Here is a 72089-nt window from a genome sequence, read left to right as displayed (position 1 = left end):
ATCTGAGTTAAATTTACAAAAATGCTACACAAGTAATTGCATTCAGTAGGTCCTAAACATGCTCTACAAGATACTAGGATATATTTTGTTCTTTCACAGTTTATAAGGAGATTTATATGTTTTTCAGGTCGTAGCAGGAATCACTAATGAAACAATATATACAGATGTTTGGCCACTCGTTTTCACTGAAACAGTGCTTCCAGGGAAGGACATCCATTGTCTACTTAGTGTAGTCAGAGGAATGGTCCCTGACACAGATTTGCCCCAAGCTGGCCAGTGGATCCCAAAAATCCCAAGCACAGTTTGGAATATAAACCCAGTCAATCTCAATAGGGAACTTGGCTATGTCCATCCTTTTTTAGGTAATTCTACAGTATGTGCATAGGCCATTCTTTTACACACTAACATAGCTGGAGCTATATGGTTCATGATGAAACACAGGGAAAAAGTATCTCTTAAACAGAAATTTCAGAAAAAAATCCTATTCTGTCAACTCTGATTTTATTGTAAACACTTTTGATATTTTATTTAAAACCTAATTTCTGGAAATAAGTGATTTAATTACTAGCTTCCTTTTGAGAAGCATCTTCTTGATGTGGTTGAACAGAACAGTCCTTTTTTCTTTTTATTTTCATTTTTAATCTTAATTTTTATTATATTTGTAGGGAGGGGTTGCAGAGAGCAGCTTCATACTGCAACCCTAAGTAATCCTAGCATCACATTTTTTGAGAGTGAGTACCATGTTGGAGATGAATCGTTGCTTTACACTGGCCATCCACTGCCCTTTTAACCTAGGAAAGAGGTTTCTTGTCACAGGGATAAATTTGTTCTTTAGCTTTACCTTTTACCAAGTCTCTCCAGCCTAAAACCACTGGAACCCTCCAGAAAGACTCACATTAGACCACAGACACAGAGAAAAAGACTGAAAAGAAAACCAAAGACCTGTCTAGCCTTTGAAAGACCTTCCACTGACTTTAAAGGCCAGATCCCAATTTGTGATTTCTTCTGGGTTCTTAAAAAGAAATCTCACTTGAATTCAGTTCTTGACCTTAAGGGAACTGTGATTTTACAGCAAAATTGCTAATGAGTTTTTATGTTCTGACTGACAAACATCAGCATACACCGACGGCCAGTGTATGAGCTTTGAGCTTTTACACCTACTACCAGGAAATTATTCTCAGAACTCTTACATGAAGTATTGTATAGTAAAAGCTCAAAGGTGAAAAGTGGTCTAGCAGTAAGAGCAGTTTCTTATGGAGGCATACAAATAAGCTTTAAATTGATGTATTTCAAATGTTGCTGCTTTATGATATGAGAATATCATATGAGAAGTGTGTGAAAATAAGATTACTGTTTTAATCATATCTTTTATTGGCTTTTCCTGAAATTATGCTAGCAATAAAGATGAATGTTGCAAAGAATCAATTTTAGCCCTGTACTTTATGCTGACCCTTCCTGACATCTGAGCTTCTGCAACATTGGGAACTGACATTATTAGTTGTTCAGCGTTATCAAACTGGAAATTTCACCTTATTAAAATGCAGTTGCTATGGAAACACCATAGTTCTGTGATTTTTTCTTGCAGGCAGTATAGAAAAAATCTTAGTACCAATATACAAGTCAATGCACGTCATTTTAAAATACCTTCTTAGTCCTCTGATGCTTTTATATACCAATAGGAAATATAAACTGTAGCACTTAATGGGTTGGAAGAGTGAAAGACACTTTTCAACAATAATCTCAAGTATATGCCATACAGAAATAATACCTAGACTGAGACGACTTCTGAATTATTTTTTTTTGTTAAAGCTAATGCTTCTAAAGGCCCCATTCCTGTCTTTTTTTTTAATTCATACTTACTTAATTCATTTGAATATTTTTATTTTAATAGTTTTGTCCTTGGGGTTTAAAGGCCTCTCTTCTTTCTGGAGAACTCTGAAACACTTACATGATATCATGCTATCATCCTTTATGACAAGGGAAAGGGGCTCTCACAGTTAATAATGAAACAGGAAATCTGATAAGCTATGTTCCTAGGATGTAAAAGAAGCACTGAGTAGAGCAGGAAGCAAACTGCCTGCAACACTGAAGACTAACGTTTATTCATTTCGCCATGTCAGCATTACTTTTTATATTGACTTTTCTTGACAGTTTTATTTTCTTGTTCTACCTTCTGTCACTTAGGTCAGGAATATTTATTCAGCTTATCATATTCTGGACAGCTAAGGATTTATTCACAGGTCTGGCACAGATTTTTTGGATATGCTGTATAGCTATGGGATATGAACTGGGCCAGAGCAAAGGTTTGATGTAGATAAATGTCTTATTCAGAGCCTAGTCAACAGTGGATGCCTAGGAGCATACAAAGGTCTTTTCTGATGTTCTCTTGTAGCCTTCAGCAATTTGAAGTTCAGGATCCTCCAGGATGGATTGTCACTTCCATAGTTTTGTCTAGTGTTTGGTTTGGTCAGGTAAGTTTTACACAAACCAAAAAAAACCCTGCTGTGCTGCTGAAATTTTGCCTGGGGACTATATCAAGAACCTTACTGATTTTAAACTTTCCATCTGCTTATCTCACTTGATACCTTCCATTTCCTGTAGTCAGTAAGAAATCATGAATTAGGTGTGTAATCCACCTTCTCCACATATTCATAACTTCATAAAGCTTTATGGCATCATTCACAGGCTGTCAGTTACAGGCAAGTCACTTCAATTCTCCGTTCTCCTATATCTCACCTTGAAGCAGAAACAATGAGAGCTCTCATTTTCAGAGAATACTCATCAGTGCGTACTAAAGAAACTACTGCATTAAAATTAGAATAATAACTACATTTATGGCAATGGAGTGCTACTAAATATAACTGTGTGAAAAGAGAAGCATATCAGACCCTAATGCACCTGTACTGGGATGACAGACCAGGGTGGACTGTTCTGTATGGGCCACTTATTTTCCAGCTGCTTTGGCAAGGTATAGTCAAGAGTGCATGAAAGGGAAGGGGCTGGTCACAGCAATGCTGTACTGTATGGATTCCTGTATTTGGATTCCCATGGTACTATTTCCAAAAGAGAAGCTTTGTCAAACGACAAAGCCTGTGCCAGGCGCTGGTGAGGCTGCGCCTCAAACCCTGTATTGAGTTTTGGGCCCTTCACTACAGGGCACTGAGGTGCTGTAGCATGTCCAGAGAAGGGTAACGAAGCTGGTGAAGGGTCTGGAGCAAAAGTCTTATGAGGAGCAGCTGAGGGAAGTGGGGTTGTTTAGCCTGGAAAAAAGGAGGCTCGAGGGAGACCTTATTGCTCTCTATGACTACCTGAAAGGAGGTTGTAGAGAGGTAGGAGTTACTTCTCCCAAGTAACAAGTGAAAGGATGAGAGGAAATGGCCTCAACTTGTGCCAGGTGAGGTTTAGATTGGATATGAGACAAAATTTCTTCACTGAAAGGGTTGTCAGTCATGGGAACTGGCTGACCAGGAAAGCGGTGAAATCACCATCCCTGGAAGTGTTCAAAAAATGTGTGGACATGGCATTTAGGGACAGTGTTCAGTGGTGAACGTGGCAGTGCTGGATTAACAGTTGGACTCGACCTTAAAAGGCTTTTCCAGCCTAAACAATTCCATGATTCTATGACAGTATATTTATCCTGCAAACACACAACCTGAAGCATTTCTAATCAGAAGAGAGTACCATGGGAATAAGGTTGAGGTTTAAAAAAATGCACTGAGTGCCATATTGGCAATTTTAGGTATCGAGTAAGTGAAGTTTGGAGGTTATCGCTTTTTCCAGATATTGCCTACTCCTGCTGTTATCACTTGTTTTTTTACCCCTGTATTCAGTGGAAACCAGATGGTAACTGACTTTACTTCAGTCACCCATTAGCACGGCTCTGTCTGCATGATAGTGAGGGTTGAGTGGCTGATTGATGCCCAGAACTGCAAGATTCTACCCTGCAACCAGTAGGGTGAAGGGGAGATATTTCAGTACAGCAACTCGAACAAACAAATATTTAAATCTTAAGAGAGGATGCACTGAGATAAGTCTGGGTAAACTAAGGCTAGGACAAAAAGGATTTAGCTGAACAGATTCCTGAGCCATGCAAAAAACTTAAAATGAACAATCAAACAAATATGCTTGTAGCAAAATTAAATTAATTTCCTTTGTAAAAGTTCATTTCTTGCTTAAACTCTCCTTCAGTCTGGTTTATTCTCTGATTAATTGTATAAGGTGTAAGTGCATGACAGAAAACTCACAATTTTCAAATGCCTTGAAAACACCACTTTTAATGTGATACTACTATTGCTAACTCTGTCCTGATGCAATACTGCTAGAAATACTTTTTCCTCCTTTGTAAAGAGAATCTAACCTGTTCTTATTTAACTCCTGCACAAAACTCAATGGACTTCAGTAAACTATATTTGTTCTTGGAATGGCTACATTTTCTTCCTTATTTAATACTGGGGGAGGGGAAGGATGTTACAGGGATTTGGTACATTATCTGTGGCTCACTAGCACTCTGGAAGTGAAGCCATTGGGTGCACAGAGCTATTAAGTGCCCCAAGTCATTAATTTGAAGGCATGTGTTTTTCATTTCCAAGCAGTCGTTCTGACTGTGTTAGCTATTTAGTATTGCTGTAGCTTAAATGTTAACATGTTAGGTATAAGTGGCAGATGTCCAGACACTTGATAAGAATGCTGGTGAAACCTGAAAACTTAGAGAAATCAAGCTATTGCTTCTGCAGAGGAACAGCCCTCTGTTAAAGCAAATCCCATGTCACAGTGGTGGGTGATAGTTCATGTTGATCTCTGTGTTTGAAACCTTGCTGTAAAGCCTTCCTGTAACATCCACACATTTATTCATGGGTAGTTTACAACCACTCGCTTTTGTGCCAGCATCTTGCACAGCCAGCTGTGTTCTATTTTGAGTAGTATTTTCTGATATGCACAGATTAAGTGGGTAATCTAAGAGCACAAGGACCATTGAATTGCACTCCCATGACAATAATTTGCAAATTTCTCTTCAGATTTCTTCACCTTCTTACAGTGCAAACAAGGATCAAATACTAAAAAAATTAACATAAAACTCTACTAGAACAAGTGGAGCTACCCTCCAGATAGTGAAGGGAAAGGAGAAAAGAGAGTCCATTATTTGAACAGCAGGCAAGTACATAATGTGACAGAAATGATGGTAGTTTTAGGGAAATATTAAAACAGTATCTTTGTGCTATGACAAGATAGGGCTCTAATTGCTAAATTAAATTACACTAATTAAAAATACTTAGTCATTATCATAACTCCAGAATAATTCTTAGTGGCTTCAGAAAGAGAAATACTTTGGGGATAAAAACACCAGCAAAAAAAATGAAAAAAAAAAGCTTAATATACAATACAAGTAGGTAAAATATTCAAAATAAAAAGAAAGTTTAAAAATTTTATTACGAAAAAGATTTTGCTTTTAGGTAATGGCAATTTTACTGTAATGCGGTAATGAATCAAATTTAGAAGGACTCATACTCTTGCTACATTATTTCAATTTGCTGAGGGTGTTCCAAACTCTGCTATGGTTGGATTAATGTGATTTTCACGAGGTATGTTATAGGAGATATAAGCAGTATAATATTTGGAAATGGTCTTTCATATGGCTAATTTATTATGCATCAAGGACTTTGTGTCATGAGGAATTCCATTCTGGTTGAGTAGGCCACTGTAATAGCAATTTGACATCCTTACACTGTTCCTGTCTTAGAGCTGCTGTCTGAGTACAAAACTGGAAATAGAAATTGCAGAGCAGCACTAAGGCTTGGCCATCATGAATACCATAAGGCAGAAAGGACAGTTTACTCTGAAAACAAACCATAGTGACAACATTTACAATGTGAAAAGAGTAATTCATCAACTGTCCCATTCAGGGATGCTTTGACAAAAATTTCACAAGTATGTATTTTCACATAGTAACCTTTGTTCCCTTACACAAGTCTCACAATCACTTCTAATAGCTTCTTTGTGACTTTATAAAAACAACATCTTTGAAATGGGCTTTTAAGGTGGTAGTAAGATAAATGACACTAGACTGGCAGGACTAACGTGAGAGAAATGGCATAATATTCAAATTGAAATAATGCTAAAAAAAATCGTATTATCAATTTCAAAAGTTTAGATAATTAAAACATTACTTTTAAATTTCACAGCAAACTTCTGCCCATTGTTACTTCTGCCTGTATGCTATGTTCTCTTGTAACAAGGAAACACTAGAAAAATCTCCATTCAATGTACAAAAAAAAAAAAGTCTAAGACAATATGTCTGGAGCTCAGAGCAAGGTTTGTCTTCCTTTAGGACCCTGATTGATCAGCTGAATTCTTTCCTGTGCTCCACTGAGTTGATGAGGGGCTTAGGATGCATCTGTGATGCCATACAGCTCTCCAGGACATCCATATGGCAGATGCAGCAAAAGATTTAGGCATAGTGATGTCCTGCAGGGTAGAAGACTAGAGGCCAAATGGGGTATCTGACATTTCTTTCAGAGGTCTTAACAAAGGCGTCTAATGTTCCTCATAACCTCCCGAGTGTCTGAGACATCCATATGGGATTTGCAGATATGGTACCTACAAGGCATCTGTGTCTTTTTTACATCACTTTCTGGAGAAATGATACCCTACAGTATCTAAAATGTCACTGGCAGTTTAGGTTGATCACAGACCATACCATAGTACTTTTTCATAGCAATCTAATGGCAGACATGTAATTTATAATAAATATTTAGCATGGATAGTTTAAGTAGATTTTTCTCACAGAATATCTATGAGCAGATTTGGCTTTATTTGAATTTATCCATTATTTAATTATCAACATTTTTTTATTGTTACAGTTTTTATACTCTGTTGATTGACTGCACTTAATTCTCTGAAAATTATTAATATTTATGTTCCAGTTCTCCCATTTGTTGGGGAGAAATGGCACAGGGGAGGAATGGAGCAGGGCAGAAATATATATATCTTAGGTTAGAGTCTTGCACTTCAGTGTTGCTGGCACTTCTCACTGCTTTTCCAGACAATAATGTCATATTTAGGTGAAATAGGGTTTATAAATTCTGTAATTGGGGTAGTAAAAAATTTCTCAAATTGGTTTTTTATTGGGTTTGAGGGTAAAATATTTGTTTTACTCTTGTAAATCCCACATTTGTAACTTACCCACTGCTGAGGGCAGGTGAATGTTTAGCTAAGCAATGAAGACGTCAGTCACCTCTCCAGATCACTGTCTCTTTCCATCTGGAAGGCTGCCTTGAGATGACCACCCTGTGGCATCCTCTGCAATCTGGTGTTGCCTTATGCCATGGTGAGAGAGGAAATCAGCTACATTTCAAGAAAACATTTGAGTCACACATAGAAAGGGAGCTGAAAATGAGCAGCATTGTTTAATGTTCCAAGATGCAGAAGGACTGATAGTCCTTAAGTTGGAATTTCAGCAGGAGAAAATCAATCCTTGCTAAACACAGGAAACAGACTGAAACAGATCTGCCCCCAAGCCTCTTTGCTTTACCTAGTGGCTTAAACAGTAAAACTCAAGATATTAGCAAAAACCTCCAACATGAACATTGTCATCTTACATTTGGGAGGTTCTGGGCATTTTAGAGAGTTTTTGAAGCTTTTACTGTTTGCTAACATCTCCGTGGGTCATGAGAAGCAAGTTAAGAATATGTCTGATTTAATTAAGTCCTCTGTCCAACTAATCACTGACACCTGTGAGCTTTCTAGTGGTGGAGTACTGGCATCATAATGGAGAAATATTGTTTACATTTGAGCTACAGAAGGAATGATATTTTCTTCTAGAATTGATTTCTTAATGATATTTATATTACTCATAAGACCACTCTCACTTGGTAGAAAAGAAATTGATTGGGCCTTGTCTAGGAACACTGTAAGTTAGTCCATGACTAGCACAGCAGAGGCTTAACTAAGTGCTGGTGAAATTCACCATAAAAAAGGAGAGTCGACAATACACACTATGGATTTGATAAGGAGAATAACCCAGCATGATGTATGGCACACGGGGTTTTCTTCCCTAATTAGTATGGTAAGGTGGCAAATGTGTTGAATTGCAGTGTTCACTGGCTTAATCAGACTTCAAGATTGATTGCTATGCAATCAGTGTGCCAGTGAGCAGAGGTGCAAGATATGAAGGGCCGGTTCTCGAGGGGGATTCAATGCTTGGGTCTTCTTCCCATTTATGCTAACTGCTGACAACTCATAAGGTCATAGGACACATAACTGAGCAGCTTAAAGGACAGAACAACAACTGTGATGAAAGAAGAGCTACCTAAGTAATGCAAACTGCCAGCTACTCTCACAAGGATAACATAGCTGCCTTTGAACAGTGCTGCTTGAAATGTCGGTAACTAGATGTCTGCTTTTTAGGTGTACTACCACAGAATGACTCCTCCTCAATCAGCAAAATGTAACTTATCACAAAATCAGGATTGTAATGCTTAGAAAGACAAAAAACCATTAAACACTCACTGAACATGGATATATGTTTAAAGCTATTCTAGAACAATGCTGCTCATGCAAAACAGCTTAACTGTTTTCAGTGTGAGACTGCCAAACAGCAAGATTTAACAGGAGGAAAGCTGAAATGTTTGACAGTTTATAAGAAGAGAAATCAAAATGATTATCATGGGAATAGCTGTAAAAACGTGAATCTCAAAATTTTTTCAAAAAAGCACAAGTAATAAGCTATCACTGAGAACAGAGCTGCCCACGGACAGAACTTTTCAGATATAAGAGCAACTAAAATATCATTTTCAACTCACATAAATATTCTAAGGCAAATTATTTTAAGGTTGTTTTGGTTTGGTTTGTTTTTTCTTTTATCCAGTTTCTAATGATGGGATAATCATGGAATAGAATCATTAGAATTAGAAAATATTGTTGAGAGGAACCATCATAAAATTAAACAATGACCAATGAAATGACATATTTAGACAAACAACTCTGAAGAATCCCAGAAAACAATATGTTGGGAAGACTACTGGATTTGCAAGGCTGGATGAACTTTTGCCTTGCTTTACCAGGATTTGGAATTAAGCAGCAGATATGGAAAAATATTTCCTTCATAAAACAAAAGGATATCAGCGCTGGTTTATGCAGGCTAGACAGGTGAAACTGCAAGCTCTACAATGTGGCTGGAAACCAGAGAGGCTTTGAGGAAATAAGGCTTGAGAAAAATAATGTGCAGCTTTTGCTGTTTTAATCCTTCCTTTATGTTACCAGCTACAGACTCGCCAAAAAAAGACTTATTAGTAGGGGAATAAATGGAAGCTTGCTACTGATTGCATTGTGGATGACTTTGATTTCAAAAGGTCATCATATTACACCTTTTTCATTTATTTATAAGACATCAGTTACTATGCCCCCATCTAAGGAAACAGATACATTTTTTAGTGCATTCCATTCTCTCCTGTGGCCCGGTAACAATCCCAACCAGGTCCTGCTATGCCCCTGTGAAGCTGACAGCTTTATACATCCTGGGGATTCACTGTCAGACAGTGGTAGCAGGAAAACCGAGGGAAAAAGAGTTATAATAGCCCTTCTATTCCTTTCTCTCACCAACCCACTCAATCAGTTTAGAAATTCTAGAAAGAGTTCACTTCAGCTTCAGTTCAACATACGCATTTTCACTCTAGCCTCAGACCAGAGACTATTATAATAATGCTTTGCACTCTATTTATGACACCACGCTTTCAGACAGGTCTCTGAAGTGACAGGTCTAGTGGCATAATGCAATGGAGGTGACTGGAATCTGGCTGGGAGTTTTTGTCTGAAAATACTTTCCAAACTAAATCAGCATTATTCTGACAGGTTGAGCCTAGTAATAAAGTATAGCTTCATCTTCTCAGTAGTGGTAGTAAGCTGGGAGCACAGACTGGACTTTCAGAACCAAAATAATTTCCCAGTTACAATTTTTATCACTTGTTAGATGAATCATGCTAAAACTGATGTAGCAGCAAAGATTCAAGCTCTTATTAGATACAGTGAACTTCATCTGTGCAGCTAGGAGAAGAATGTGCGAGTTTTGTCTTAAAAAAACGAAGTTATACTAAATAGCCTTTTTTTTTTCCTTGAGACAAACCTAAAAAGAGTAAGGGATCTACAGCAGGGCCAAAATTCTCAGATGAACATCACATGCCTTTCATCTACCAAGAGATGAAAAAAAAGTTGAACTTGGGGATTTTGGAACATTTCAGGATATCTCATGGTAATTAAATAAAATTTATATGTTTAATCTTGAAAATGCAAAAAATATTAATTTTAATATTCTTTGTTCATGAATTATTTTCTCATTTTAAAATCACTGCTTGGTTTAAAAAGTTTATCTCAATTTTCCTTTCTAAAATACAAAAATTATTTAATATCTCTGAAACTAGAATAAACTAAAGTATTGCACACAGAACCAAAATAATTTTAGGCGGATTTTTTTTGAAAACCAAAACCATTCAGCTTTGGTTTAAAGAAAATTTCTTTTTCCCAATGACAGGAGGCAAGCAGATAGGTAGTGAGTACATTTTATTTCCTGGTAACAGGCTTGCATTTGAGAATGACTTCAAAATATGTAATTTCTTGGCCTATGTTTAAAATTGTTGGGGATTTTTTTTCTGTCATTCTACCACAAGAGAGCACATATTAAGATACAGTTCCTTGCACTAGATTTTGAAACATAGGGACCATCGTAGTGGGACTCTGTTTAGCACCAGATATTACAGATGCACTTTCTGTTTGAGTATGTAAATAGTTAATGAAAAGCCAGTAGATGGCACTCAAGAATGCACAACATTGATCATACCTATGAAGCAGAACCCTTGCTGTGCTCTGAAAATGGCTTCCTCAGACTTCTCTGCACAGGAGATCTTAACACCCAGGATTGAAAGGAAGATGAAGGAAACATGGCACTTTGGATTTCACTCTTTGACCTGTTCTTCTCTGTGAAATAGGCGTCTGAATTTTGTATGTCTGACTAAAATAATTGAAATTATCTGCTAAATGCAGTCAAAATCAATGAGAAACCTGTAGGGAATATTTTTAGTTCCTTTTTGGCTCTATCTAATACTGGACTTCAGTTGGCTATTGCAAATTACTGCATTTTCTTCAAATACAGTATGTTCTATGCTATTTGATATTTTTCCCACAGATAAGATTTATTTCTCTAAAATAGCCCTTGCGACATTCCCTTTTAACCTGATATAAATTACTTGCTCAAACAGAAGAAAAATAATGTGCTGAAGGGGGTTTCTTGCTTTCCATGGGGATTCCCTTGTCACCATGTTGGAGTCTGGGAGCTTCTGTCCTCAACTGGGAAGGTGGGAATGTAAAGAGCACCCTTCCAAGTGACCACCATCATGGTGGCAGAGGAGAAACCATGTAGGAGGAGTGATCCGTGATCTGAATGTCTTCCAGCTATGGCTCTGCTTCTCTGGGCACAAAGATTTGTCTGATATGGGGATGTTTATAAAGATGGACATATTTGAGTCCAGAGGAGTGTCATGAAGATTATCAGAGGGCTGAACCACCTCTCCTATGAATACAGGCTGAGAGAGTTGGGGTTGTTCAGCCTGGAGAAGAGAAGGCCCTGGGAAAACCTTATAGCAGCCTTCCAGTACCTAAGGGGACCTACAAGAAAGATGGAGAGGGGCTTTTTACAAGGGCATATAGTGGTTGGACAAGGGGTAATGGCCTTAAGCTGGAAGAGAGTAGGTTTAGATCAGATATTAGAAAGGAATTCTTTATTGTGAGAGTGGCAAGACACTGGAACAGATTGTCCAGAGAAGCTGTGGATGCCCATCCCTGGAGCTGTTCAAGCCCAGGCTGAATAGGGCCTTGAGCAACCTGATCTAATGGAAGGTATCCCTGACCACGGCAGGGGGTTTGGAACTAGATGGTCTTTAAGGTCTCTTCCAACCCAAACCATTCTATGAAGTTCCCAATCATTTTTTCAAACCTACTTTTCAGCTCTCAGCGTTGCTCTGCAGGAAACATCTTTTGTTATTGGGGTCTTGTAAAACAAAGAGCAAATTGTAAAAGTTGAGCAAATTTAGCATAGATTTAGCTCAAAGCTGTATGATTTTGTCCAACATAGCTGCTTGTCTGAAATATTTCTCTTGCCCCTATGTGAGACATAATTAAGTTGTATGTTGCCAGTTAACACTAATAAAATTAAGAAAAGACCATCAACAAATTTGGCTAAGTTAAAACTATCAGGAGGAACAAAATCCAGCTGGGAAAAGCAAGGCCAAAGTCACTTCTAAATTTCTCTTTGTGCAGCAACTAACACAAACTGTCCCGCCAGGTCCGAGTGGCATGGACAACTCTGTTGTGGTAAGGAGAAGGAGAAGAGTGGAAGAAGGAGAAGGAGGAAGAGGAAAAAAGAGAGACAGAGAGAGGAGAAAGCAATGCCCTAGAGAGTTCAGTTCCCTACAGGGAAATAAGAGAGTGTAACCACCCTTGGTGGTTGGGGCAACCTGCCTCCCCATGACCAACAGCAACTGCTCCCTGTCACAGCTCAGCTGCCCACGGTGCTCCGCTCCTTGTGCTTGCACTGGGCTTGCAAAAGCAGCAGGTTACATACTGACTGATAGAAAGCAAAACTGAGGCATGATTGTGGTATGAGGCATCCTTGTTACCTAGGTTCGCGAGGAAGGTCTGACAGCCTGCATGACCTCTGTAGCAATATGTTCATGGCTGGGCTTATTTGGAGGTTTTGTAACAGTCACAAAAGAGAATTTCTACTGTTGGATGCAAAGACACTGAGCAATACTTGTGCCATACTTATGGACCTGAGGGATGAGAAATCTTGTCTCACACTAGTGTAATACTTATGTGAAAGAAGGTGGTGTTGCAAAACAGTCTTGTTGTATGGCTTGGAAGGAACATTTCTTCTTTAGCTTCCAACTTTCCTAACTCTTTTTCCTAAGCACCCTATGCTTGGTCCCTCCCTGTCCTGCAAACTAAACAGGCTTAAAGGCTCCTTCTAGTTCTTATGACAGATGTTGCCTCCATCTTCAGCTCTTACTGCTTTGACATTTGCCACCTAGGTCTTCTTCATGCTTCTCTACATCTTTTTTCCAGGTACTTCATGCTTCCTTCTCCTGTCTCACCTATGTCAGCCTTTCCATGTCTCCATCACATTCCCTCACTCACTACCCTGCCCCAAACACTCTTCTCTGTTGGCAAGCAACCTCCTAATCGTATTTTAGAGAACAGAAGCCTGCTGACAAGGACCAAGAGAAGGAAGATTATGAAGGACTGCAACTGAGCAGCCCCTTAAGGTGCTAAATGACCCTGCTCAGTAGCACAGTTTGAAAGCCTGAGGGATGGAGCCTCACAGATACTTCTAATCCAGAAGTTTTGGTTGGTAGAGAACATGTACAGGGGGTTTATTCAGTAATTCTGATATCAAAGAAAGAAGAATGAAAGAAAATGAAATGTAAATGGTTTAGCAAGCAAAAGTTTAAGCAGCAGATATACTGCTTTGTACCACGAGGTGCTCTGAAAATAGCAACATTTTCTGTTCAGCATATTTAAACTGATCTAAATTGAGCATCTTTCCATTCTTTTATCTGGATATTTTTCTGTTTTGGCAAGTGTTACAGAATCACAGAATTGTTTAAGTTGGAAAAGACCTTTAGGGTCATTGAGTCCAGACATTTATTTTCTTCCTATCACTAATTCCTACTGACTTCTAAGATTTCCAGGTTTGGCTGGGGAGCTGTGGGACAGGCCTGTGGCAAAGACAGACCCTTCTTCCATCAAAAGATTGCCTAGTACACTGGAATATAGACCTTTCCTAGGCACAATTTCCTTCCAGATATAGCATAGAAGAAAGGAAGGAGCAAGTTTCCTTCTGCCAGTACCAATAGCAGCTCTTGGGGAATGGTTCACCACATCAGCTTCTTTGCAGCAAGCCTTGCTGGGTGGAGCAGAGGAGTTATCATAAAGGCCTCCCAGCACCTTGATAAAAGCAGTTTTGTGTACTTATATGAACTGAAAGAAAGATGTAAAATCCTGACAGATTTTTATAGAACAGTGCAAGTTCATGCTGCCTTCTGCACATGTTTTTTTCTTTCTTGGGGTATGTTAAAAATACTGAATGAGCAAAACTTTTCTCATATTCTTCTGATTTCTTTCCTGGTTTTTCTGGTAACCCTCCTGCCCTGGGCACCTCAAACCTATCAGATATCAGAGTGATGCACTAATATTAGGAGCCTTCATACCAACAGGATCTTACCAGCTTGGTCCCATCCTGAGCCAGCTTTGCTAGCTCCTCACAGAGCTTAGCAGTCTGACACAAAGCATAGGTCTTGATTTATAGCCATAGTTTTCTTGACAACTGGAATGATTTTTGGAAAGAGCACAGTCTTTTGAAAGGTCAAATACTGTAAATATAGCCATATCAGGTATGTTATTTTAGTCAAAAAAAAAAGGTGAAGAATTGATGACTCGAAAATAAAATACTGCAATATAATATAAAACAGTATCAGGGCACAATTTAATGCTAAAAACTGTGGGAAAGTGTTAAAGCCTAAAATGAACTTCCTGCAGAATAAAATTGTGAAAGAAGCACAAAATTCAATTTTATACTTAAACAGATCTAAACCCCTTGTATATAATAGCCAGATTTTGTTCAACGTCACATCATTTTTTTTTACAAAGGATTTCTCCAATTTTTTAGGGAAAATTTTTTTTACTGCACCACTCATCACTAGTTTTTGAACTTTTTCTAGTGATGTAAAAAGTAATTCTCACATGGACTAGTATTAAGAGTACACCATTATCTAAGTATCAAGAGAATCTAAAGAAATGTAACTGGTGTGAAACTAGTTGAAAATTTAATAGAATGAGGGCATACATGAGGGTTGAAAAAGATCATAAAGTTTTTTTTACATCTACAAAATTTCCAAATTAAGTTCTTTTATAAAAAAAAGATGCAAATGACAACAGAGAGGCTGTAGATCTTAGTGACTCAGGACAACTTAACATACAGCACTCAGCACCCTACTCTTAATGGAAGAAACACTTTTTGCAAAAGTGTCTAAGTCTTCCAGAAACTTAAATTTAATTAGAAATCGAATATTTTCCCCAAAATTTATGTTTTTCTTAACCTGAAGAGTAATCACATTATAGGGAAAAGTTTTCCAAAAGGAGAAAATGTAAAATTAATTGGATTAAGTCCAATCAAAAGGTAAATCTAGAAAAAGAGGACACAGAGAAATGCACATGCATTAACTTACACAGGTTCCATCACCTCCTAGCTCCTGTCATTTGAAAATCCATCAACACATTTCTGCTGTGGCATGTATTTGCTATCGCCCAGCAAACTGGTAGGTTTCTTAGCACAAACTTTTATCCTCAGCTGAGAGGCAACCATTCCAGATGTCTACTCCAGTTTTCTGGATTTTACAATCTTTATATAAAAAAAAAGAAAAAAAACCTAGAAACGAAGGGAATAAGAAATCCAAAGAATTTGAACTGCTTGATATTGGGGTCAGACATAGTTCCATCCCAAGACACACTGGGGAACAGAACACAAAGATGCTGTACATAAACCTTCCCAAAGAGCAAGAACTACATATTAAAGATTTTTATTAGATGATGTTTTAAAGAGTCCCTAGGTGAATACAAGGTTTTATTGTTTCATAAGTTCAAACAGCATGTTTGTAGGAGAATGAAGCTGTAATATGCCATGTGTCAGTAATTCAAAAAGCGAAAGCTTGTAAAAATTAACAGTCAGAAAATAATAAGTAGCTATATGTCAAGAGAGGCATTATTAAAACAAGAAGGAATGGCACTGTCTGCATATGGTGAATATCACAAAGTAACAAGGTAAGAGCCATTATGCTGTTTGAATAGCTTACACCTTTATGTACTCAGCCTGAAAGTGTTGGTGGAGGCAACGATTACCCTCCAAGATCAATCCAGGTACTGTTGCTCTCTCAAACTCTTGTTCATTTAGCATTTTTTAAAGTGCATTTTAACTGTTGCAAAGTAGCAATAAGATAGTTGACAACAGCTCAGCTTCTTGCCAACACAAGAGATCACATCACCCAAGATTAGCTATGATGCATATTCACTACAATTGCTAATCCCTGCTCCAAAAACCATGATTCAAGGTATTATAATAAAGCACAACAGACTTACAGAGAGACAGAAAGAAAATGTGATCTTCTGATTGTTTTTTTCTGCAGCTTGTTCTACATAAGAAGAATCTGATTCCAAAGTACTTAAAATCCCAGTTTGTCCCATACCTGTGACCTCAAAGAAATATTCAAAACATGGAGCCACAATTTAATGCATTATTTTTTTCTTACATTAATCATAGCGCAGATGCTGCTGGGCTGTTCAGAACTTGGTGTTCAGTTTTTAATCAGAAGTATGAAAGTTCATGCAGCAAACACTCTTGTTTGCCTGTTTCTTAAAGGAAGGATTCCATGGTGGCAAGGTCAAATGTGATCACTAAGGTTGTCATGGCAACTGTATATTGATTCATTAAATGTCAGAGTTTGTTCTGAAGCCTCTCCAAAGCAGGATATTGAAGTACCATAATTGTGTTTCTCTGCTCTTCGACCTTAGTATTTTGTGCCATGGCTAACTGATTCTGAATGCAAAGAAAACTGATGCACACTCACGTGTCAGTTATGCAAGGACAAAAAGAAAAAGGAAAGGGAAGGAAGACCAGAGAAAAAACAAAAATAACTAAGAAAGACTGAAGGATGCACAATGCACACATCAGAGATAAAAGAGAAAAAAAGGGGTAAAAAGATGTTCTCATGTATACTATGGCATACTGAGTCTGGCGTACAAACCTTAAAAAGGTTTGACACTAAATGTGCTCATTCCCAATCTGACCTGAAACCAGTGCTGCCAGGATATGGTGAATCCATAATCCCCAAATATACGTTCCTTTAAGTTGGTGGCAGTAGAAATTCTTCTGTAGAAAAGCTACAGGCTAAAGGGATAAGTGTATAGTATCATAGAATAATGGAATATAGACTCACTGAATAGTTTGGATTGGAAGGGACCTTAGAGATTATCTAGTTGCAATCCCTCCTGCCATGAGCAGGGACAACTTCTACTAGACCAGGTTGTTCAGAGCCCCATCCAACCTGGCCTTGAACAGCTCCAGGGATGGGGAGTTCACAGCTTCTCTGAGCAACTTGTTCCGCCACCCTCACATTCTCTGTCACTGTCTCGCCACCCTCACAGTAAAAAATTTCTTCCTAATGTCTAATCTAAACCTACTCTCTTTCAGCTTAAGGCTTTTGCCCCTTGTCCAACCACTACATGCCCTTGTGAAAAGTCCCTCTCCATCTTTCTTGTAGGCTCCTTTAGGCCCCACAAGGATGCTATGAGATTTCTCTGGAGCTTTCTCGTCTCCAGGCTGAACAACCCCAACTCTCCCAGTATTGTTATCCTGACCTCTCTGTTTATGCAGTATTTGAAGAACTATGGACTAAGCATTGATTATAGCCATAGATGCTCCCTGTTAGTTTGCACACATCCACAAAAATTTCTAAATGCAAGAGTACATCCTTGAGGAGATATGGTGGAGGAGTGCCCTGCCTCTCCACAATGGAGGAGGAGCACTTGGTCCATGCTGGACTGGCCAAGGGAGGTCTGTCCCTGCCTCTGTACAACTCTCTTTACTTCATCTGGTGAAATGTGAACATTATTGATGAACAAGAGACTGTATGAGCTGTTAGCCTGTCCATGAGAGCAAGCACCATGAGATCTTGTGTTTGCTTTGCTTGCCCTGTGTCCTCTTCACATCAGAGTGCTATGATCTTTTCAAGCACAAAGAGGAATGTGGAGTCAGTACTTCCCTGATTTATCGATGCTGCCACTCAAATGCCTTCCCTTCCTATTTCCTGTGACATCAGTATTTCACAGCTGAAAATGCCACAGGTCTTGGTAGAGCACACAGGACAGACCTCACTCAAAAGCCATTCTCTGAACTCCTCTGGTTGAGGTATATGAGACTGTTTCCAGCAGGCACTGGGTGAGATGATAGCTTGTAAATGGTGTTGGGGGGCAATGCTCAGATCACATCTCCCACATCCCTCAGAGCCACTGGGAAAAATGTATCTTCTTACCACAAAATGTCCTCCCTACTGGTGCCTTGTGTGGGTTATAGGGGCTTCAGGGATGTGTGTGGAGTGGTGGTGTTGACATAAGAACATCAGTAATGACAAAGCCCAGGCTTTGTCAATGTGGCAAAACTCTGCAAAAGCGCAAGTATTTCACAGAATCAGAGAATATGCTGAGTTGGAAAGAACCCACAAGGCTCATTGAGTGCAACTCCTGGTCCTGCACAGGACCATCCCCAAGAGTCACAGCAGGTGCCTGAGAGTGTCATCAAACACTTCTTAAACTCTGTCAGTCTTGGTGCTGCGACCACTTTTCTGTGGAGCCTGTTCTAGTGCCAAACAACCCTCTGCTTCTTCACAGCCCTCAACAAGACAGGTCCTATGGGATCAAACAGCAACCAAAAGAGTGATTTTTGGATCACAGACACACTTGCATATCCTTCTCAATGACCACATTACTTTGTATATCAAGCTCTTTCCTTTATTTGGATGGCTTATCTTTTTTTGGCCAATATCCTTTCCCATTTAAAATAAGACCTTTAACATTTTCTCTGGTTAGTCTTATGAGAAGTATCAGACATCTGTGGAACTGAATTTTTGCAGGCATGAATGAATACAAAGTCTTCTGAGAAAGACCAAGCACAGAAGACTCTTAATAGTGAAGAGGGTGAAAGAGTGGTTACCGGCCTACATTAGTATGAACAGCTTATAGCTATTTTAAAACTTGTGAGAAAAAGCTGAAGAGGAAAAACAATACAAAACCTGACATGTTTTTGTGTTTGCAAGTATAGATTGAATTCATTTTTTCATGTGTTGGTAAATAGGAGGGCATTTTCTAGGCCTGATCCTACCATTGTTCTGCCAGCTACTTTTCGTGTGCACTCACTGGAAGAAGTCTTTCAATAACACAGGAAAAATAAGGAACTGACATTCAAGGATTAAGGAACCTTTGAAGATATAGTATCATGATATAATATCTTTTTAAGATATGATCTGTGTGTTTCAGGACAAAGGGAACAGTGCTGATGGTCAAGAGCTGAAACTCAAGGATCATTTTACTCAGGAGCTGGATGGCATGGCATGCAATAGAAGGTATCACTCTCTCTTCTGGAAAACGTGCTCTACAACATCAAGTAAAAAACAGAACTACAATTAAGTCTTGCTTAACAATGAACTGTATTTCTTAAACATCTGTATTTTTTTTACCAACCCAACCCATAGTATTGACCTTGGGGGTGAATTTAAGTCAGCTCTCCCCACAGTCATTCCTCACTCTTGTCTGGTATCTTAAGCATGCTGCTGCACAAAATGCCCTGTAATTTTATTACTGCTCACAAACACTGTCATTGAAAGGATCAAGGAACATGTATATGTGAAAAAGTAGAAATGAGATTTCGGGGTTACAGTCACTGATCTCAGAGTGCCAGCATTCAGGGTTATGTATGAGAACTGTTTAAGCAACATTTTAAATGTGAGGTTTATTATTACTTTTTTTTCCCCCAGAACATTAACCCAGCAATTAGCATAGATTAAGAAGGGGTCCAAAGGACCTTCAGAAAGATCTTGTCTCAATAGCCCTAATTCCAGGATGCAATCTACTCAGGGTGCTCATACCTAATATCATTATAATGATATCATCTGGGTGCTAATACCTAATATCATTAGGAATGATAGATAATGAGTGATGAAAGGCAGCTGCAAGTATCAAGAGATCATTTTACGCACTATATTTCTTGCTCTGTATGTTTTTAAAATACATTTGTGGAATTATTTTCAAACAAATGATGAAAAAGCAGACAATTATTCAAGGTAAACAATAAGAAAAACTGGAAGGCTGTCTCTGTAATGTACAAAAATACATCTTCCTGCTTTGGGGACAGATGTCTTCCTCAGTACTGGGATTACCATTCTTTACCTTACAATAATCGAGCACCAGTCCATTCAAAACAAACATTTTAGAGAGAAAAATGACATTTCTATACTTATACAGCATCTTTGGAAAGAAATATTTTCCACTGTGATCATTTTGACAACAGCAGAATGAAATCATGAGATAAAATTAGTATCTACAGCTGACCATTTGAACAAAAGGAGAAACTACAAAAACATTCTTACAGGATCAAATAGTTAAGCATGTTAAAAATTTCTGCCATCACCACCAGGAACAATATGTGCTTTGGAAATATCCTGTCATAGCATGACAGTCTTATAGGAGTAAAATTTATTTATCAGTGAAGTTATTTATCAAATCTGATGAAAAAAATCCTCTCCTACTGCAAAGAAATCCAAGCTTAGAAAACAATTCCCACAATATTTTCTTCCGACACACTGTCATGGATTTTCAATGAAGCACAAATGTACATAGGCAAGCACACAGAACCTCCAGACTCTTTCTTTAGAGGCATAAAGATAATGAACAAAGGTTATTGCTGTGCTTAATGCAATTTTCTGCCATTTGAACCTGTAAGTGAAGAAAGCCTAGGCAACAGTAGCCAGAAATATTTTGATTTTTCAAATGTGAAGATCAAAAATATCATTAATCCTTTTAGTTAGGTTGTACTTTGAATAAAAAGAGTACTTATCATAGTTCTAAATTAGATCTTTGTATATATGATAGGCAAAGTGCATAAAACTGTGAAAAAATATTGTTTTCTAAGTGCAATTTGATATGCAAACTGAAGGTGAAGTAAAGTGAAGAGCAGAAAAAAGAGGGATGAGATGAGACTATATCAAATGAAATAAGAGACTATTGAAGTGAATAGAGAAATAACGAGTCTTAGATTTGAAGCTTTATATTTGATTAATTAAACTGCATCCTGAATTTACTAATTGGATGCTTACATGATATGTTGTTGTCGGACAATGACAGATGTTGTTGCACTGATGGCAATTAATCCTAGTAGCACTTTTAAAATAGGCATAAAAATCTCTGGTTATCCCTATTTCTGCAGTCGTTCCTCTGAAAACCTAGGACAGAAATAACTATGAGTTTCATTATGAGGAAGACAAAAATGATGAGTATTCAACCAGTACTAAATAGTATTTATTTTCTGTTAGGATAATAATAGCTTTCAAATAAACATATTTTGTGACTTCTACTAACAGTGTCTACCTTTTAGTTAACACATTTAGTAAGGATAGAAAAACACTCTTAGGTTTACATCTTTTTATTCCTGTACATCCTGTACAAGGGAAAGATGTGAAATTTGAATAGTTGAAAATACAAAGTCACTGAAGAAGCAGCAGGAAAAACCTCCAATAGCCCCATGATAGGAAAACCACATTTCTACTTGTTCTTGTTGGTGTTTTTCATCTCTAATATTACAAGCCTACAAGCAGACATCCTTTTGGACCAACTGTGGTGTAAATTACTAAACTTTGTTACTTTGACTTCCCAGGGAATCTGCATTTGATGATACACCAAAGCATGAAATATGTGTTTGATGATCCTACTGAAGGAATCATGGTGAGAACTCTGCTAAAACCTCATTGAACTATTCCATGGTGATTTAGGTCACTTAAAAATAGACACAAGGAAGATCAAGGTTCAGTGCTGCACATGCTGACTCACCCTTTTTTTCTCACTTAGTAGTTGAAATTGATGGAAAGCTACATGTGGTTGACTTCCATCACTTGCAAGTCACATCTGAAAACAAATTTACACATTGTCATAGTCAGGGAAAAAAAAGTTGCTAAGATTATTTTACACATTTTTGTACCACCCCCCTATTTTTTTTTCTTTCAGGCAACTGAATTTCAGTCAAAAGCCGTAAAGAATGTTATGGAAATTAGTCTGCTCAATCAACAAGTTTGGTTCTACCACAGACTTCCTAGAGGTTCACATATAGCAAGCACTTTGCAAAATAGGGACAATAATAAATAAAATAATAACCCTTTCCTTTGTATTTCCTAATCTGTGACGTAACCCTGAAGAAAGGAGTACTGAAGCAGAGAGTAACTAGGCTGTATAAGATCTTAGTCTAGGTCTTTAAGTATTCTGGGATACATCTCTTAGAAAAAATATGTCCAATATCTAAAATTTCCTCAGCTCAGTTAATGCCTCTGGAAGTTACCCTAATTAAAATAACTTAAAAATTTATTTAAGTTTTATGATGTGAAATCTCTAAGTCAGAGTAGTCCACGCAACTGAATGAGGAATGTATGTTGGCTGATTGCAAAATAGGTGGGAGGAAAAAAATCATCTTGTTTTTACATAGAAGATATAATAGATCAAGATTTCTTAAAATGAGAAGCTGCATTCTTTGCTCTTTGACACTGTTTTCAGTCCCACTGAAGTCTCATGCTGCAGCAATCCATACACAAACACTGGACTTGAAGCACAGATTTAAAGAGTGCAGATGAATATAGGATGACAGTCATAGGACACAACAGTAACATTGCTTGCCTCAGAGCATAAGAAAAAGAGAATGAAAAGACTTTTTTTCCTTTACTTTATTAAGGACCTGAGTCGTAAGGTTCCAACATTATTCCAACCATCTAATTTATTGACTAGTGACCAATGCCAAAAGGTCTGAATTATCGCTTCTAGAGCAAAGTTGTGAAATAATTCTTATAGACAGTGAGAGAGGAAGATTGTTTATAACTTGACCATGAAACGTATTGGCCTAAATCTGCATTTTCGTTTACACTTCTTTGTTTGAAATGCCTAATATTTCCCAAAAGGCAATATTGGATCACACATGAAATAAGCAGTGTCATTTAATACTTTTTCTTTCTTATCAGAACTGCTTCTTCTAGGTGATGGTAGACTTACAGCAAATCAGCAGGATATTAATTGTAAATTCAGGTCATATGTAGCGGTTTGCACCAGGAGCCTCTTATTACCATATTGATTAGTAACATTTTATAGTTTTCGACATTGTTCTATATGGAACCTCTGAAAAAAAATTGCAGTTTTACAACTCTGTATACATAATCCATATGATAATAACAAATAAATGTATGCAAGCATCTGGGATAAATCTGCCTGAGAAGCCTGGAACATTTTGACATAAAGATACTAACGACTCTCAGAATGAACCGAGATCTTGCAATGCCTAGTTAATCTTTGTTACTCTTGCAGGTGAATTTCTGGCCACCACATTGTGGTATAGAAAGTATTTATTTCAATAGAAATTTAGAAAATAATTATTATTATTAGAGCTAAAAAGAACCCACGTAAAGTAAAACATTGCCAGAAGTTTGCTATTTGTGCATAGTGAAAGAACATTGGACTTGTAAAACAAAACTCCTAACCACTTCTAAAGGTCATAAAATCATAGAATATCCTGAGCTGGAAGGGACTCATCAGGATCATCAAGTCCAATCAAGGTATCATCTTGGATAAACTGTGAAGCATTTTCCTCCAACCGGTTTCTTTCAGATCCCCAAAATTTCAATTTATTTCTTTGCCTACGTGTATTCAGTGGTGTGTTTGAGACACCTTATTCCCCAGAGCTGATCTACAATGCATTTGGAATTACCTCAGTTCCACATTTACAATATGTTTATGGACATAATGACTTTACAGTAACTTATAAACTTTTTTGGTGAAAAATCAGCAAAAGGCAATAAATATCCTGATGAGACATAATTCATGCCCAGAGTTAAATCACTCCTGTCATCTATCTAGACACATTCCACCGCAGTGTAATACATTAACATATCACGTATCTGTGCTACTTAACAAACAAATCCAGATATCTTCTGAATCAGAGCAAATACTTTACATTTCCACTGTACAAACCATCATTGCTAAAGCAATAAGCTAGATGCGTAAGGAGCATGGATTTTCATTAATACTAGAGATACAAAAAACAATTAGACTGTTAATAATATTCCTACTGATATTACCAGTCACTTGTCAATTGAAACAATAACCTGTATTTCTCCAAACCAGTCATCCAGAAGAAAATAAAACCAATAAGCCAGCAAAGTTAAGACTACCAGATCATCAGAACTTTTGTGGCCTAGAAAATGTACAACCAGAACATCTGCCTCTCCTCTTGGATATGCCCAAGATTTTAGAAGCACTTGTTTTATCATTGTATTCATCTATACAACGATAAAGACTTTACAGGCCACTCTATAAAGATGGTTCCTTGAGTATTTGGAGGATGAGTACCTTCAGCAGGGACTGCTTTTGTATGAGAAGTCATTAAATAAAATACAACCAACACAGGGACTACCACTGATGAGTTACTGATGAGTTTCTTTTTCATTTCCATATAAACCTTCAGTTCTTTTCAGAGCAGTAACCTAAAGGAAGGGTAAAAGAATGGACATTTAAACATTGCCCAGAGCCTGAGCTGCTCAGCTGACAGAGCGAGCTGGGACTGCTGCCAGTATGCAGGGCTGAGGCCATGCAGTCCCATGGGACATCCCAGAATATGACAGAGGAACCTGCTTCTCAGTCACCAACAGCAGCCACAGGATGCTAACGGGATGTAGGCATCTTATGCTGAGCTTGAGAGGACACTGAGCTGCCTTTGGAAGGGGCCTCATCTGCCTCTTCCCATTAACTCTTTGGAACTGAATTACTTTTATGGGCACTTTTTGATATATTGTTTTGTCTAAATAGACAGTCCATAATGTTTTGTTGTCTATTGACTGCTTGCTGTCCTCAAACAAACATTTAGTTCGACTGCACATAGCACCCAGAAAGAGTCTCACACCCATAAAATACAACCCAGTGCTGGGGGGTGGCCTGTTATGTGCACCATTTTGCTAGACTGTACAGTTTTCTACTAAGAAAAGACAATCACTTAAGGTCCTGGGGCTATCCCAAGTGTTACAGAGAATCCTGATTAATGAGCAGCTTACTAAAAAATAGACTCTTCCTGAGGAGCTGTCAAGCCCTGAAGAATTGTGCCAGCACTTCTTAGCTGTGCCCTCCACACCTCAGTGAGTGCAAATTGTTCAATTACTCTTGTATATTTTTGGAGGCATAGGAGGTTTTGGAGGCATAGGAGGTTTTTTCATCTTTCACAGTGGACCTGTCAAGATGTTTAGTTGTCAAAAAAGCGCCTTTCCCTCTCCCAGGATATTTATTTTTTTCAGATAAAAGTTATATAAGAAATGGCCTTCCTTTCCATTTTGTGTCATAGCTGCTGCCTGTGTGTTGTGCACAGACTTTGATAAGGAGCCCACATCCAGAGTCTGGTACAGGTGTCCAGCTAAACCTGAATGGGGCAAGACTGCAAGGGAGGAAAATGTCGTATTTCTTTCTCATTCTTTCACCAGTTTGATAGAAGGTGGTGAGACAGCCATTTTCTCCTCCCCATAAGTTATAACAATGCTAAGCCTGCTTTTGTCTATATTAGCTGACAGAACTTCTTTGGGGTGATTATATTGGTGAGCAACAGGTGAGCTCTAATAAAGTCTAATAAATCTATTATATAAGTAAATAAATAAATAATAAAGAAATAATAAATAATTCTATTCAATCTAATAAAATTTAATAAATCTAATAAAATCCATTGCTTCTAGCATGCCCCTTTGTTAAGGTTACAGAGTTGACTAAAGCCAAAACCTAATAACATTTAGGATATTTTTAGGACTCATTGTAGAAGTCCATGCACAAGATAAGGACAAGTAGGAGTTTTATAGGACTTCTTTATATCAGCAGCAGTCAGCCTGTATGACCATATAAATCTTGTGTCCAAAATCTTCCTGAGGGCACGATTCAAAACATAAAATGCTGTACTTCAGATAACAGAGAGGATTTGCTGTGGGATGATGCTCATTTAGGGATACACAATAATGCAACCCTGCCATGTCCTGCAGTGGCAACAGGGAAACAGACAGATTATTGAGAGATACTGCTTTGGCCTTCATTTCTCTCAGAGTAGGAGGACTTGCTTGCTAAAACAGTGAAATGATAAATGTGAAGTGTATGTACCCTAAACTACTCAGATTGCATAATAATGAGTTTGGATATGGACTACTAGTTTAAAAAAATTAAAGATGAGGTAATGCAACTAGTCCAGCCTATTATAATACTAATTTTTTAAAAATTAAATTCAGGGTTCATTGGATTTTCATCTTTATTTCAACTGCTGTTTACCCTCATTTAGCCACTTGACAGGGGTGCTGGGCCAAGACTTCTTTCTGAAATTAATGGCTTACGGCCACAGGCTTCAGAAGATGAAAAATTTTTCTTACTCTGTGACTGAGCACTCAATTCGACTCTCAGTTACACTTGTATAGTTCAGTTAGAATGGGGATAATCAAGAAAAAAGCATCAACGATGCTTCTACAACCTTCAGTCATTTTGTTTTCGATATAGTGTACTGAAATTATTTCAATGTAGAAGAAACTACAGACCCGTGTAATTATTAACTATCTATTCTGAGGTAGTCAATAGTCAAGACTTGGTGTATCCACAGCAGACAGTGCATTTTCCTCCAGATTTTTAAGAGCTTTTAAGCTATGTGAATTTTTTAATTACAAATATCCTGTGAAGGCAGCTCAAACCAGTTACCTTAAGATGATCTTCATAACTACTCAAAGGAATAAATTAATGATTCCAGGGTCTTCTTGCATTCTCAGCATATTTTATAATAAAGAAAAATCTAAGGTCAGGACAAGAGTCAATTTCAACTTAAAAACAACCCCGCCTTGCTGCTGAAATTGGCTCTTTTTGTGATCCAGTATCTTTGTTACTGGTAGGCCCAGACGTTTCATGAAGAGGTCAGACAGACTGCCCAAATATCTAACACAACACTGAGAGATCTGGGGTTTTTCTTTAAAGAGGAGAAAGAGAAAACAGGAGAGGGAGAAAATATACAGGATATATGCTCATGATACTACATTTAAAACAAAATTGAGTTAAAATTTGTCAATAAATAACATTAAATTTGTCAGAAGCATTGAGATTAACACATACTTCTATAACAGTAGTAGAAAATGCTCCTTATTCTGATACAAAACACTTGTTTGCCATTTCATTCTACAGCTTTCAGATGAAAATAATAGTCCGAGTTTAATTTTAGTTGACTTTTGTCTGTCTGCTTCTCTTGTCCTGTTGTCTTTTTTTGATTAGTTAACCAAATTCAAAACAAAACCATATTTGTTTGGACTCCATACTGGCTCTGAGCAGACAGGGAGGAAAAAGCACATGCATACTGAGTCAGTGCTTTCTCATGTAGAATGCAAGAATCCTAAAAATGCTGTCTCATAATGGGAAACTAAATTATTTTTAAGTCACCACCCCCAATTAACTTACAAAGTTCAACAGTGTTAAAAGAATGGCAAACCAGCTGTATATGCTTTCCACTGCCTGCTTTTTCCATAATAATTATGCAGCCCTGTGAACACAGTTGATATAACCTCTGCTTAGAAGCTACACTCCATGGCTACAGACTACCATTGCTCTGTAATAAAACATTAGGTTCATCACTTGATATTAGAAAGTAATAATTATACTAATGCATTTGAAGATTCTTTCCTTTCATAAAGCTACCTTTGCTTAAAGGATTATCCTGACAGACAACACACTTGCCTTTTTAAAGAAGCAATATAATTAGCTTCCTCTCACCCCAGTGCTACTTCTTTCTCTTATCTCTGGCTATCTGAGAAATAAGAGCAGTGGAAATGTTTGCTCCAAGATAGCACGATGGCAGCAGAGGCAAAACTGCTGCCTTGATTTAGTGGGTCAGGAGGGTCCCTGTGGATGCAGGAACCCCAGGCACGTAGCCCTGTTGCTAGGGAACTGTATCGATCCTTTCCAGCATCTTCACTGACACCCCCTCTGCTCCACTGTGATTGAACACCATTCTTCACAGGAGTGGGAGAGGTAGAAGCTTTGGCTTGACTTTAATATTTATGAAGAAAACGTTTTAACCATTGAAGCTTTAAATGTCTAATGCTGTTTTCTTTTTCCAGAGCAGTAGATTCCTTTGGGAATATTTCAATCACTGTAGTAGGGCAAATTACTTGACGTTGGAGGCAGATAGCTTACGTTCTCTCAGCTAAATGCCATAGTAGGACATGCATACAGAAATAATTAAAGTATATTTCTCCTCATCCATTTAAATTCTCCTATTATTTCAAGATAATTTACACTTAAAATACATCATACTACAGGTTTAACTGAAAATCATCAAAATCGGGTCGAAAGTTAGATCAGGGTATTCTGAATATTTTTATGTAGGCTAAAAAAAACAAGACATATGTAAAAAAAATGTGGTGTGTACACAGAGAATGCTGTTACACAGAAAGTGTTGACAAAGCCCAGAGGGGTACTGTGGGAATCGTCCAGTACCCTCACCAAGAGAAATGAGGATAGCAGGTTACATATCTTTAGCTAGCTAATTTGGTTGTTCATCGCTGTGCATATACAATGGAGGGGTTTTAATGTCAAGCTTTTTAAGAAGGTTCCCCAATGTGTTTCCTCAGCCAGTGCTGCAGTGCACACCACACTGGTAAGGACCTGCAATAGTGGACTTTCAGCTATGTTGCTACGTGTCTGGTCCATATGCAGCTTGGAGGCAACATCCTCAGGACATCAATCCTCTGGGGGGGGGGGGGGAAGGTGGGCCTGCAGATACCTCAGCTGCTGCAGGCAGTGAGCAAACATACTCTATCAAACAATATAATTGAAGAAGATGGAGCACCTGAGTCCCATCCCAATAGATTTCCAGGGAATATGTATTTATAGAAAGGTGATGCCGTGAAGCCTCAAAGATTGGAAAGCTTATCAGATGATATTAAACTTTTCCAAACCATCTCACCTACAATAGTGAGAAGAACCTGAAAAACTGATAGTTTTCCAGATTAAATACAGAAAATTCTCCAACTTTTAAACGTCACCATTAGAATAGAACGCATATACTTCAATAAGCTCCTGTTGATTTTACATCTATATAAAATCAATAATTTAAAATGTGAGATGATTAAGCCCTTGGCATCCTTCCTATAAATACTCCAAACTGGCAGAAAATGTCTAGCAGTAGCCTTAGAAATTGAAATAATTGCTTTAATCAGACACCAGATGCCTGCTATGGAGCTGCATAACAGATACCACAGTGACCCGAGGGAATTAGATGTAGCATAAGGAGAAGGTACTTCTGTGAGCAGAAACAAATTTATCAAAAGAACTATGGGGACAGTAGCTCCCTTTTAGCATCATCCTGTGTGGCACATATTCTGCTCACACTGTAGGAAATGCTGCTTTCTGCTGTCTTGCTGTTCTGTGGAAGGCCACACCTGGCCCTGCATCCATTCCTGTCTATTAGGAAGCCCCTACCAACAACATCCCCCACTGAAATGTCTGGACACTAATGCAGAAAGTTAGGCTTGTGAAAGCTGTAGTGGTTTCCTGCAAGGCAGACAGCAGCTCACACCACTTCCACACGTGAAAACATCCTTTGATATTGACATCATGTGGGTGTGCATGATAGGATCTGGTTTATAAATACAAATCTCTATCTTTAACCTAAATCATACTGCATATCTTATAGTTTCCTAAATTTCTCTGATTAAAACACAAAGATAATAAACACTAGAGTCAATTTATTTAGAAAAAAAATAAAAATATTCAAACTTGTGCTTCATAAAATATGTCAGCAAGTTCCAGAGGATTTGCCTTCAGTCTTTCTATGGGCTTTCTTCTTAATGTAAAGTAAATTCTCATTCTTCCCATTTCAAAGTTAATCTTCTCCCACTCACTCTAATATTCAGAGTTACTATGTTAGAGACCATGAATTAGGTTAAGACAGCACTGAAGTCCCTTATAAATAATAATGTTATATAATTTTCTACAGCGTACAACATAATGGTCTTGAAAGAAACTCATCTAACTAAGCTGCTGCTAGCTCTCAAACTAGCAGTCTTTCCTCATACAACACTGACATGATAATAGCATAATACTCTAGGCCATTAGGTCTATCGAAAGTAAATTACTACCATCAGATGTGATAAAACCTACTTAGATGCACTAACAACCTTGTGTTCTGTCTTGATAACACTATTAAAATAGTGATTGCCTCTGTTTAACCTTATATTAATATTTTTTATCTGTTTCTTCTTAAAATGTCTTGGTCAAACGGCCCACCTGGGTCACTGCTTAGAAAACATTTAGGGTAAAGGGCAGCAGTGCAATACTTTGGGTCCTGACCTGAAGTCCAGCAAAATCAAGGGGGACCCTGCTATTAGCTGCAGTGTCTTCAGCTCTTGACAGGCCACCTCATGTAATTTATAACAGAGATATTAAAAACTCTGCTTCCTCTTAAAGCTGCTGATTTATGCATAGGTTTTATATATATATATGTATATATATGCATATGTTATAGATACACGCTCAAAACTCAGCAATTCAGTCCATCACACAGTAACTGGTGAAGTATGAATTGGATATTGCTCCCATTTTAGGAGAAACTCTTAAGGCCATACAGCAGGGGAAAAGTGGCAAGGCAGCTGGGGTTGATGGAATTCCACCTGAAGTCTGGAAACATGGGGGCCTTGCACTCCATGCTAAATTTCACGAATTTGTACTACGCTGTTGGGAACTCGGCGAACTACCATCAGACCTTCGTGATGCAGTCATCATCACTTTGTATAACAAGAAAGGAGTTAAATCAGACTGTTCAAATTACTGTGGTATTACTCTGCTCTCCATTGCTGGCAAAATCCTGGCAAGAATACTCTTGAACAGACTAATACCCACTATAGCAGAAGGAATTCTACCTGAAAGTCAGTGTGGTTTCAGAGCCAACAGGAGTACCACAGACATGGTGTTTGTTCTCAGACAACTGCAAGAGAAGTGTAGGGAACAGAACAAAGGTCTCTGGGTAACCTTTGTTGACCTCACCAAGGCTCTCGATACTGTAAGCAGAAAAGGTCTATGGCAGATTTTGGAATGTTTAGGATATCCTCCCAAGTTCCTTAAAATGATCATCTCACTCCATGAGGATCAGCATGGCCAAGTCAGATATGGTGACACACTTTCTGAGCCTTTTCTAATAACCAATGGTGTGAAACAAGGCTGCATTCTCGGACCAACTCTATTCACAATCTTTTTCAGCGTGATGGTCCAAAGGGCCGTGGCAGACCTCGATGATCAGGACGGTATCTACATTCAATATCGTACTGATGGAAGCCTATTCAATCTAAGGCAACTGAAGGCCCACACCAAGACCTTAAACCATCTTGTCTGGGAGCTGCTTTATGCTGATGACGCCGCCCTTGTTGCCCACACAGAAGCAGCTCTGCAGTGTTTAACATCCTGCTTTGCAGACGCTGCTGAGCTCTTTGGGCTGGAAGTCAGCTTAAAGGAGACAGAAGTTCTCTGTCAACCGGCACCTCAGGAAGTCCCCCATCATCCCCACATCACCATTGGCCAATCAGAGCTCAAATCAGTCCAGCAGTTTAATTACCTAGGTAGCCTCATCTCCTCGGATGGTAAGATTGATGGAGAGATAGACAACAGGTTACCAAAGGCATATAGTGCCTTCAGAAAACTTCATAAAAGAGTTCGGCGAAATAAACACCTGAAGAAAAGTACAAAGATCAGTGTTTACAGAGCCATAGTGCTGTCTACTCTCTTATATGGATCTGAATCATGGGTCATCTACCACCACCACCTGTGACTCCTAGAACGCTTCCATCAACGGTGTCTCTGTACAATCCTGAACATCCACTGGTCAGATTATGTGACCAATACATCTGTTCTAGAGCAAGCAGCAGTCACAAGTATTGAGGCCATGTTGCTGAGAACACAGCAGCGATGGGCAGGACACGTCTCCAGGATGGAGGACCACCACCTCCCTAAGATCTTGCTTTATGGTGAACTTTACACTGGCTGCCACAAGAGAGGAGCCCCAAAAAGAAGATACAAGGACTCCCTGAAACAACATCTCAGCCTTGGCCATATTGATCAACATAACTGGTCTACTCTGGCCTCCAACCGGGAGATCTGGAGGCACACTGTCTTTAACACTGCTGATGCTTTTGAGAACGCACCCAGGATCACTCTCGAGGAGAAAAGACAACGCAGAAAGAATCGTGTCTTGCAGAATATACCACCTAAGGAGTCTTTCTGCTGTGCCTTTTGCAACCGGACGTGTCTATCTCATATTGGTCTTTTTAGCCACCAGCACACTTGTAACAAACGTGGGTAGAGCCCTTCCCAAATCTTCGTTTGCGTAGCCTAGCCATAATGATGATAGATACATACATATGCATGTGCTTTATTAATTCTTCCATTAATGGCATGAATTCCCATTAATCCTCTCTGACAGCTAAAACCTGTTTACACACAGTTGGTTTTGGTTTTGCTGCTTTTGTGACTTATTTAGAAAAATGTTATAAGAAGGGCTGTTTGAAGCATCTGAAAAACATGTACAAATTTTAAAGACTTCCAATGGGACATGTGTCTCTTTCATTGCTGAAAATTATTCGATTTTGCTTTTTGTTTTTTAACTTGGGGTGAATATAGGTGAGGAAAGTGATTGTATTTCCTACAAATAGTTCTAAGTTTTCTAGGATTTTTTAGTATCTATTTTCATAGCAGAACATGCTCGCTATCTAACACATATCTAAGTAGTGTCATTTACTCGTGGAAACATAAAAAGCCATGACAAAATATAACTGTAGAATTTACTGCATTTTTATCTAAGGCACTGGACCAAGGAATGGCAGACTTGTCTCTGATGTGTAATCTAGGCATCACTGCATGTAGAACACCAAAAAAAATATCATTTTCAGTAGCTGTAAACTCAGTTCCCATACACAATCAATTAAGCAAATAGTAACAGTATAGTACAAGGACGTTTACTCACCAGTAGGTTTGATAAGACCCACAACTTGTGGAGGTTGATAAATCCATCTTAGCAAACACATCTAGGTCACACTTAGCTCTGACTCCTACAAAAACTTTGGTCACAAATACCTGCCACCCTGCAAAGGTCACACACTGTCAGTGTGTATGCACTAAAATAGAGGCAGTTTCCCACCTCCCCCACTGTGTCAGACTTTGTAGCTGTCCCTGAAAGTAAATAGATTCTTTCTTGATCAAAGCCATTAACTGAGCTGTTCTTCACATCCCTGTCTACTACTTTATTCTTATTCAAAGATGCACAATTTCACTGGGGATGTTAAGTGTCAAATGCACTGTGGAGTGATGGTGCTTACTGCTTAACATTCAGCTCCAAAGCCTCTCATAAAGGAAGCGTGAACATATTTGGCTGCCTGTCAAAAACACTGGCCTGGATGAATTGCAACTGCCTGGAACCATATGGTAAATAAGACCAAAAGCTTCTACCAGGAGTTTCCAGGCTCTGGGCAAACATGTTCAGTCATAGTTGTTACATCTGACAGCTTGTAGCCCTCAAGTAATCCCTGTGATTTTTTAAGAAAGCTCCAACTTATGTCCTCGCAAAGAGTTTTGTTATGTTAAATCTTTCTCAGGAAGATGGGGTTTCATGTTCCTGAAGACTTTTTCTGCATGCATTTAGTGGGAAAAGGTGGTGACAGCAATCTAACCTCTTCTATGAGGCTTCACTTAAGTGGGTAACTAATATTTATTTGCCCTCTTTTCCCTCGAAGTTCTGCAATGTACTAGATAGAGGAGCAGAAGTAATACAAACTCTGCAGCTTTCTGTGGCTGTGATGCTGGGTGGAAGTTCAGGTTAAGTAGCATGTAGGTAGAGGGAGCAGGACCCTTAGTGTCTGCTTGGGGCACTCACTAGTCCGGTGTTAGTCATGCTTCAAATCACTACTCTTCTTTTACCCCATTTTACTGATTTTCAGAGACATTTCATTTTAAGTATTCAGAGCCACCCTCTCTGTGTCATTAGCATAGTTACTGATTTTATCATTTGCCCACCTAATTTGTTCAACATATTCTTGTTAGTTCTTTTGTGTATTGAATCAGTCGGGTGTTGCACATCACACATACACTTCAGGAGCAAGGAATTTAGTATGCAATAGAAAAGAAAGAACTATTTAAAGGTATTTCTTTATTCAATTCATGACTAAGTGCACAGGGAACTTAATAGTACTGGGATATCAAATGCTGAAGATTAGCATCTTCTAAGAATGCCCTATATGTCCAAACAATCACTGGTAAAAGCTTTTGCAAGCCATTTAAGATGACATTGACCTCCATTTTCTGAGAAACTGGAAGAATTACATACAATTTAATAAGAGAAAAGGGGGGAAACTAATTGACATAGAAACGTCAAAGCAATGTAAATGTGATGTTTTCATGATGGGAAATATCTTCACAGCTGAAAAAGAAATGAGCTGGATTATTGCAGATATTAATATTAAGAAAGCATGCTGTTAACATTAACATCCAATTTGCCTAATATAGAGTTCATTACTGTTCAGTATTTCATCTAAATCATTTTCTTGTTAATGCTCACCCAATACCAAATAACTCTCCAGCACTTGCCTTAGACATCTCTATGAATGCTAGTAAATTTATTATACTTGGTCCTGTTGTAATGAAGCTCCAGTGGATTCATAATGATCAGATACTTAGTATAAGCAGTGAGCATTGAGAAGGCTCTTCTTTCTGCTTGTGTGAACACAATAAAATACCAGAGGTACACTAGAGACATCCTCAAAACTGGGCAGATAGTAAGGTTGGGAGAAAAAGATATATTTTTTTGAATAATAAGGAGGCACGATCATGAACATCTGCAAAATTGCTAATTTGAATTCATCTTGCTGCTTCATTTTCATTTCAAAACATTAGCCAAGGGGAGAAAAAATAAAGTTTAAGGTTTCTAACAATTTGGACTCTAAGAAATAAAGTAATCTGTGCCTTACCAAGGGAAGAGGTGTGTTATGGCAAAATGTGTGATATACAGATACTGTCAGCAGTCTTTAGAATACATTATTCTTCACAGAACTTCATGGAATGAAGCTACTGAAGATTGATTCAACCACTATAATCGAAGTGTCTGCATTGTAATTAGCACATGAGCAAATATGCATACATAACTTTATAAGAAAACTGTACTACAGCACCTTTCTCTGAGCACAGATCATAGTTGTTAGCTCTGTCATTACCAAACTGTATATTATCTATCTAACTTTAGTGTTCAGTTAACTGCACTGCATTTCAAGTATATTATTTTAATATAATTTATTCGATATTTTATAACAGAAAATGTCAATGTCACAATCAGTGGCAGAAACCACTTCTCAGATGTGACACACGATATGTTACAGGTGTGAATCTGTGTTCTGAGGACTTACCCTGGGCCATTTAAAATGCTGGTCACAGCGAATACTGATGTACAGTAGATAGTAGCCATGGAAACCAGTCAGATCTTACCTTCATAATATTTTTTTAGGAAAATTGGATTTCAAAGGGTGATTTTTCTCTTTCTTTGAGGGCGCAGTGCATTATACTAACTAGTAAATTATCCATGAGAGGTTTTTAAAAGCAATTCCATCCTAAAATCCCTTGCAGATGTTGCACAGTGCTCATTTCTGCACACTAAGGATCAGATGTGTTATTAAAACATGATAAACATATCAAAACCTCCCTGAGGAATGCAACAAGTGAGGAGCAGACTCAGAGCACATCCTGGGCTGCAATGAGAGGAGCCAGGTCTGCTGCTGCAAACATGTCCTCATTTCTAACCACTCCTGGAGGGACCAAACGATTGCATAGAATGTGCTAAGTGACAGGGAAGACAGGCAGCCAGGCCCCTAGAGGATACATGCAGGGCAGGAGGGGAGGGGTGGAGTCCTGGCTCTTGTGAAGGCAAGATGCGAGGTCATATTTAACGCTTGGAGGCTGGGAATAGGGCAGACTGAAGCTCTGGGTAAATACAGGCTTTGCTGTGAAATTTGCAGTGTGGAAAGTGATGTTTTCTGGATGGAAATAGTAATTTAGAAGATACCTTTCATAGGAAGGAAAAATATCTTCAAAAGCTTTTAGATGGAACATTAAAACCGGGTACTGAAAAGTAAGATAAAATCTCCCCAGGTAGAGGACAGCTGGCTGGTTAGTAGTGGTCCCTGGGGAGCTGCGCTGTTCAACTTGAGTTCTCAACAAGGACTTGGCAGTTCCCTTGACTAAAAAAAGTGAGCAGGCGGACCTGACCAATGACATGGTGGTAGCTAAATATAAACCCTATAGCTGTGAGAATCATAGAGAAGGAAAGAAGTGGGAGAAAAACCTTACCTTCCTTCATCAGGGAGGCTGTTCCTGCCTCTACCCCAGCCTGTGAGGCAACAGACCTCCACTGTGGTTACTCTGGTGAGAAGCTTTGAGATAGATCTGTAGGTAGCAGAAAAAGGAAGAGAAAGGGTATTAAATTAAAAAAATGGGAAAGATAAATGATGTTTCCATTGTTTTGAAAGGATAAGGCATCTATAAAAGCAAGACGACAATATATAGAAATAAGATGGATTTTTTTCACTCCTTGCAATTCATGTACGTTCAAGTTTACCCATGAATATTCACTTTGATACAATTTCCCAATCCCATTAATTGTGCTTTGGTATGAGCATATGACCTCTGTAACAGACCTTACTGGACTTCCGTGGTTAAGTTGACAAAACATAATATCCAAGTGAGGCCTGAATTCACCCTTGTCACATTTTTCATGACTTCCCCTGCCAGAAAAAAAAAAAAAAATATTTATGAATGCTAGATACTTACCACATTATTTAGAAAGTAACACCACTAGAAAAAAATATTGCTTCTATATAGTGAACAGGGAATTCACAGTATTAATTTCAATTCACCTGAAATTTAGCAGGGTGCCAGGCAACATCCTGCAAAGTTTGAGTGAACCTGTAGCTAAAGCTGGATCAAGGTCCAAATTTCAGAGTTTGGTAAACAGTAGTTAACTGCAAAGAGTTGATATATTACTATGCAGTCCTCCTCAAAAACCAAATACAAAGCTGATTTACTACAAGATTATTTCCTGTCAAATTAAGAAACTTTTTTTCCTGTCTGGTTGGCAATTGTACAACACTTAGATGACAAGCTAGCTGTCTGATCTCAAATTAAATCAGCAGATTTGTGACATTATTACTGTTCTCTTAAAAAGTATAGTGCATGGAGAGGAAAGTCAAACAATAGAAATGGATTTAATGAGATTTTCCACATAGACCCTGAAATTATTCCCTTGTAAGATATTAGCTTACCTATACTTGAATAAAATGAAAATATAACAGATGTCATCAGGAAAACTTGAGGCAGCCCTGAAAAGGCTGTGGAAAAACAAAAGCTTGATAGTATTCATATTCCTCAAAGAAATAACTTACCATTAAAAATATGACTCACAACAACCAAAAGCTCAGATGACTAACTTACAGTTCCAAGAACATTTCCTCTGCTGTTAAATATCAATCACAAAGTGCAACATGGTCATTAATATTTAAGACCTTCATCACTGGGAAATAGAGAGCCAGTTGAATACCCTTACTTAAAATTTATTATCACATTTCAAAATGATAGATGAGACATTTTCCAAAGTTTTGTTTCATGGAGTTGTTTTGATTTTCTTCTGAAGTACATGAAAGATGCACTCTAAGACAGAAGCTTTCTGACATAAAGGAAAAAAAAAAGGGATCTCCACTTCTGAAACAGCCCCAACCTCAATGTCAATATGCTGGAATAAATTCCTGAGGCCTTTGAATCCAGTTCAGGAAGAAACATCTCAAGAGGTCACAGCCATCATTCTTTCCATGTGCCCAATTTCACCTGTCTCCACGAATAAGAATTATTTCTATTGCTCACTGAAAGTGTCTTAAGGGATGGTCCCTTCTTCTGGCTTTTCCTGTGTTTTCCCCTACTCAACAGGAGCTTTCTCCTGTAGCATGAATGATGTAATTGAAACCAAAATGTAGGTTAAATGAAAAAATTGTACAGTTTTGATTTTTTGCTATTCATTTGGTGTTACTTTCATATAGGCACCACCTTTCCTTCTGCACTTCTCTTCTGGTAAACTTATTTGATGCAGGAAGCTTTTCTTGACTTTCCATGGCAAATGTTAATCATGTTTATTGAGAAATTACAGGAGATCAAATATTCACAAACTGTGTAGTTTAAGTACTATCCCTGATTTACAGGAATTCTCAGAATGAAATGAAGGTTTATAGGGAAGATACCATCCCTTCTCTGCATTCTCCTTCTTTACATTCAAGGAGCTAAGAGCAAGAAACCTAGTCGGAAAACCAAAGCTTACTAAGGAGTAAATAGACCTAAAGAGCCTATGGCTTGGTAAAAGTAGAATAACAAACACTTCAAAGGTCACAGTTCAGCAATATTATGCTGAACTTGAAAAGGAATGACCTGTATTCATTTCAAGTCCCCAAATAAAACTCAGCACAGGTCCTTCCTTAATATGGAAGTGTGACATTTTTCTTAAACATGTAATTTAGACTGCATTTTAGGTCTGTATTTGAGAATTTGAATTGGATTTTAAACTGCAGAGCCTTTTTAACATGAAGCAGACTGATTTCAGAAGAGTGGGAAAAGCTGTTAAAGGTTGATAAGTAAAATGGCTGAGTAAGGAAGAGAGCTTATCCAGAAGAAAACAATATGCTCCAGTGACTATAAATTGCATTAAAGAGGTTGAGGCCACTGTCTTCTTTTGATCTAGTTTAGCATAGAGAAATACTTGAGAAAAGGAAGCTTATTTTTCTACGTGAATCCTGGGAACTCCAGTGATGTTAAAAACACACTAAGATAAAATTTACCCACACATAACATAAACTCAGACTAAAAAATATCTTAACTCTAAGTATAGTATTTAAAACTAACTTTTTGGTATACTCAGTCAGATGCAAATAAATAATGTATAAAATTCGAATTGTTCCTTACAACAGAACTAACAGAAAAATGTATTTTTTCACTTAGTTGGAACCAACTTGCATACAACCTTTGTTTTCTTTCAACTCCTGGAATTTTTTGCAGACTTCTCAGGCCATTGCATTTTACGCCTTCCCTCTACCCCCCAACTCATCTTTCTATTTTTCATTAGCTGGAGTAGCACAGTTTATTGCATGTAAAATCAGTCTATCAATCAATCTCCTTGGAATCCTCATCCTTTGGCCAAGATCTTTTTTGCAGCTTCTTCTGCAGCCTATTCTATGTAATTCAACAAATGTTACTGTCAAACATCCTATTAACATATTCAAGACAGGTGACATAAATGTGCATTAGTATTAATTAGCTGATACCATTCAGTTTTCCTCTCGGATGATCTGTGTCGCTTCTCTTTTTTCTTGTATCTCAAGCAATATATGTAATCCCACCATATTGTGGCTGGTGCATTCTGTAAAATATAATCAGGACACTATGTTTAATGAGGCCTCCATCTTATTTTGGCAGAGAGAGGGATTTGGTTTTATGGTTGCTATGGTCTAAATTTTTGGCCTATGAAGTATGCTGCAGATTTAATACGGTTCTGAGTACACACAACCAGAAATTTTACACCTTCTTAAGTAAGAAGGAAAGACCCCTATAAATATGTAAATATGTCTGCTGTGTTGTACTAGCCATAGTTGCATCCCTACTTTCTGCAGAATAGTTTATTACGCTTTTGTTATTGCAATCCAATTAGGGATAAAAAGGCTTTATTCCCAGTTAGAGGATGCTGCCCAAATAGCAGATAAAGACTTCATGTGTACTTCTCACATTAACACATGTTATGCGTAGAATTCACGTGCACAGATAAGTTTGGGATCAGAAGAAGGAACAGTTTATGCACTGGATGTCAATGGCAGTCAAATTCAGTGTGAGGAATGTTTTCTACAATAAACAAAAGCAAAAGAATAATTCTTATTTTCACTGAATGTATTGTCTATGAATCTGAAACACTAAATTTGAACCTTTCTAAACATTTTGATTCTCACTTATCAAGCAGTCAGCAACCCCTGGGAAACTGAAAAACCTGAGCAACTGTATGACAAGAAAGAGGGAAGAGGAAGAGAAAGAGGGGACTATTCATCCAAGACTCTGCTCTGAGGTCAAGTTAGGTTTAGAAAGTCATCCTGTTTCCACCCACATGTGCTTTAGTCTAGAGAATTTCATGTTTAGAAGTCCAGTTTGGATGTGCACTTAATCTGTCATCCAGTCCAAGGTTGTCAGCATCATGAAAACTGTAAATCACATAATTCTTTGCTACAAAATCTCTTCTGTTCTACTCATTGCAGATGTTACTTTCGTGACAACATTGCCCTTCTGCCCTGGCTTCAGATGTCATCATCTTCAGGCTACCACTTATGCCATCCAATTCCACTCATAAAATCACTGCACATAGGACTCAAATTTTTCAGATGTAGAATAAATTTTAAAAAAAGTCTACTTTGCACCATTCTATTTCTTAGAGAATTCTATACTTGCTACCATTCTTCTTCTTCTATAGGGTACAGACTTAAACTTGCCTGTGTTTCATCTAAATTCCAGGGTCTATAATGCTTTGAAACATCAGTATGAATCGCATATTTCAAATTATGATTTTCATAATATATAAACTTTTAATACAATGGTACTAAAATTCTATTCCTCATACAAATGTAAATAAATTATAAATGTATAATAATTTAAGCAAGAAAAAACCTGTGTCTTAATTTACATAAGAATGGTCATTTATTCTTTTATCTTCTAGTGATTTCCCGGGTGAAGTTCTGGGCTTGAAGCTTGTGATCCTTGCTCAGAAAAGAATTTGGATTTTAGGCAACAACAGAAATAAATATATTTAATATTCATGTGGTTTGGTTCAATCCTTCCACATTGTCTTAATAAGTATCTCCTTACTAAGCTCTGAATTTTCTGTGTAGTGAACTGTGAAACACAGATGAACTTTTCTGTTGTCATTCATGCATTGGACAAATTTAGGACATAAGAGCATCTTGCTCAAGTAGCAATGGCTTTCAACTGAAAGAGAGTAGAGTTTAGATTAGATATCAGGAAGAAATTCTTTACTGAGAGGCTGGTTAAGCACTGGAACAGGTAGGTCAGGTAAGTTTTGGACTCCCCATCCCTGAAAGCGTTCAAGGCCAGGTTGGATGGGGCTTTGAGAAGCCTGATCTAGCAGAAGGTGTCCCTGCCCATGGCTGGGGTGTTGGAACTAGATGATCTTTATGGTCCCTTTCAACCCAATCCATTTGATGATTCTACGATTCTATGCTTGCTCATTAAGACAGTGCAATAACACATGTTGGTAGGCTGCCTTGCGCTGGTAAATACGTAACTATCCATTTTAAAGTTATCACACAGTGAAAAAAATACCCAAAAACTAAAAGGAATCCAAGGTGGTGAACACACAGCGAAATATAGACTCTTAGAGAACTGAAACCTTAAAAGATGAGATAGAAGAGGGACAGAGGTAAGAAGGAAAAAGGAAGCTTCATTTTACAATTGTGAATTGAGATAGAGAATGATTAAGTAGCAAAAGAGGAATGGACAGAATAAAAACAGTAAGGAATCATGTTTACAATAGCAGGCATTTGCATGGGACTTTAGAGGAATTTTTTCACATTAATCAAATGCAAATCCTTCAAAATGCTTCTCACATTTTAGTACGATGTTTTCACAGACTTCCTTGACAGTCTCCATTCTTTTCTGTACTTCTTCTCTTTAGATATATGCTGCAAAGTGTATATGAAAATGTTTCGGTCTATCAGTTATTATTTATTATCAAATTAAATTTTTATTAATAAGTGTCTTGTTAGGAAAATAGTTATGAACCTTTTCCTTTACTAGTTTCAGCAATGGGAAATTAATTTCTAAATCTCTCTTGGAGACTCCTTATCTGTTTGATCTGTATAATCTTTTATGAATAATTGACCCACTTTACCCAATAAGAACTACATGTCTAAGAACTGTTTGTCCAGAAGGTTGAGAGGTTCTATACCTTGATGCAACATATGCTTTACCAGATGTTTCACAGGGAACACAAACACGCTGATAAAAACAAATTGCACTAGGAGTGAACTTTTACTGAATTGTTTTAGATTTAATGTTAACCTTGGAATGGATTCATTCTATCATTCTCTGGTAGTGGGTATCTGAATTTGGTTTGTTTTTATTGTGGTTGTAATGAGCTATGAAAGAAATTGTCCACTCTCCACGCCTTCAAATGTTTTTGAGTAAAGCATTTATAAGGCAAAATGAACACACTGATGTCTTTATGGAGGGGAAAATATATTTCAATTGCAATTGTTTTTTTAGCCATCCTATTAACTTCAATTCGTGTTACTTAAATCCACAATAAAATTTTCACTGCGCTGATGAGCTGTAGCAAAGAAAGCTCATAAAACTTGCAGAGTTATTTCCATTTGCTCAGTGCCAAATGGGACTGTGTAGCAAATGGGACTAAGTTCTCACTGAAATTCTCAGTTACACATATTCAGTGAGAAAATAATAAGGTTAATTTAATTTCTATTTTCAATTTCTCTCTTTTCCTATATACAGTAGGCAGTAGCTGTCATCTTTATGAAGTGTCTTGCTTTTCATGATATTTTATTCCTCAGTAATTTGTTATTGTAAGATCCTTCTCTAACTCTGTTTTATCAGTGATATTTTTTGTTCAGCTATTTAACAATGTTTTTAATTTTATTGTAATATTAGAAAAATCATTGGTAAGTAATTTGTATTTTGATGCCAATATTTCAGTAAAGAGGAATTAATAAGCAGCAGAACCTTTATACTGCATTATTATGAACAGATGGAATAAACATTATGGAGCATGACTGCTACAAAAAACCTGAGGAGTTCTCCTTTATAATTTGTGGTAGAAATTAAGCCAATAGTGTGTGTTTTTTCTCATCTTTTTCACAATCCATAATCCCAATAATACAGCTGGAGAAGGGAATTGGGTGCTATTGACAGAAGAGAATTTATATGCAAATATACTGGAATTTTCCAAGACACAGGATGAGAAAACATTATAGTAGGATAATCTGTGCAAAAGAGGAGTCACATATATTGGATGTTATTGACTCTTCTATAAATTTGGTATTGACTGGTCCTGCCCATTTGTAGTGGGTTTGTAACCCACCCTGGGAGGGAAACGGAACCAGGATAGGTCACCTGATGTATATTTTACCAATAAGCTATTCCATACCATGTTATGTCGGCTCAGATATAAAGAGATGAGAAGGAAACAACTCTCTTCTCTTCTGGGAGGGTTGCTCAGGATAGACAGCTGTTTTCGGAGGAGGAAAACACCTTTCATGGGGAAGTAGTCTTCATTGTTAGTTTTCCCTGTGTGTATAGTGCTTATCATTCTTTTTTTTCTTCTCTGTGTAAATATAAAACCATCTTTCTCAGCAGCCTCAGTTTTGCAAGTTTTTTTTTCTTTTCCCCCTTCCCTCCTCCTTCTCCCTCTGGGGGGGCTTGGGCATTCAGTCAAAGTAGCAATGACACCATTGATTATTGAAAAAGTCTATTTTTCACTTTCAAGAGAATCATTTTCATTGCTTTGCTGCCCTTTATTCCTAGACAAAATTCCCATAGATGCTACACTTTGTGGAATTTTTAGGTGTACGTGACCTTTTAATTATTTATGACTTGCATATCTATCAACTGAGATCTTATGAGGGAAATAAGATTAAATTGCTCTGAAAGAAGAATCAAGTTCTCAAAATTGTATCCCCATTAATGTCAAAGCATGGTATCCAAAGGCAACCTACTGTTCTGCACACTTATTGCCTGTGCAATATTAAAAATAAATTGAATATTGCATGTCCAAATCTCTACAGTCCTTTGCTTCATTTCTTAACAGATAGGAAATGCCATTCATTTATGGAAGAAGAAAAACTAGGGGCTCTTCCACAGAGTCTGGTCTTCTTGCTCACCAGCCAGCAGTGTTGGCAGCCTGGCTTCGTCTTCCCCAAAGGAGTACAACTGCTTTTCCACCCTGCAGAAGAAACAGCCCCAGATCTCCTCCAGCAGAGACACAGCCCCCCAGCATGGAGATGGGCATCAAAACCATGATCATGCCCTTATGGGAATTTTTCTGTTATGTATACACCATTATTTTGTTTCATTACAAAAATCAGAAAACAAATATTAACTACTGTTTTGGAGTTTATAATCGTGGGTAGCTGTGAGGGTTAGATGACCTTCATAGTTTGTTTATGTGCATTACATTGCTTCAGCAAATATAAACAGCCAGTTAAGCCTACAACGTGCTCATACTCTAGAGAGGCACAAAGACTAGCCTGATAAAAATGAGGCTTGTGGAGTGGGGAGATTGTTTTCTTCTTTTTCTTTTTTTATTAAATTCCTCTGCAAGGGTTTTATTGATTTATCTTCAGTCATACAAATTTGATATTTATTTTCCAGAAGAAGTGAAAGAAAATTTAACATTGCTAATGTCTTTACCACTTCAGAAATGTATTTGAAACATGATAAAGTCCCCTGCTTTTAAGTATGTTTTCTCCAAAGTCAGTAGTAGGCTTTAATGGCTCAGAAAGAATATCATAATACAACATCATCAAACTTAATCTACCATAAGAAGAATAGTAATATCAAATGGCCTCTCCTATAGAAGTGAATTGTAATTAATTACCTAATTTGTTGGAGCATTTGTAATATATATTTAATGACACTTCTGTCTGGCACAGCCTTCCAGACAGTGTTCTGAAGAAACATGATCTAAGCATAGCCTCAAGCTGATATTATAAAATAATTCACCATGCTGCGTAAAAAAAATCCAGATAAAACAAGCAGCTAATGTTTCAGCTTCTAAGGCCTCAGGAAAGCCTGTTTCTACCCTAACATTTATCTCTGGCAGCCCCATCACCTCTGCCTTTATATATGGAATATGCAGTTAATAAGTATTCAGCACTGGCCTGACTGCAGGTACCGCCAAGCAAACAATAGCCCATTACTATATATCACACTCCAATTACTAAAGATCTTGCCATATGTCTAATAGTGTGATATAAACAGTCCATTAGGCTTTCTAATGGTGGTGTTAAATAAAGGGTGAACGAATAGCGCTGGAACAGTTAGAAGCCCCTGGGCAGCTTTGCCTCTTTCTATGCCATTCCTTTTAATGAGATTATGCTATTGCTTCGGTCGATAGAAACTGTCATTTGAAGGTTTCCAGTTCTCCTGCCCTTTTGTGTTGAACTGACAAGGCAGATGTACCTAAACATTGACCCTTTTGTCTATTTTCTTAGACAGTGTAAAGTTCTTGCCCTTTATTCCCCACTTACATCACTGCCTCTTTTTGCTACACGGAACAATGTATCTCTCCTAATCAAGTAGGAGATCTCTGGTGCAGACCCTCCCTGGAATAAAATGCAGCCCGTGAGTCTCCCAACATCTTTGAGACAACATTAGTCATACAAATGACCCCTGCATCAGTGTTCTGGCAAGGCATTGTAAGAGTTTATTCAATAATGGTACAATATTTTTTCCAATTAGAGAAAAGTCCATTATTTTTCTTTCCTTAGAGCCTTTCAAACCCAGAATAACTACAACAAAAAGATACTTAAGACTTAGAAATGTATATTCAAAAGACAATATATCAGAAAAGTAAAATAATTGAAGGAGAAGTATTAGATTAGAATAAAAATGCTTACAGAACTGCAAAATTAAGTTTCCTCTAAATGTGCTATAGCATATTTGTTGTGAGCTTTACAGAGGATTAGCAATGAAACACCAGAGAATAACATTTAGTAATGTTCTCCATCAGAGACTGAAACCAGAGTAACTACTGAGCTACAGAATAAACATACAAATGTAAATTTGATCCAAGCAGTTGTATAGCCTGATGCAATGCATTAATACTGAAGAAAATTACAAAACTGGCTTTAAACATCTGAGTCTTGCACACTGATTATTGCTTAGTTTCAGCTATAATGAGCAGTAAAACTATGGACATGCTGTTTAATTTTAGCGATTGCCAGAAGACAGCAATTGAACAGCCATCCCAGCTCTGTAGTTCTGATATATCTGAGAAAACCTGTTAAATTATTGTAAAAATTCAACTATGCTATCATACACTAACAAACTCCAGAACGATGGCGTGTGTATTTCATATGTAAAACACCAGAAAATGTAGCATTCCAGCACTTATCATTTGTTTCAGTGGTGTTTCTTTTTCTTTTAAATCCTGCTAATTTAGTAATCACAAGTTTGTTAAATTACAAGCCTTCTATCCATATGTTCTCTATGAAGGTAATGAATATAGGATGAACTACGACATAAACCAGTATTGTAGTACTGCAGTGTTGCAGTACTGCACCAAAGGGACCACTTTTCAAGACCAGAAAATAAGTTGGCATCATTCTTCCTCTGGTTTTGGGGAACCTGCCTAATATAACACTTCGGGCATCAGCTAGGGATGACTGTGATGATGGTTTACAATCTGAGCACTCTACCATATAGACAAAGAAATTTTCTAAATCATTTCACAGTTGTCATTGAACAAGCTTTGGAATAATATCAAAGACTATATGACAACTCCTGTTATATATTTCAATAATCAGTGCAAGTAGGGTGTTTACCTGGACCCAAGTCCTTAATGAAACATTTTTCTTATATTCTTCACCTTTATTTCTGAGTGTCTAAACAGAAAGTATTTCCTCTTTACTTGTGATGAGAGTACTACTTATTTCCCTAAACATCATGTAATTTCTGTGAGCAAGTATTATGATGGTGCTATCGTGAGCAAGCACTTCTGATGATTTCAAAAGTACTGCTGCTGTACAAAAGTCCTGGGGGAGTGAAGTTTATCTAGACAGAAATATGGGAATACATGGCAGATTTTAACTACTACCCTCTTGAGAACAATGACGCTTCAAAAAAGTCAGCAGTGTTTGTCAACAGAGATGTTCCAGTCTCTCATCAAAAGCTTTTAATCATGGTTCATGTATGTCCCAATCAATTGTGGGAGTCCGAGCACAAGAAGCAAAAGGTGGCATGCCAGAAAGCACTAGGAAGAGAAATTTCTGAACCACCATTGTTTTGTTCAGTTTGGTGGTAATTTCCCTGACGATTCAAGCGAAATCAAAAAAAAAAGGCACCTTTGCCTAGCATTGAACCTTGACACAGACTCAAACAGAAGACCATTTTTAAATAAGTGGGTAGTGCTTCAGAACTTTCTGATGGGGGAAGGGGATCTCTTTGAAGCTCTCATGGGCCACAGGTGAACAAGTGGGAGCAGAAACTGTACTTTCCTCCAGTCAATCAGCTGTTAATTCTCAGTTTGTAGTAGCTTGCTTTGTTCTGAGCTCTAAGGAAGGAGTGGTTAAAAATCTGAAAAGGGCAAAATGCAAAGTGTTCACAGAAGTCCCAGAATCGGAAGTTCTGTCCCTTGATTAAGATGAGGCCTCATGTCATTTGGTGGTAAGCAAAAAACCAAAAGCTCTTGGAAATGAGACTGCACACCCAGATGGAAGTGACATCCAAGGATGTCAGAAGTTTCTAGTGGAATTTGGAGACATTAGGGCAACCTACCTATTATCTTCACAGATATATGTTATGTGTGGTTTAGACTGAGATAGATAGAAACCTAAACTTTAGATACCTAAACTGTAGATTTCTACTTCTGACCTCATTGCCGGAGGTTCTTCTTGTAATTGACAGTATGAAATAGGTATATAGTTAGTTTTAGGGCATGCTTCATCTTAGCTGCTCTAGCCTGAAATGAATCTCATTTTACAAGTGCATATTTCATTTTACTCATTAAAAATTAATGTTAGGCTGCCAGTTCAGACAAAAAGCCAGATCTACATTATAGACAGTCACATCAGATCAGACCTGAAGCTGGAAATGCCAATGTCCCAGAGCACAAAGTTCTTAGACTAGAGAATCTGAAAAACTTCTAGTTCATGGGAAAAAAAAGGAAAGCAGAAGAACTTCTAACAGCCAAAAATCATGAGCCACTTAGTGTGCTGTGAGGAAGCCAACAGATATTGAATTTGGACTTGTTGTTACTATGACTTCATGCAACATCAAATAAAGATTAAAGTAGGGTGTGAGGCAGCTGCTATGCTGTATTAGCCTGGAATATCACTAAGATGACAAAGAGGTGGTAAATCACAAAGCATTGACTGGTCTACTTGAACAACCTTCACCACTTCAGACACTGTAAGAAAGCCAAGTGGTGATGTGAGGCTGCACACTGATATTAAGAAACGGCTCATAAATAATCTCTCTCATGTTCACAGCACAATAGCTAAATAACAGGATGAAAAAGTGTAGCAGTTTAAACTTTTCATACATTATCATTTTCAACACACCTGAGCATGAAATGAAATGCCTCCTGGTTGTCCCAGTTCCACAAGAGCCTTTTAGATTCATTAAAGTAATAAAAACTTTTCAGACTTAATAAATGGCCCTCATCTACAACATGAGAATTGAAGACATACACTCAGGTAACTGTCTTTAATTCCACAGAACAAAGAAGAAATATTTCATGGGAGGGTAAATATTTGTTTAAAACTGCATAACCAAACAAGACTGGAAAGAGCAATCTGGGTTCACCACATCAAGTCCCATTCTAAAGTCTTTTTCTGAACTTATAAATCTCCGTCTAAAGAAAATTTATTACTTTTTTATCCTAATCCCTTGTTGAAAGTCATCCAACCCTTAAACCAAATATTATATTTTTTTAGGCCCTAATTACAACAGGAACTTCTGCAGTTTAATTATAGGCTAGGCTAATTGATGTGAATGCTACTTTTTTTATAATCTCTGCCTCCTTGCTTTCCATATCAGCTCATATCTCACAGTGAACCTTTTACTCACTGTTGCTCCCTCTTCAGAATGCTTCTTTGAACCCCATTATTTCTTTGGCTCAAAGACAATACCTATGTGCTGGTTTTGGCTAGGGTATATACACAGCTAGTATGGGGCTGTGTTTTGGATTTGTGCTGGAAACAAAGTTGATAATATAGAGATGTTTTAGCTACAGCCAAACATTGCTTAAACACCATCAAGGCCTTTTCTGCTCCTCACCTTTACACCAAAGGAATATCTGATATGAATAATTTTTATTGCTTTAATAAGACAACTATGATATATAACTTATCAGAAATGACAACTGATCTGCCATTAGTGTTTTGCAATCTTCCATGACAGTGTACTGTTTCCTTTTGAATAGTTGGAGTCGTACCAAGCAGAATCTCCTTGGCTGCAAGAATTCTGTCAGGAGTTAACTTTATATTCCGTGAATACTCAGTCCCATAAAAATATCTGTATTCTCATTGTGTTCCCAGAAGTGTTTATTGATCGTTATTTGTTGTAGTTCCATTGAAAATTCTGTGGATAACCACCAGGAAAAAGTGAGTTAGATGTGCAGTCACACTTTACAGAGACAGGTTAACAATCAGCAGATAGTTGAAGAATTAGGTCTTGAAGTGAAAAAGTTGAGAGTCTGAGCAGGGAGGGTGTAAAGGTTTAATGTTGCACAGAAGATAGAAAACCATATTAGAAAATACTTGTCTGCAGTACCTCACTGAAGAAATTTGTTAGCATAATGGAGGAAAATGAAGAATTGAGTGAGTCATAAACACTGACGTTTGAACACAAACAAAAGGCAAATGTCTAATTAATATTTATTTGCAAAGGCATATGGGCAGAAGCAATTGTTACCCTCAGTGTTAGGTTAAATGTAAAAGGGTATAATAGGTGTTCTGCCATTGTTGATTGAATAGGTAAATTCTGGAAAGCAGCTGAACTTAAAGAGATGTTTGTAGTGAGGTCAGTTTCCAAACGTGGAGAAAAAGCCTTCTGAAAGCTCTGTCTGTGCTATAACCACATCACCACAAAGAAATTAAACTCACAGATTAAACTTAGACAAAATCCTACTAAATGGAAGAGGCATTCAAAAAATAAACAGACATTTAAAAGCATGAGCTCTGCTCTGACAATTCAGATCCCTCTAGTCTGGACTTCGACTTCATTTTTTGTTTGAAAGTCCTATAGTAAGGTTCACTTGGCATATACGAGTTCAGAAAGACAAGAACTTTGTCTGAGACACCCACACTGGTCAATATGAAAACTCCTTGAAGGTTTCCTCCACATAAAACGTACCTGCCAAAAATGATTAAGTGGTTGCTGCTACTGGGCATTGCGTCCCAAGTTATTTCCTTCTGTATTACTCAATTCATAAAAGAAACTGTTAAAAGCCTATACCTGGTGAAAGTCCAACTGGAACTTGTAGATACTAAAAGCTTCCAGAAAAAAAAATATGCAAGCAGAAAATACAGAAGCAATTATTTTAGGAATGGCAAAAACAGATTTTACTTACTACTTTTTCCTCCTCTAAATAATTCAGTAGCTGGGAGATTTCATGTCAGCAGTTTCATTATAGGGATGAAATTATTTCACAAACTCCATTCCTTTCACATTTGACACAGGTTCAGATCCTCAGAGACTCTTGAATTCCTAACTGTCAATACTATTGCTAATAACCATCAGCCCTTTCGCTTTCTTCCTTACATTTCTCCAGCACAAGGAAGAATGGATCCCTTAGTATCTGGTTTACTGCATTTCTGGAAAGAATGGAAAGTGAGCTACACTGTAACTAACCAGGCATAATGAGCTTTTAGTGAAGCTGTTGGTAATTACAATGTCTCCATAGGTCTTATAGTTTTCCCTCACTTGATATCTCTCTGTCTTGTTCATGTTTTGTGGTAGCTGTCATTGCATTTTTTGTACTAGAGGTTAAGATTTCCCAAATGGAAGATATGTTTCTAGGAAAAACAGCCAGCACTGTAACAGATGAGATAAATACTGTCTTTTAGTAAATATGAGAAAAGCAAGCACTTTGACTGAATGTTTTAATCTTCGCACAAAATATTGAAAACTATCTTCCTGAGGCAAGGAGGAAATATTAAACCAGAAAGGCAGTTAATGCATTTCCTGGGATTAATATAAAAAAATTAATGAGATAAAGCCAGATAAATGATGTTAAAGGCAGGATATGAACATGCAGGCATAAGAGTACACCTGCAATAGTTAACAAGGAAACAAAAATAAATGATGGTCTGTAGCACAGCCCATTGCTATTAGCATGCTGAGAGTACATCTCCACCCTGTTAATCTTTTCTAATCTGTCTTTTAGAAGTACATATATTCACCCTGAAAAGTCCATTTCCAGTTTCTGATGCAGTTATATTTCGTCTAAGTGCTGCAGGAGCTGTCTCACTTGTTCTCTCTATATTTCTGTATAGCAGCAGCACACGGTCCCTTCCCTTCTCAATCCAGCCATGCATAGGGGTGGTTTCCAGAAACATGGATATTTTCACTTTTCCTCATCTGAGAGGCAGTAGGACAGTCTGTGAAAAGCTATATGCAAGCACAAAAAGAGGTAAGATGTTGGAGGATTGTGAACTGTTTTCTCTTTCCAATCATCCTTCTTTAAGTACCCCATCCCCAATTTATTATGGTAACATCTAAGGAAACCTGTGTTTAACAGGCTGTGAAGACAAGAGACAGAGGGACATGCCCTGTTTTAAATCCCACCTATCTTCCCTCACAAATAATGTCTTGCAGATGCTGCTGCATTTCAAAGCACTGCAATGCATTCCCAGCACATTGTGCAGGCCTCCAGGTCTCCCTGAGGGATGACAAGGACCTGAGTCCCCACACTGTGTCTCCAGTTGTCACAGCTCCAATAGAGTTGATGTTTCAAACCCTTTGGATTTATAGTTTTTGAGAGATGAAATTATTTACATTTTTAAGCTGCTGAATTTTTCTTTGCAGTTTTTAATCTGTTCTGGTAAAAGGGCTTCCTATAACTGTGGGGAAAATCCAGCACAGATTGCTAGCAAGAGAAGATATTATATCCTTATAATAGGTAGACTTCTAATCGCAAAAAAAAACCCAACAAAACTCTTTTCTGAGTAATATCTCTGCCTCTCTAGATATCTTGGATCTTGGATATTCAGTATTTTGTTGAATCAGCAACTTACCAGTAGTAATAATGTTTGATTGTGACTCAGTGATTTGAACGTGATCAGTCATTATTCTCTTTCTATTGTCTCATTCTCTCACTGATAATTAATGCTTTATATGATGCATTCACCAGAATGTAGAAAAAAACTCTGGGTGACCACTTCAGCTTTTTTAGCTTTTCCAGATTCTTTCCCAGAACTCACTTCTAAGTATCTTTCTTCCAACTAATTTTTACTCTTTATAGTTTGTCCTCCCTTTCTCTCCTTCTCAAATAGAAAGACATATATACACATTCATCTGTACATATTTTTTTTTTCTCCAGGATGTAAGAAAAGGTAGTGGAAATGGCAACATATCAAGTCCAGTTTTCATGAAGAAAATATCCTTCTTTAAGCAGAGTTCTAGATGTCAAGCAATACTAAATGGTTCCAGGTATCATGACTAATAATATATAATAATATATAATGCTGTCCATTTCTGCACTTGTCTGCATGGACTCATGCTTTTGGAAAGTGAGAACCTTCTCTCAAGAAATTATAGTCAGAAAAACACTACCTGATGTCAAAACATAAATAGAGGAGGAAGTCGTGCATAGTATTGGTTTCTTGGAGGTGTTTTGTCCTTCATGGATTGCAAAAGCCTGAGTGTTTATGGAACAAGAGAAATGGGATTAATTTTCTTTTTGTCTCTTAATATACAAAATTTATTGTTTCCTCCATAATGTAAATCAGAAGAAAATTATGCAGTTGTTATTACATGGACAGATGAAATTGCTACTTTAATACCTCCTTGCAATTTTTGCAATCTTCAGAATTCTTCTGATATCCTGTTGCATGAGAGTTATGTGGGTCACTTCAGAAAGAGTAAATCCAAGCTCTAAGAGCTACATTTACTAATTAGATGTTTCAATAAATAATTTAGCAAGCCTGTTTCAGATGAGAGGTTCCATTAAATACTTGAAAATATTTAACTATTTTGGTTCTTTCCACATCTGACACAAGTTTGTTTCCCCAGAGATGTCTTCAGGTTTTTAAGACAAATGCACTGTTCCTCCAATAAACCATTCTGCATACATTTGCTTTGTCATATTGATTATTTTAATACTTTTTTTTTAGAGTTCATTGATATTCATCCTCTAAAATAAGAAACCTTAACCTGAGGCCTATAAAGGTCTGACTTGCCTCTGAAAATTTTTCTACTGTGGGATTAATGGAAGTTACATAGAAAATAATTTAAGAAGAATAAAATATTTTACTATATCATCCTGTTTCACAAATTGGATTGACTGTCCTAATTTGAAATAATTTTTTGCTTCATAATTAAGTAGGTTTTGTGTTCAATATTTTTCTTTGTTATCACAAATAAGGCTGTGAAATCTTCATGGGAATATAACAGAATGTTCCCGTTTTGTGAGTGGTGTTTGACGTCACTACAGTGTCTTATTAATTGCTCTGTTGTACTTATCAGAACAATTAAATTCTACTAATGGCATGTAGTATTTTCACGAACAACACTATCTTTTTTTATTATTATTGTTATTACTACCAATAAAGGACAGCAAGATGCCAAGCACTAAAACACAGCTTTTGTGGAACCTAAGGACATATATCTGGAATAAATCAATCCCATCAGAATGAACTGCAGAACAAGGCAAAGAGTTTTTCTGGAAGAGTTTCAAAACACCATCAATAAAGTGATGCTACAATTGATTACTTCTCAGCATGCACTCTAAGATAAATGACCTATGATTCCATTTTAAAGTTGATGCTGAAAAATCTTCAAATGCTAATAGCGAAGGGCAATACATAAACAATATAAAAAGAATGAAGCAGACATTTGAGGTAAAAAAACCAGACATGCAAATATACCACAAAGATACACACAAGTACCTTTTTCAATACCCAAATATGTTCATTTCACATCTATTTATAAGATAAAAGACAATCACTAGACAAACACATAGAAAAATGAAGCTTTGAAGTTAGAAGTCAGTTAATCCACTGACTTAAGTTAAAACTCTTACAGCAACGTAAAGTTTCTCACTGAATTTTATCAGTTACTATTTAAACTCTTAAATTTCTCTTTTAATAAATACTCAAGTGCTAAAATATTGCCTTTGAAGCAATAGCATGCAGTAGGATTGTTTGCTCAGAACTAGTTTGTCTCAGAAGCAGCTTATGGCAGTCTGTTCAGCAGTCTGTTCCACAATAAAAATGGGAAATACATACACTTCTGTCCTCCATGAACCTTGACAGTTCTGTAGATGAGCACAGATGTCACACAAGCAAATAATATGAGATAGACAAACAAACAAATAGACTGTCCAACCCTCTTTTGGCCTTTGCGATGTGGAAAGATACTTTGTTCATGATGTTATATCACTACTGCCAGCCCAGCCAGACACACACAACATGGCCAGGATCATTTAGGAGCCAAAATCAGTTTGTCCCAATAGAGTCATTTCTAGGAATATCAATAACATGTGTGCATTGCATTTAGACTGGCAGCTAGAGAAAAATTTCTACACATCATAGAGGGGAGGTACTGAAATACTTTTCCACATAGTAATAATTCATGGGAACAAATAATAATTTTAAGATCAATGTCTTAACTATTTATGGGGAGTGATATTATGGAAAGGCATATAATATTGTCACCTCAGATAACCAGCAACTGAATGTCATAAACCATTTTGCTTCTTCCAATCTGTCACCCAACTTATATGTTTATTTGCAACTGGCTTCTGTCTACATTTGCCAGGGCAACCTGGTTATAAGGAATATATTCATATTCTGAACAGATTCACAGCATAATTTTGTTTCTAAAGGATTATGAATTAATCTGAAGATGTATGAAAAGCCGCGTTGTATTTTTGACAACCTATTAAAAGATTGTATCATAAAAAATGCTGGCTCATTCCAGCATATTTAGTTTGGATTTCTAAATGACATACACTTGCAAATACATATGGTGACTTATGTAAAATCAGAAATTATTTTACTCACATACAATTTTCCTACTTCACTGCAGAAATTCCTCTATTGTCAAAGATACCCATCATCAAGAGCTGATTTCACTTCTTGCATCACAACAGAGTTACTATCACCTGTACAACTGTCAGCCAGACTTGGTGGCTAATTGGTTTTCTGAAGTGTGTAATCTGTGTTCTACTAATAGAAATAAAAAAAGCTTTGATGTTCATATTGCTTCTAAAGCAGAACGGTAATAAGTATGTAATTTTTAAAAACAGATTAGTTTACTGAAAATTATAACTTTTTTGCAAGAAAATGAGCATCTTTATAATACAAGCCAAAGAGAAAAACACTACCATTTCATTTTATGACCAGAATAAAAGTGCATTTTGTATCTTCCCTTTAAAAAAAAATCATTTTATTTTTGTCTCCCTAAGAGGAAAGTTGAACACTGTAGATATGTACTTTTTTTGAAACTGCAGTGCTGAACCAAGACTGATGACAGGAGTGTGTCTTGAACAGCAAAAAGAAATTAACTTTTTCAGTTGACAGGGTTAAGAACTGGTTACCCTACTTTAGTTGGAATATTCTGAATCAAAAACTAGCATTTTTAGAATATGCCCAGCTAGAAAACACAGGGACAAATTCCTCATGGCCAGGTAAGATTTGATGGTAATTTATCATTTTGGGTTGGCAGAAAATCCAACTCCTCCATTACAAAATTAGCATTTGACATAGTATCAATAAAAAAGTATCCAGCTTATCAATATTTCGATCATCTCCTTTCATTTCCTCTGCCCCTGCCCCCCACCAGGGGATTCCCAGGGTGATCTGACATGCACAGAACATTATCTATCATAAAGGATGATGAATACTTATAAACTCCCACTTCTGTGAAAATCAGAACCTTTGTGGAGAAGACCTGGATTTGGTGAGCTGATCTACTCTGAGGTCAGTGCTGATTCTGTTGAGCCATGAGCAGACTGGGAGTCCACCACTAAAAGCACAAGGCCTCCCCAGCAGGTCATTTGAAGGAAATCCAGAGGAAGATGATGGAGAAGGCCATACTTAACATTTCCCAAACAAAATTGGGATGTAATTTGAAAGATTAAAATGACTGTTTGTTTGCTTTTGGGTGGTAAAACTGAGGGAAGATACAAAAACAGTTGAAAAAAGGAAAAACATGGGGGTTTGGTAGTTTTTTAATGAAGTAGAAAAGAAACTTTGTATTAATGTTGAGAAAAATGTTCTACTCATAGGGGTTTCTAAGCACTGGAGCAGATTGTCCACACACATTACAGAACCTCAATAACTCTTGGACGACTCAACTAGATAACTAAGGAAAGCCAGGAGATGTAATCTTTTTGGACTTCAAAAAAGCTTTTCATACTGTGTCTCACAGCATCCTTCCAGACAAAATGTCCAGCATACAGCTGGATAACTATGTTACACAATGGGTGAACAACTGTCTCATGGGTCAAGCACAAAAAGTTATAGTGAATAGGGTGACATCCAACTGGTGGCTGGTCACTAGTGGGGTTCCGCAGCGCTTCATCCTCCACCCAGTTCATTAGAGACTTGGATGCGGGACTGAAAGAATACTAGGTAAGTTTGTTGATGACACCAAATCTGGAGAACCTGTTGACTCCCTTGAGGGCAGAGAGGCCCTGCAGAGAGATCTCAACAGATTAGAGAGATGGACAATCACCAACCATATGAAGTTCAACAAGGGAAAGTGCTGGATTCTGAACCTGGTAAAGGGCAACCCTGGTTGTGTGTACAGACTGGGGAACGAGAGGCTGGAGAGCAGCACTGCAGAAAGGGACCTGGGAGTCCTGGTCGACAGCAAGTTGAATATGAGTCAGCAGTGCCCTGGCAGGTCCCCAGGAGGGCCAACCGTGTCCTGGGGGGCATCAGGCAAAGCATCACCAGCCAATTGAGGGAGGGGATTGTCCTGCTCTGCTCTGCAGTGGTGTGGCCTCACCTTGAATATTATGTGCAGTTTGGGGCATTACAATATAAAAAAGACATTAACCTCTTAGAGAGCAGCCAAAGGAAGGACATAGGGACGGTGAAGGGCCTGAAGGAGAAGCTGTATGAGGAGCAGCTGAGGTCACTTGGTCATTTCAGCCTGGAGGAGACTGAGGGGAGACCTCACTGTGGTCTTCAACATCCTCGTGAAGGTAAGCAGAGGGGCAGGTACTGATCTCATCACTCTCATGACCAGTGACAGGAGTCAAGGAAATAGCATGAAGCAGAGGCAGGGGAGCTTTAGACTACATATTAGGAAAAGGTTCTTCACCCAGAGGGTGGTTGGGCATTAGAATAGGCTCTCCAGGAAAGTGGTCAGAGCCCCAGGCCTGTCTGAGTTCAAAAGGTGTTCAGACAATGCTCTCAGGCACACAGTGTGATTCTTGGGGTGTCCTGCACAGGGCCAATCCTGCAGTTAAGGAATCCTTTCTGTACAGACAGAGCTGTTGCATACATTTCTATGATGTTCATTTCTGCTTAGATTTATGGTGCCTGTTCATTGTCCTTTATTAAATGCTTCCGTTAACTTTTCTGTTACATTTTTTCACAGCTTACAGCCCTATAAAACTGAGTTACTATCTATGCAAATTCATACCATTTGCATTTGTAGAAGTTCTGATCCAAATAGATGTGTTATCTTTCTGCATATTTAGTATATTTAGATGCAAACCTTTGCCTAGTTTTTTCGAGATGCACTGACTTTTTGTATTTCACCAAATCTGATTAAAATATGACTCTGTACCAACTTATGATGATGAGGGAGCAAGATACAGGGTCAGAGGCAAATCAGTACCTAGTGGTGATAATGATTCTTTGAGTCATTAGCCCTGCTCAGTCAAAAACTTCCAAATTTGCTTCTATTTTCTGTCTATGGACTGGATCCACAAAAATATTGCATTATAGTTATTTAAAGATCTATATTGAAAGAGCTTTCATGCTTACCCTTAATACAGACTAGAATTTCTGAGCTTTCAGTAGTGCTTGCCATGTGCCTAGAGTATCACCATATGCAAAGATTTAAGACCTTCCTTCCTTCTTAGTGTTTTCTACCGAGCAATTCAGGCAACCTCCCTCCAGCCCATTACCCTTTATAGATCACATTTCCAAGCCCCTTTTGCTCTGCATACACAGTTTGGAGGCTTCACTCAGGGCTGTACAAAGTTCCTCCAGGGCTGAAGGAATCAATAAATGAGTAGTTCACAATGAAGGCAAATAAATTAACTTCTTCCTCTTGTACTCTGTTGTAGAATACATTCACGATCCTTTCTACCTTCTTGCACTGAAAGGGAGTGGAATTAAAATTTCCACCTTCATTGTCCATTGCCAAATTTATCTGAATGTAATCATGGAGAAAATATTTCAAATTCAACTTTCTGTTTTTTAACATTTTTCCCACTTTTTGGTGTTCCTGCTACTCAGATATGTACAGACAGTTCTGCTATATTGATCAAGCTAGTTTTCTTCACTGATCTATTAAGAGTATTTTTTATTTTTTATTTTTTAAAGAAATCATATCCTTAACTTCTTTTGTGTTGCAACATCATACATCCTCTTATACATCCAATATCCTAGCCCTTCACATTCGCTGATAGTTCTTACTTTTTCAGTGTGCTTTGTCTCATCTCTTGACTCCCTTCTGGGCATTCTGACTGAAAATCATGCCTTTGGCTTATCATTTGTTTAAGACGGAATAATTGTTTCTAGCTGTATATCCCAGATAACCAACCTCTGTGCTGTTTGATAAAGACTACTTCTTCTAACATCCTAATATCAACAGCAGTGCCATGTCTGTATTTCTAGAGCACAGCATCCCTGGACTAACTACCCCAGAGTGTTCACTCCAGGGACATTCCTATTGATGGGGCATTTTATATACATCTCATTAAGATGTTTTTATCCTCTGTGTTAACCAGGAATTGTTTGACATGTAGCCATGTTCTTCAGCCATATCTGAAAAAAAATGTTTTCAAGTTTTTGGGAAAAAAAATTTCTTGAAAAACATGATCAATATCAGCCTAGTTTACCTACTTGAAAGAGGAATTTCCTATGGCCCGTTGAAAAATAACCAATTGTGAATTACCCTCACTGAAAAAAAAATAAATAGAACAAAACCTCAAAAAACAAAACTACAAACAAATAAACAAAACAAAACAAAAAAAAACAAAACCAAAAAACCAAAACAAACAAAAAAATCAAGCAGAAAAAATAAGCCAGCAAATCTGTGCTGTATCTTAAGACTGTGTGAGTGCAATACTTTATGATTTTGTGTTACTGTATTTAATCTCCTCCAATGCTCTTCAGGAAGAAGAGAACTTTGACAAGTATCACAAAGAAAATTAATGAATACTGAATCTACCATATAGTCACCAAAAACCAGTCTGGTGAGTAATTTTTTTGGTGTTATCTTTTTTTAATAAATAGGACCAAAGGATCATAGGGGTTAGCGCACGCATGCTGCTTCATATCAGTCATCAGTCAGTGAAATATCACTGAGGGATTTGAGTACAGAGATCTGGGACTGTTCTGCAACCACAAAAAAAATGTAGAAAATTCTCAAAAGAAGATGGGAATTCTGCAATTATGCAGACAAAAATTAATCAAAAAGTACAACCAGCTATGTTTATGGAGACAATTTCTGTTAAAGTCATTAACTTGTCAAAAATCTTTGAAAAGGGAAGGGTTACTTCTATTTTAAAATTCTGTTCTGTGAGTGACATACATTTATTATATCTTTTGATGTAACAGAGAAACTCAAAGGGGAAGGAATACTTAGTATGATAAATAAAAATATGAAAATACACATTTGTGATCAACATTCCGAGAATTCATATTGGTAGAGTAGAACAGTCAGATTCACCCCTCATCTAAATCTAAATTTCATACTGAGAGTTTTGGTACATTTGGTTAGTCAGTTGGTCATACCGGAGCTCTTCACATTCTCTGGGACTAACAGGCCTTTAGCTCTGTGTTATTTTGCCTATATTTCTTACATATATTTTCAAAAAATAGCTCTTGTTGTAGCTGAAAAGAATATTTTCTACACTTTTTACTTTTCTGTGCTCAAATTCAAGAATTATCAATACCTTGTAGAATCTGATTATGGAACGAAATTTGGTGTGTTTCAGGGAGCAATAATCTTGACTCCTCATGTTTAGCAGAACTAAAAGTATCTTGAGATCCTCGGATTAGAGATACAATAGAAATAAAAATGCAATTACTGTTGAAAACATTTTCACACAATAGATACATTCAATTTTTGTCTTATGTTTACAGTAGCTGAGGTTTTATGTTCATCATTTCTAAATTCTAGAAACCATACCATTGGACTACATAAGGAATACTTTTGAGCAGATGGACTGATGTTGCCCTGACACTGTGGGTTTTGAGACAAAATGTAAGGGACACAAAATGAAAGACAGAAATCAAAAGCCTGAAGGCAAGATTGGCTCTCCTGATAAAACTTCCATTGATTTTAATGGTAAAGGAGTTTGTCTTAAGTTTGAATTGACTAAAGGGAAATCACGAGGAAAGAGATATACAGGGCATAGAAGAATGGCTTATGCAATTATCAGGTATTGGAGTGTCCTTAAACTAGTGTTTCTTGTCTCATACACTTTCTGTCTGCCCAGGATATCATCTTGTTCCAGTCTATGAAGACAATTCTTGCTAATTCTTTTTTATTACATTTTGAAGTGGCTTCTGCTCCAGAACTTTAAAGATCTAATTTTTTCACTCAGTTAGCTTTGTTAGCAGGAGGCTAGTTATACTGAATTAGTATCCTGAACCACTGTTACTATGAGTTTGGGGTTTTTTTCTTCAAAGCCCTTCCTCTACTAATGAATGCTGGGAATTATAGATACATTTTTGCTCAAGAGCCTTTCTCGACTCAAATGCTAAAGCTGTGGAGCTAGTGTTCCCCTGAATATGAAAGACCTTTTACCTGCTTCTGACAAAACTACTCAAGGTAAAAGCAAATTTATGGAAGTGAACATTTTGCAGCATGCTCGTGATGCATTGGAAACTTAGATCTTTCAAATGGATTGATTGCAAAGGCTCTATACCAGCCTCTGTACAGTGAAGTTAAGGCTCAGAACACCACAGCTTCATGCACTTGTATAATTGAGTGGTGACTTGGATCAGCCGGCATTCCCCATGTGGCTTTCACCTTGCTTTCTTCAGCTGCTGCTGAAGGGCAGGCTGGGAGGAGGAGTGAGCTACACTGCGCCAGTGGCCAAGAAAGGTTCATGTGTAAATGTATTTGAAATCATGTAAGAAACACAGTCATGCATCTGCAATTAATTTTTTAAATTATTTTTAAATACTAACTCATCTACTTTAATTTATGATTAAAGCTTCCCTTTAATAGCACAGAGAATAAAATCTTGAAGAACTGTATTTCCATTGTATTTCATGTAAAGAAATATCTTTAGAAGTCTGAAAAGCAGAGAAAATCTGGCATATTAATTCTAATGATTAAGAGATCTGTGATAATAACAGGATTTCTGGAAAACAAACTGCATCTGTTGGTACACATTAAAGGAATCCCTGCTGCCTCATACCTTTTAAGTTTCCTTTTTCAGGACAAGTGATTAGTTATGTGGTCAACTGTGTAGTTGTTTTGTCTCCAGACCTTTTATTCTGCTAGTATTATCTGTCTTTCTGTTTCTTTACTTGGGGTTGGGCACATGCAGTACCGTGGTAGTCTGAGCAGGTGCCTGAGAAATAGATGTCTTAATGGATCACTGCCTAGATGTAAATCATATGACAAAAACAGGATCTCATATGAGATGAATATCACCTTAAAACGGTGATACAGAACATCAGTGACCAAACAGAGTTAAAAGCAAAAAAATTCAGTCTTCTCTAAGCAGAAGAAAAAGAGAATAGAAATCAGACTTCAGGAACCTTCTCCAAAATTAAATCCAAAAAGGAAGAAAGGAAATATTTATGTAATCCTCGACTCTAAGCAAACACATGCTTTTACTATAAATCTCTTCATTACCACTCATCACTCACAAATTTCTGAAAAAGTCATAGAAGTTAGTGGTTTCATCTGAGTTCCTTCCACTTGAAGTGTACTTTATAAAATATTTTTATTCTATTCCCTGTTGAGTAGACCCATCTCTTCTCTGACTTCAGTGTAATTACTTGTTCTTAAGCACTCATGGGTAAGCTGTCTTATTTTTCCAAACTTGTTTCTTTCCCTAGGATTCTTTTCAGTTCTGAAGTTCAGATTTCTAGCAGTGTAGGAGTAATTAAAATTCCGCTTGATCAGTGTATTGTAACTTTTTACAGGCCTCTTTTATCTGTACAAATATGGCTCTGGATACACTTTCTCTCCTTAGAGGCCAGAGACAGAGCCTAGTAAACATTGTTTTTAGAGCAATCATACCCTTTGTCCCAGTTAGGCAGCAGCTAAAGATTTTCCTTTTCTTTTCTTTTCTTTTCTTTTCTTTTCTTTTCTTTTCTTTTCTTTTCTTTTCTTTTCTTTTCTTTTCTTTTCTTTTCTCTCCTCTCTTCTCTTCTCTTCTCTTCTCTTCTCTTCTCTTCTCTTCTCTTCTCTTCTCTTCTCTTCTCTTCTCTTCTCTTCTCTTCTCTTCTCTTCTCTTCTCTTCTCTTCCTCTTCTCTTCTCTTCTCTTCTCTTCTCTTCTCTTCTCTTCTCTTCTCTTCTCTTCTCTTCTCTTCTCTTCTCTTCTCTTCTCTTCTCTTCTCTTCTCTTCTCTTCTCTTCTCTTCTCTTCTCTTCTCTTCTCTTCTCTTCTCTTCTCTTCTCTTCTCTTCTCTTCTCTTCTCTTCCCAAACCTTCCCTTCCCTTCTTTTCCCTTCTCTTCCCTTCTCTTCTTTCTTTTTTTTTTCTTCCTAGAAAGGCTGTGTTTTCATATAACCCAACCCTATTGACCACATTTTTTGGATCAGTCTTTGTTTGCACTAAGGATCCCTGAATTGTTTTGAATTAAGCACTATCTCCCTCCCTGACATTGTCTTGTTTATTGCAGAGATCTTCCCAGGCATTTTAATGATTCAGTTATGTCTAGATATGTCTAGATTTGTATCCAAATTGGTCAAATGTCACACAGACCTACCCAATATCTGCTGCAATTCTCTGGTTTTGAGAACAAGTTTTATGCTCTGTAAAACATCTCAATCCAGACCAAGGGTGAAGCAAGTATTAAGGCAATGTGGAGAAATGTGAGAGAAGGAACTGAGAAAAAGAAGAGGGTAAAAACAAAGGAAATCCAGCGCACATCTTTTTCTCAGCCAGTTTTGTTTAAATTGCTTTTGGTCGTTCCTCTGACCAAAACACAAACCTTTGCTAATCTGGGTTTTACTCACTAGCAAACGGTCTGGACTTCATCTGTCACAGAGGCATTCATGCAGTCACTTCTCTACAGCACTTAGTTTAAGAAATAATTAACTCATGACGTCTAGCTTTTCTAGCAGTATTCTGAAAACGTGATTTTTTTTTTCAGATGCCTCTTACAAGTAGTAACCAATTGAAAGTGAAAAATAGTATTTAGCAAATATTCTCCTCATTTTTGTCATGTTTTGCTTAAAATACTAATACATAATTATGGCAAGCTAACAAAAAAAATTGTTCCTCTGTTTTTGATATCAATGATTCTGAAGAAAACCACATAGACAAAGTGTCCCCACACAATGAGTTGCACATCATTCAGAGATTCATCACTCCGACTCTCCTTTAGAACATCTAGCACCATTTTTTGCAGGTGATTTCATAGCATGAAATTAATATTCTGCAAAGCTATTCCTTGAAATTGTTCACAGAAGAGAATAAGCACTCAGAAATTTACAAGTGCTGTAAGGCTAATGGATTAGAGGAAATATTTTGTTCATCTCCACAGTGCTGAAAAAAGTCGCTTTCACTTTCCACCGTGAAAGAGTCCAGCAGATTCCAGAGTCGAATGTATCTCGTTCATTTCTATCTCTTACTCAGTCTGTCTTTCCTAAAATTGTAAATTTTCTTTTCCCCCCATTTTGCCTCATTCCATTTATATCTGGACAGGCATAGTCCTCAGTCTAATGCACAGAGCACTCTCCAGAAAGGTGGAGAATCCGATCTGAATCCACTCAGACTGAGGGACAGGGAAATGTAGGGACAGAAGAGAACAGCAGCTCCACGACAACAGTCTTTAAAGGAAAGTTATGGGATACTACCTTTGAAAAAGAGTATTGGACTTAGGACCTGCAGTAGAAAGAAGAGCCTGCTAAAGTCTCAAAGCCCAGAGGACAAAATACTGGTTACAAGCTAAGCAGAGGAGCTGCCCACCTTGTCAGCAGTCTACCCTAAGTGGCTCCCAGCCAAACATGCTGCCTCTTTGGATCATAAGGAGCACAGATCTATTGGGATTTATACCTAATGTGGGCATTGAAAATAGCTTACAAATACTGAAACTCTGCATTCTGTGGTGATCACATCATGATGTTAAAACATCTCTTAAATTTTCCTACAGGCACTGATTTACAAGATTTTGTATACTCCAACTCCCTCTTATTTGCTCCTCTAGAGACATAACACCTATCTGCCTTCAACAATTTTTGTGATTCAAGTCCCAGGGGTGCTGAAGAAGAGTGCCTTGAATGTACTCCGGGTAGTGTGGAACCTCCTAGATTCCTCTAGATCCACAAAGCAGACATTTTTTTCCCACCTAGTTTTCCCTCATGTTCTAATCCACAGGCATTTTCAAAACGGAGTACTAAAGGAAATATGTCTGTGGCCACATACTGGCTTCTCAGGTAGCTCTTTATTTAGAATATGCTCTTGGGATGAAGAAATACTGGTTTCCTCTCCTGTTCTTCACCTATTTCTGTTATTTGGTTCCTTACCTGGGGAATGGGTTAGATTCTACACTGAGCCAATAAAAAAGCAAGAGCGAGTAGTGAAGAGGTTGGACAGCTTGCCGCGGAGGATCTGGAAGACACCTTACTGTGATATTGCTTTAAGCACTATGCTATTGATTCCCATTTGCTTCTCAGCCCATATGAAAAGTTTGGTTGTTCTGTGAAGCAAAAGTGAGAGCTAACCATGACCTTGCCTTGGAGGCTTTCTCCCATTTCTGCTCTAAAACAGTTAGATACCCCAGAGGGGGGCCCTGAACAGATAAAAAGGCATCATCAACTGAAATCTGAGAAATGACCAACTGTTGCCTATCAACACCATAGCAATTTGGAATCCATTTATCCTTGGCTAGAGAACCGACTGTGGACTCAGACACAACAGTAAAAATTTCTCCTAAGGTGAGAATGAAAGAATTCAATGGTTTTAATTCCAATTTATTTTCTAGCAAAACTTTTGAAAAATAACTGTTTGAATGGGCATTTTTAGTTCATTCTATGAAAAAAAATCCATTGTCCAAATAGCATTTCCTATACCATCACAAATGACCATTTAACAGATAGAAAACAACTTGATGTAGGCACTCATGCAAGCATTACTCTAATCTCAGTAATGTTTGCTCTGATAATTATGTTTACCACATCATTCTTACTACCATCTGACAGCTTCTTCCCACACTGTAGAGATCAGACCCCATTTTTCCAATCAAATCCACGTTAGTACATGTATTTCAGACATTCATATTGGGACTGCTTTCAAAAATCTTGTTGTAAAATCATAGAGTTCATGTAAGAATCACTCAAGAACAAACTGAACCATTATTCCCAAAGCAGAAGGCAACATTCCTGACTCAGGACTGGTCTTCCGCATTGTAAAGGGGAAAAGAAAGTCATTGTTTCTCTTAAAAAACACCCCTAGAGCAGAGGATTGTCTTTGTGCATTTCTTTGCAACTCCAGTACAGGTGTATGCATTTTAAAATAAATTACAGAAGAATCCTCTATACACTAAAGAAATACTTAAATAGCAACTAAATAAAACAGATCCACCTGTAACAGGGCTGTGGTACACATGGATTGTTTTTGGCTGTTGAATTTCCTTTTGGTATCTCTTGAAGCCAGAAAATGAGACCTAGGAACCCTCCATGGGCTATTTTTAGCTTTGACTCAAAGGATAAAGTTGGCATAAAGTTTGCCCTTGGCCCACTACCAAGGCGTTTTAAGGAAAGGAAGGATTAGCCAAACAGTCCTCGTCAAATATTCACTGATGCTCAGCAGCATGCTGTAGCCTTTGCAATTCTCCTGCATCTCTTCCAACACAGCATAATTTTCATACTCTCAATAGAGATTTGTTTAACTCTGTCTCAGGACAGGCTAATTAATTTTGCTTAATTATGGCTCACAGTAGGCAAACAATAAGCAAAGAAAGAAAAAAATACTTTCAATAGAACTGAATGCAGATGGTACATTATCTTGTCTCACATCATTGTCATACGGACCTGTGCTTGGATATTGTACTGGAGGCTGTCCCATTATCCAGGTTTGTCCTATAGGAGTGCACACTGAATGTTATTCTCATAGTCTTCTCATGAATATGTCCCAATTATTAAGCCTGTTCCATAAGATCCAAACCTTAGAGTAAATCTTTTATCAATAGTTGTAAAGCAAAAAAAAACCCAGAAGTGTTAAATGCACTGGAACTGATGCAAAGCTTTTTAACTATGCATAAATGTACTAATTTTAAACACATTTGAAGTAATCATATTCATTGGATACACTTCCACTCCAACCCAAAACCTCTATCTGACTGAATCTTAATGTAGATCACTTACTCTTGAAATCACTGCTCCATTGAGCAGCTTGCTAAAGATGGCTTCATTTGGGAATTAACATGCCTTGAGTTGCAAGATAGTTCACAGACTGATGTCTACACTTTATATATAGAACCCTATATATAGATCCTATTCCTAAGGCAGCAGTAATCACTACAAGTTAAAATAAGTTATGCTAAGGTCTAATGACAAAATCTGAAGTTCTATCATCAGGATAGTATTTTATTAAAACAGGGTAGCCCAGCAAACATGATGAGGATGCATTTCAGTTCTCTGAGCCTATACTGCTTTACTCAATAACCTAGTAATGCTGTTAAGACTTAGTTGTCTTTGCAAGCATAAGCCAGCTCTCTGCCTCTCTTCACACTCATAGAGATAGAAAACAAGATCTGCAAAGAGGCTGTATAATGGATAAAAATATTTGTTAACAAATAATAGCAATTGCTAAGAACAGAATGGCAAAATGAAAAGCAGAACCTTATGAGGTTGAAGAGGAAGTAATTGCAAATAAGCAAAGTTAACCTAATCAGACTAAACACATCCATGGAAATACACTACCATAATCAAAATTTTTAAATTGAACTCTACTAAATTTGTTCTAGTTCACATTAATAATTCATTCCTTCAACCCTAACATATTTATAAAATGAAAGGCTATCCAATCTCTTGATAATGGGTATCCTTCATGACAGTCCTCCAGGATGGATGGATACCATAGTCTCTGAAATGAATGGTTATTAGACCTTCCCTCAGAAATCTTCATTTATCACAGGAGTTATTCAAGCAATATGAATAATTATAGAATAACAGCTATAGATCTGTTGGTGAAAAGAGGTTTCATGTTCCAGAAAAGAAAACATATATGAGGAAGAGACAGAAGAGGACAAGAGTTTCTATAAGATTTTGGTCAGAAGCCCAATATTGCTCAAGTGGGATAAAAAAAATCTTTACAAAGTGAATATTGTTTGTGTAGAGATGATCTGTAGTCCATTTATTTCTGTGTTTTTCTCACAATACCCAAGGAATAACTGCTTTCAGAAGGTTTGCAAATTGCTTTGTTGTACATCCTTAAGGAGTAAAAGTGCACTCAAAGTAGAGCTCTATCAACCAGGGTTCACACCGTGATAGAGCCCTAGGCACAGTCATGTTTAAGACCCTAGGAAACACAGTGATGTAAATCCAGGTCATATGATGTTACAGAGCTCACTTGGAGCTTCTTAGAGGCAGAACCATCCATTGCCATCTCAAGGGCAAAATATTTTTTACCTGCAACACCAAACAAGAAATCCTGCAGTACTGACATTCCTGGGCCCCAGCTATGATCCCTGAGAAGTATCAGAAAGGTTTCATGAGAAGCTGTGAACAAAGGACTAACCTGAGAGGGCTCAGAGAGGTGTTGTGGGACCGGGGAAACTTCAAGGAGATTTGATGTAGGTGGGTGGTAAAAAGGGAAGGATGTGTCTTCACGACCTTTCACTTGCTTCCTGCCCTCAGGAGCCAACCTGATTTCCCAGGTAATTCAGTGGCCACCTTAGGAGGATTTTGTCCTGGCTGGTGGCTGCAGTGCTGGGGAAGGTTGTCCCAGAGGCATCTGGTGGTGAAGCAGAGGCAATGGTGCTGGGCTGGGATGTGCAGACACTCAGAGAGCAGACTTCACCCCAAATGCTGCTGCTTGCAGAGGAGCATAGTAGTGCAGAAAGAGCAGCCACTGCATTCACTTGTGAGTAAGGGAAAGCCAGTGCCAAATGGGGAAGGTAAAGGCAGCCTGGCAGCTGTTTCACTGCTGACACATAACACAAGCTCTTGTGCTAAAAAAAAAAAAAAAGATAAGATAACCAGTGTTAAGACACATAAAGACTAGCAAACTTATTTCCTACTTCTTTTTTTCTTCTTAGTGTCCTACAGAAAAAACCAGCTCTTGGGGAGCTTTTGGTTGGACTGAGAAACACTAGTTTTCCAGAGATGCTAGGTGTTGCTAGAACCTTATAGTGGGCACCCACAGAGACAACCAAAGCCAGAAATGTCACTAGGGCTTATCTTGGGCTAACCCAGTCTTAAAAAATTGGTGCCTCCTGCCGGGAGTGTGTCAAGCAGGAAGCTCTACCAGAATTGTCATCACATGCTAACTGAAAGGAAAATTACACTCCCTACTTTAATTTCAGAAATGTAAATAATAAATAATAAGAGCAACTATCATAACTCAAATATTTATAAAAGGCTACTGTCCTGACTTTTCCTAATCTTCTTAGTAAGCAGTCTCAAAATAACCTGATTTTGCTAACACTGGTGTATCTACACTTCTGCCCTTCCAAAGGAATGATTAACTAAAACTGCATGTTAGCATATTCTGTTCATCACAGGGTGTTTTAAAAGCACACAAAAGATCATCTATAAGAGATTAAGTTCTTCAAAACAGAAGGAAGAAAAAATATTTCAACAGGAAAAGAACTATTTTCTCAAGACTAAAAATAAGAGGGCAAACAACTGTCACACAAGTATCTGTGTACGTGAATGGAGCTGTCTTGGCTTTGTAAAAGCTCTGAAAAAGCATGATTCAAACCTCACATTAAACTGAAGGAGTGTAAGGAGGACCAGGGTCAGCCCAAATGGATCAAACTGGTGCTGCAACACACTGAATGCTGTTTTAGAGGGGAAGACTCTACTTAATAAATTATTCAGTGTCATTTGATAAAACTTTAAGATACTAGTTATTAAAGCTGTACAGTCTGTCAAACAGAACTGAGAAGTAAAGCCACATCTGATTCAAGGATGTCAGTTCTGAAAGAACAGGATCCATGTTGAGGGAAAACAGTTAAGTTTGCTCAAGAACTGCACATTCCTGTGATTGCATAGGAACTGTAGCCAGGGATGGATTAGTGACTTCAGATGGGAAATCAATAGGGAGAAACTTGAAATTCATTTTGTGCACTGCTGTGCTAATGTGCCAAATGTCACTGTCTCCTGGTTGGCTGCCTCAGGGAGGGGCACTTGCATTTTTCTCCCAGTTCCCCGTAGATTGTCAATTTGTAAGACCTTAAGTAAAGCAAACCTATGTTACTTCACTGAAGGAACAATACAGAATAAAAACTGTCATTAGCTGTGGCATTGTGATAGTGATTTCAGTCACAAATTAATAATATTATTTGAGAATACAGAACTGTTAAAACAGAGTGCTTGAAATTGTGATCTGTTTGAAACTGTGAAGATCAGGCACCAGAAGAAATTATTTTCAGACTCCCTCTTTTCTGCCTGATCTTCTCCATAGTAATTAATATTTGAATGCAGACCAAGCTATGGGGAACACATGCAAATTAGGAAATGTATGTAAATGTAGTGGCCACCCTAGAGTCCTCACAGTCTGAACAAGCTAGGAATAGAAGTAGAATCTCAACGTCCATTTCCTGGATGAACAGAGCAGTTGAATAACTTGCTTAAGAAGCATGTGGGAAGCCTATGACAGAAGGCAGGACCTCTTCTCCTATGAGTAGATTTAGTATGCCATACAGAACACCCTTCCCTATAGCCAATTATCAACTATTTGCTTTTCTATGATTCTACCATGCCTTAAAAATACTCATTAAGGGAAAAAAGACATTTGCAAAGAGGGAAGGGGAAAAACGTCCGAAAGAAAAAGCATTCCTCTAAGGCAAAAGTTTTTGCCTCACAGGCCAAGGTGAGCTTACACGGGAGAAGTTAAGAAGATAAAAACGGTGACTGTAAGCAAAAGAAAGAATTAATGCTTGATGAATCATTTACAATGGATGAAAACCGTGAAGGTGATTGATGGTATTTACATTCAGCTAAAGTAATAGTTCTTTACTAACCTGTTCAAACCTGTAAAATCCAGGTCTATTTTCACAAACCATTAAGGTCAGTGGAAAGCTTTGCTTGGTCTATGAGGAATTGAGAAAGAGAGGGGTTAAGTAGGCTGTGAGTTATGTGGAAGCAGTGTTACCTGATATAATGGCAAATTATTAAGTCCTGGCATGCAAGAACATGATCACTCGCATTTAAAGTGTGGCAATAAAGGGGACAGTAGACATATGAGATAAATGGGTAGGGAGGGGGGAGAAAAAGGAAGGAAGAGAATAGATTGCAAACCAACTGCATTTGGTATACAAAATGTGTATTTTAGGTATGGGAACAGTATCAACTTCCAAGCCTGGGACTGAAAGTTCTTCTGACATTTTCCCATGAAATAGCTTGTGAAAATGCCAAATGACTGAAAGTGCTTAAGGAAACATTCTTCTTATTATTTTCATCATTCCAGGGGTTTTAGACTAGAATTTTTATTGCAAAGAAAGAGAAAGGAAAATTTTATTGTGAATTAGCTAACAGCCAATGGTCTTTGCACTCTACCTGCTTGTAGGTAGGTAGTGCTGTTTTCTAAGAGCATAGCCTCAGTACTAAGCTGCTTTACAATAAGCATGTTCTCTGCATTGTTGTTTTCCTTTAACACACAAAAAATACTGTGGAAGATTTTTTTTCTTTTGATTGTGGAAAATAAAGAATATCCATAAAATATTCAGAAGTATTAAAAAAAAATGTAGTTTCTTCAGTGGGCCACATCTAGCATTTAGGTCATTTGCCTATCATGTTAATTGCATGTCACTATGCATTAAGAACTGGTGCCACTTTTGAAAGGAGGGAAGGGGAGCAGTTCATTTAAAGCTGTTTCACTATGAAAGGCCGCCTACTAGGGCAGGCTGAGTGATTCACAATGAATAATTTATTCTCTCCTTTCTCTTGTGGAGTAGTGACAAGCAGAATGTGAAGGTGTGAAGGGTTCTTTTCTTCCACTATAATTCTATATTTTGTCTTTAAGCCAAGTCAAAAGCCAGCCTGAGTCAATGGAAGACTTTGAAGTCAGACGTGCTCCATGGTTCACAATGAATGTCAGAAGGTAGTAACCCAGGGAAAGTTGTGCTGACAGGAGTTTTACTGCATAGACAAAGGAAAAATTGATGATCCACCTTTAAGAGGCAGGTTATAACATACAGTCCAAACTAGAAATATCTTAAGTAGTAGCTCTGAAGTCCCTCCACATGGATTTTTGCAGGGACAAAAATTTGGGGGTCTGGAGCATATCACTTATGAGGAGAGCCTGCAGGAGCTGGGCCTGTTTAGTATAGAGAAGAGAAGACTGAGAGGGGATCTCATCAATGCATATAAATATCTGAAAGGCCGGTGCCAAGAGGATGGTGTCAGGCTCTATTCGGTGGTGCCCAGAGACAGGAGTAATGGCCATAAAATAAAACACGAGAAGTGAAGTTCCACCTCAATATGATGAAGATCTTTTCATTCAGGGTGGCAGAGCACTGGAAGAGGCTGCCCAGGGACATCATGGAGTCTCCCTCTCCGGTGATATTCAAAATACAACCAGATACATTCCTGTGTAATCTGCTCTAGGGGACCCTGCCTTGGCAGTGAGGTTGGACT

The sequence above is a fragment of the Pseudopipra pipra genome, chromosome 1 (genome assembly GCF_036250125.1).
Source record: "Pseudopipra pipra isolate bDixPip1 chromosome 1, bDixPip1.hap1, whole genome shotgun sequence".
Taxonomy (NCBI): domain Eukaryota; kingdom Metazoa; phylum Chordata; class Aves; order Passeriformes; family Pipridae; genus Pseudopipra; species Pseudopipra pipra.
Note: the sequence above shows the minus strand (reverse complement) of the source record.